Genomic DNA, 72,089 nt, shown 5'->3' on the forward strand with positions numbered 1-72,089 from the left:
AGAGTTTTGCTTGGTATAGTAATCTTGGCTGGCATTTGTGTTCTCTTAGAGTCTGCATGAGATCTGCCCAGGATCTTCTAGCTTTCACGGTCTCTGTGGAGACATCTGGAATAATTCTAATCATTCTTCCTTTATATGTTACTTGGACTTTTTCTCTTACTGCCCTTAATATTTTCTTTGTTTCGTACATTTGGGGTTTTGATTATTATGTGACAGGAGGTATTTCTATTCTGGTCTATTCTGTTTGGAGTTCTGTTCTAGGCTTCTTTTATGTTCATGGGCAACTCTTTCTTTAGGTTAGGGAAGTTTTCTTCCATAATTTTTATTGAGGATAGTTGCTGGCCCTATTATTTGTAAATCTTCACTCTCATCTATACCTATAATCCTTAGGTTTGGCCTTCTCATTGTGTCCTGGATTTCCTGGATGTTTTGGGTTACAAGCTTTTTGCTTTTTGCATTTTCTTTCACTGTTGACTCAATGGCTTCTATGGTATCTTCCGCATCTGAGATTCTTCCATCTCTTGTATTCTGTTGTTGATATTTGCATCTATGGTCCCTTATTTCTTCCCAAGTTTTTCAATTTCCAAAGTTGTCTCCCTTTGTGATTTCTTAGTTATTTCTGCATCTGTTTTTAGATCCTGCATGGTTTTGCTCAGTTCCTTCACTTGTTTGTTTGTGTTTTCCTGTAATTTTTTAATATATCTTAGTGATTCCCCTTTCATGACTTCTGCCTGTTGACTCAATTTCTCCTGCATTTCTTTAAGTGATTTTTGCATTTCCTCTATATTGGGTTCTGTCTGTTGACCCATATTCTTCTGAATTTCCTTAAGTGATTTTTGTGTTTCCATTGTAAGGGCTTCTAACTTATTCATGTTCCCCTGTATTTTTTTTTAACAGATTTATTTATGTCCTTGTGTTACTCTAACAGCATCATGACAAGTGATTTTAAATCGAAATCTTGTTTTTCTGGTGTGTTGGGGTAGCGAGGACTTGCTGTTGTTGGAGAATTGGGTTGAGATGCTACCATATTGCCTTGATTTCTGTTAGTAACATTCTTGCGTTTGCCTTTTGCCATCTGGTTATCTCTGGCATTAGTTAGTCCTGTTGTCACTGGCTGGTGCTTGAACCTCCTGTGGGCCTGGTTGTGCTGCCTGCACCAAGATGGTAGCTGGAGACTTTGGAATGCAGGGCTTCTTCTAACCACGGTATTCCTGCAGGTCAGGTGCTTCCCTGGCTGAGCTCCCAGAACCAAAATGGTGGTTAGTGTCCTCGGACCACGGGGCTCCGTCTACCCACAGCACTTCCTGCCGGTCAGATGCTCCCCGTATGATATGTGCCCAGGCAGCTGTAGAGCTATCATGCTCCCTGGTGGGGAAGCAACCCAAGCAGGCTGTGTCCTGGGCAATCCTTCACTCTCGTACCCTCTGCATACATGGTTGAGCTGTCTGTGCCAAGATGGTGGCTGGCAACCTCAGACCAGGACGGCTTCTTCTAACCTCAGGACTCCCTGCAGGTCAGGCACTCCATGCCTGAGCTCCCGGAGCCAAGAAGTTGGCAGGCGACCTCTGGGTTTATTTCTTGAACTTTCATTCAATTCTATTGATCAAGATGTGTTTTTCTATGCCAATACCATGCAGTTTTTGCCACTATTGTTCTGTAGTACAACTTGAGATGACAGTTTGTAATTTCTCCTGAAATTCTTTTCTTCCTCAAGATTGTTTCAGATTTAGTGAGTTTTTGTTTGTTTTTTCTTTCTCTCTTTCTTTGTATTGTTTTTGCATAAGAAATTGAGAATTACTCCTTAAAGTTCTATAAAAAATTGTATTGGAATTTTAATAGGAGATGTACTGAATCATTAGATGGCTTTTGTAAGATGGTCATTTCCACTATGTTATCCAACCTATCCAGATGCACAAGAGATCTTTCCATCTTCTGATATACTCTCTGATTACTTTCTAAAGGGATTGGAAGTTCTGGTCATACATATCTTTCACTTGCTTGGCTAGAGTTACAAAAGATATATTGTGTTATTTTTTACTGTTACTTATTGTGTTGTATCCCTAATTTCTTTCTCAACCAATTTATAATTTGTATATAAAAAAGGCCAGCTATTTCTTAGACTTAACTTTGTTTCCACCCACTTTGCTAGAACTGTTTATCAGCTATATCTGTTCTCTTAGAGAATATATGAAGACCCCATTTTATCCTATCATATCATGTGGAAATAGAGATATTTGACTTATGTTACAATTTGTATCCCATTGTTGATTTTCTTATCACAGTTTATATTGGATTTTCCAGATGAATATTTATATAATTTAATAACAGTCATAATTCTGTACCTTCTTTCACAAGGTACAGAAATTATGTTGCTTTACTTTAACAAGGTATAGAAATTATTAGGCTTTTAGTTATTTTTATGATATTTCCATGTATTCTTTTGTATTAGATATTTAAAGTAGTATTTAAAACTTCTAGTCATTCTCTTTTTTCATAATAAATGCCTTCAATCCCAACAATTGGCAGGTAGATGCAGGAAGGTATCTGTGAGTTTAAGGCCAGCTATGTATGGTCTACATAGTGTGTTCCAGGCTAACCGAAGAAACTCACTATTGCAATACATTGTCTGAAAAATGATTTTTTTCTCCTTTTAAAACTACACTGATGAGCTTTAAAGCAAGCATTCTCCACACTGGCATTGTTTGCTATGTAGCAGGGAATAAACTGAGAAAAATCTATGAGAAAATGTAGGTGATTTCCAAATATCGCACATTGATTCATATGCAGCTTTGGCTGTCCTAGAACTCACTATGTAGTCTAGGCTGGATATAAATTCATAGAGATCCATATCTTCCTCCCAAGTGCTGAGGTAAAACATATGCACCACTATGCATTGAAATGTTTTTTTTTTTTGATGATGATGATCTTAATTCAGTGTGTGTGTGTGTGTGTGTGTGTGTGTGTGTGTGTGTGTGTGTGTATGTTTTGCCTATCCCTTGTCCAGTTCCCACAGAGGTGAGAAGAGGGTGTCAGATCCCAAGGAACTGGAGTAAATGAACTCAAGCACAGAAATGCCACAATCAAATAATTATATCATAAAAAGGTTTGATAAAAATACAACTTCCTTCAATCTGAAACCTCTGAAAACACTCAAAAAAGAAGGAAAACTTCTCAACAAAGTAAAGGCTAAGAATAATGAACACAAAGCTAATCATCTATACATCCTATTGAATAGGGGGAACTTCAAGCATTTCTTATAAAATCAGGATAAAAAAGGGTGTCTGTCTTCTCTACCCCCACTGAGTACAGAGCTTCAGGAATAAGACAAGAGAAAGCAATAAAAATAATACAGATATATAAGTTAGAGGCCAGCATGTCTTTACTTTAAGCTGGCATGATTCTCTTAATGCCAGATCCTAAAACTCAACCTCATATATATTTTCTAAAAAGTCTAGCAAAATAGAAGCAGAAAGAACACTAATCAACCTATTGAAGTTACAAGTATGCTGATACCAAAACCACCCAAACATCCAACAACAAAAGAGAACTCCAGACCAATTTCCCTAATGAATATCGATGCAAAAATACTCAATAAAATTCTTGCCAACCCAATTCGACAACATAAGGAGGTCAAAGAGATACAAATTGGAAAGGAAGAAGTCAAACTATCATTATTTGCAGACGACATGATAGTCTACCTAAGTGACCCAAAAAACTCCACTAGAGAGCTCCTACAGCTGATAAACAACTTCAGCAAAGTGGCAGGTTATAAAATCAACTCAAACAAATCAGTGGCCTTCCTATACTCAAAGGATAAGCAGGCTGAGAAAGAAATTAGGGAAATGACCCCCTTCACAATAGCCACAAACAGTATAAAATATCTTGGGGTGACTCTTACCAAACATGTGAAAGATCTGTATGACAAGAACTTCAAGACTCTGAAGAAGGAAATGGAAGAAGACCTCAAAAAATGGGAAAACCTCCCATGCTCATAGATCAGTAGAATCAATATAGTTAAAATGGCCATTTTGACAAAAGCAATATACAGATTCAATGCAATACCCATCAAAATCCCAACTCAATTCTTCACAGAGTTAGAAAGAGCAATTATCAAATTCATCTGGAACAACAAAAAACCCAGGATAGCTAAAACTATTCTCAGCAACAAAAGAAAATCTGGGGGAATCAGTATCCCTGACCTCAAGCAATACTACAGAGCAATAGTGTTAAAAACTGCATGGTATTGGTACAGTGACAGGCAGGAGGATCAATGGAACAGGATTGAAGATCCAGAAATGAACCCACACACCTATGGCCACTTGATCCTCGACAAAGAGGCTGAAAACATCCAATGGAAAAAAGATAGCCTTTTCAACAAATGGTGCTGGTTCAACTGGAGGTCAGCATGCAGAAGAATGTGAATTGATTCATCCTTGTCTCCTTGTACTAAGCTCAAATCCAAATGGATCAAGGACCTCCACATAAAGCCAGACCCTCTGAAGCTAATAGAAAAGAAACTGGGGAAGACCCTTGAGGACATCGGTACAGGGAGAAAGTTTCTGAACAGAACACCAGTAGTGTATGCTCTAAGAGCAAGAATTGACAAATGGGACCTCATAAGGTTACAGAGTTTCTGTAAGGCAAAGGACACCATCAAGAGGACAGATCGGCAACCAACAAATTGGGAAAAGATCTTCACCAATCCTACATCAGATAGAGGGCTAATATCCAATATATATAAAGAACTCAAGAAGTTAGACTCCAGAAAACCGAACAACCCTATTAAAAAATGTGGTATAGAGTTAAACAAAGAATTCTCACCTGAAGAACTTCGGATGGCGGAGAAGCATCTTAAAAAATGCTCAACTTCATTAGTCATTAGGGAAATGCAAATCAAAACAACCCTGAGATTTCATCTTACCCCAGTCAGAATGGCTAAGATTAAAAATTCAGGAGACAGCAGGTGTTGGAGAGGGTGTGGAGAAAGAGGAACACTCCTCCACTGCTGGTGGGGTTGCAAATTGGTACAACCACTCTGGAAAGCAGTCTGGTGGTTCCTCCGAAAACTGGGCACCTCACTTCCAGAAGATCCTGCTATACCACTCCTGGGCATATACCCAGAGGATTCCCCACCATGTAATCAGGATACATGCTCTACTATGTTCATAGCAGCCCTATTTATAATTGCCAGATGCTGGAAAGAACCCAGGTATCCCTCGACAGAAGAGTGGATGCAAAAAATGTGGTATATCTACACAATGGAGTACTATTCAGCCATTAGAAACAATGAATTCATGAAATTCTTAGGCAAATGGATGGAGCTAGAGAACATCATACTAAGTGAGGTAAACCAGACTCAAAAGGTGAATCATGGTATGCACTCACTAATAAGTGGTTATTAACCTAGAAAACTGGAATACCCAAAACATAATCCACACATCAAATGAGATACAAGAAGAAAGGAGGAGTGGTCCCTGGTTCTGGAAAGACTCAGTGAAACAGTATTCGGCAAAACCAGAACGGGGAACTGGGAAGGGGTGGGAGGGAGGACAGGGGAAGAGAAGGGGGCTTACGGGACTTTCGGGGAGGGGGGGGCTAGAAAAGGGGAAATCATTTGAAATGTAAATAAATTATATCGAATAAAAAAAATTAAAAAAAAAATTCTTGCCAACCGAATCCAAGAACACATTAAAATGATCATTCACCATGATCAAGTAGGCTTTTTCCCAGGGATGTAGGGATGATTCAATATATGGAAATGCATCAATGCAATCTACTACATAAAGAAATTCAAAGACAAAAAAAAACACACGGTCATTTGTGGGGAACCATCCTGAGCTATTCGGACTTATGCTTACTAATAGCCCTAAGGTGATGGATGCTGAGAAAGAAGAACAATTAACAAAGAGCCGTTTCCATGAGCTGTTGGTGTGAGAAGATTCAGAGAAAAACCATGGAATGTCCCTGCCAGCGTAAACACCAGGTGTCTCCACCAGATGACCTTTTCACTTCCTGCCTTGGTCAGCAAGAATACCTCTGCCCTTCCCCTTTTGTACTATTGTGTAAAGGTCACTTCCTTCTCTGTAAGCCTTAAAACCCGTTTGCCTCCCCGACCTTAAATGAGACCTCGACATCTATCTGAACACTGCCTGGTCTCCTTCTTTCTCCCCCCCCCCATTTTTGACCCTCAGGTAACACCTCTTCGGAACCCTGAATAACTGGACTTGCTGGATGGGTCATAGTGGCACCTGAACAGACCCGAAGTATGGTCAACTACTGGACGATGGAGGAGAAACCCCGGGAAAAAGAGGACCCCATAGACCACATCACTCATGCATCGCTGGAGGGGCAGGTAAGTGGCCAAAAAATTGTGGTCCGACTGTCAGTGGGGAAACAATTATTAAAAGAGGCTAAAGAAGCTTGATTCATAGGAGGAATCAAGCATTAATTCAGGGAGAGAGGAATAAGAGTTAAGAAAAAAGATTTAATTAAGTTCTTTTGTTTTGTCATGAGAAATGACATTGGTTAATTTTAAGTGGACCCAATATTCACCTGCTAACTTGAGATAAGGTTGGTAAGGAAATTAATAAGATTCTGAAAACCAGTAAATCAGTGTCTGATAAATTCTTTAGTTACTGAGGGCTCATTCATGATGTAATAGAGAGTGCCTGGACCCTGACAGACAACAGTTTTTGTTGGAGGCTGAATATTGCTTCCGCCCTTTGTCTCGGGCAGCTTCGGTGACCTCACTTTCCCCTAAAAATAATTCTCCAAAACCTTCCTCAGTCGTTATAGACAGGTATGAGTCCCTGCCATCTGCTCCTATGATTTCTATTTATTCTCCTCTGCTCCTGAGGGATCTATCCCCTGCTGAAGTTAAGAGACCTCCAGAGAGAAAGCCAACTTGGAGGAAAAAAGCTGCAGAGAGCAGGTAGCCTTCTTAAAGGAGCTACAAGGGACAAATGGTCACTTTAACTTCAAGATTTATTTCAAAGACAAATGCCTAGAAAAAGCCAGAGCCAAAACAAGCCCCTTGCCTTTAAAATTTTCGAAGAGTTAAAGTCCACAGTCACAGCCTATGGGTGGACTGCTCCCTTCACTTTGGCACTTAGAATCTTCTGCTGAGGGCTGGCTGACACCTGAGGAATTTATCCAGTTGGCCCAAGCTGAGCTTTCTCTGAGGGAGAAAATTTTCTTTGAAAGTCAGAGGCTGCTGAGAGAGATCAAAAGCAAAACCGCTCAAGGGCAGCATGTAAGACCTGGACTACAGAGAAATTCCTGGGCTCTCATCCCCACCCAACTTTCTCCACAGGTGTGTGTGTTCACCTAGGCATCGCTCTTCCCCCTTGTTAAATCTTAAACAAGAGAAAAAGCAGGTTTTAGAAAAGCAGTTTTTCCATGTGTAGGACACGGTATCAAAAAAAAAATGGTTAGAAGCTATTTCAAAACTCTCCTGATGAGGACAATAAAATGGGAGATGTCATGTTTTCTCTCTGAAACATACTGGAGATCTCCTTAGTTCAGGTTAAGATATTTGGAACTCTTTGGGACATCAAGTTCCCTCACTGTCTGTTGTTTGTCTTTGGTGCACAAAATCTTGTTCATATGTGTGTCAATTTGTGTTGTCCATTTTTTTGTTTGGCTGAATGATTGGTTGTTTTTATGTTTTATGTAAAAACAATGGTAAAAAGGCGTTATCTTGCTGGCAGTCCTGCCAATTGTGGTTTACACAGAGGAGGCTAATTTGAGGTGCCTCACATTCTAAAGTAGGAGACAAAGACAGCTGGAAAAAAAGCTGCTTCTAAAAGAGCCAGCAGCCAGGCAAATGGAAATGATTAATTTTCCTAGAAAAATTTCTATCATGATGATGATTGGGTTCAAAGTGCTTTATTCCCGTGAAATTTACAGCAAGAAAAAAATGTATTTGGTTTAAATTTATGAGATTTGTATGATCGCTTCATTTATATTTTAAATTGGTCTTAATGGTATAAATGTTTACATATCTTGACTATAGAGTTATAACTTAATTGGTTATGATTTAAAAGGTATAGTGTTATTAAGAAAAGGTTAGTTTAAAACTGGTGATTCAGTGTCAGAGCCATCTTAACTAGCTACACATTGCATGATGCAAACCAGGAAATACAGGCCTCTAAGATGCTTCTAAATTGGCGTGGTGTTTTGTGTGAAACTTGGCCTGGAGATTGGACTTATAAGAAATATGATTTAAAATAATGTCTTTTTAATAAGTTACACTGTCATACACTTGAACAGGCAGATGAACCTTGTGCTGTATTAAGATAATTTTAAGTATGATACAGCTGTGGCGATTATAGGCCTATTGCCACTTTTCCACAAGTTTATAGGCTACAATGATAGGAGCAAAATTTAACCCTCCAAGATTAAAAGGGAGATCTCAGTGGAAATTTATTTGATAGCAAACAGGCTTCTTTGACTTCTAAGAAAAAAGTAGGATATTTCCTGGAATCCTGGAATTACAGGTTCCTTTGGCTAGTCAATCCTTAAAATGTCCTTGCTGGACTGGACAGGCAGGTTTGGGTCTGGACTTAGATAAAAGGCTCAGATTAGAAGATGGTTACTTTGAGGAACTGCATGTACCATCCTTGCCAAGGACTCAAGGTGGGTCCTTGGGCACCAAAAAAAAAAAAAAAAAAAAATTACATTTGAATTAATGCAAGGCTTGGGGCTGCCTCAATGAAAGTTAGTGTGGAAGCTTGTGTTTTTGCCTTGCAGGCCTCAACTAGGGAGTGTTTGGCTAAAAGAACATTCTTGAAATACTTATCCAGGTGTGGTTTAAAATGCAGTTCAAATCTAGGAAAAGTCAATAAGGCTATAAGGGCATTAACATTTGACCTGTCTACTCCATACACATTCTGATAATTATAAAAGCATTTGCTTCCAACTTTAAAGAAGCAATAAAAGAAATTTCATTAGAAGTTTTATCAAGGAATGCCAAGTAGCCTTACCTTAAGTGAGAAAAGATGTTTTGTCTCTGTTTAAATGCAAGAAGCTAGGATCTTAAATTCTTCAGTGTATAATGTTCATGGCATGTTTGTTACAGGCCTTCCTCCTAACTATGGACTTTTAGAATTTTTATGTAAATGATTTTTAAAGGTTGTTAGGATATATTATTTGGCTTTGTCCTGTATTAACCTCATCTTAAGCTTGCCCATGGAAGACCTAAACCTCTGTTTTCAAGGTAAAAAATGTTTGTTCCTAATTTTAAACAGCAATCAAATTGATTATTAATAATTGTTAATCTATTACATGACAAGACTTTTTGACAAAATTAATAATTGTTATCTAAAAGATAAATTGTTAAAAATTTGCCCCTATAAAAGTTTTTATAGTGTTATAGATTTATACATGCATCCTATAAAAATACATCTACTATGAGAGTAAAGCTCATATAATTATATCACATGTTTATTCTTTTGAGTGTCCCCTTGCTTCAGCACAGATAATTGAATTGGGTGCTGTACCTATTCTTTTTAAAATGTTAAAAATCAAACATTTGATTTTTATATTAACAATATACATATTTAGCTCATGGCTTACAATTGCTTGAAATTGTTTCTTTTTAATGCTACTAATTCTTAACTCTTATAATTATTTATTCAAGTACAATTCAAAAAAGTAATAAAAAATATACATACGATTATTGACAGCTTTTCAAGCTTCCTAGTTATAACTATTTTAACATAAGAAATAAAATATAAAATAAAAGTAGTCATTACATATATTTTTATAGTAAATGTTCCAAATCAGATTAAGACAAATATTATAACTGATTATTATAGTCAGTCATTTGAAATGTCTTATTAACAATTTAATATTAGTCATATTACTGAGATTCCTCATAATTCGCAAAGACAAGATATTATAGAACAAGCCCATAGAACTTTACAACAATATTTTTATAATAAAAGAGGGGAGAATCACTTCTCTATATACCACAAACATTTTTTTAAAAATTTAATGCTAGTGATCTCTCTGAGTATTGAGAGGAGGGCATGCTTGTGTTTTGTCTGGAGGATGCAGAAGGAACATGCTCGCTGCCAGAGTATTCTGAGACAAAAAATGATGCTGATTATTATCATTGAAAATGACCATAGCCCTCAACACCTTTGGATGCTTCTTACTAATGCTGACAACACAGATAACTACAGACTCAACATCCCTCTTTTCATGGCAATTTTAGTTATCTAAAAATTAAACAAATTATAAACAGATCAAGGGGAGATATTGGCTACTGCTGATTGCCACCCTTCAGGGTGTCAAAAGGCCATATATTTAAATTTTACAGATTTCAAATATAGACCAGATAGAACATGGCCTGCCATTTATTTTCTTTAAGACATCCACAGGCATTGCCTCCCTTGTTACCTCTCAACAGAATCGATAACAATATCATTTACTTAGTGCTGCCATTGATAAGGACCTAGTCAAACTCAGAGATGGTTTAGCCAGTTTAAAAGACTCTGTTGCCTCCTTATCAGAAGTAGTATTACAGAATAGGAGAGGTCTTGATTTGCTTTTCCTACAACAGGGAGGACTTTGCGCAGCCTTAAGGGAAGAGTGCTGTGTTTGTGTAGACAAGACAGGACTGGTAGATGACAGTCTGAGGAGAGTAAAAGAGAGTTTAGAAAACGCAGAAGAGAATGAGAACAGTAGGAGTATTGGTATAAAAACTGGTTCTCCACATCTCCATGGCTTTCTTCCTTATTACCCTCTATCCTTGGACCCTTTATATGATTATTGCTATTAATCTCCTTTGGTTCCTGGGCCTTTCAACAATTAACCCACTTTATTAAATCACGAATAGATTCTACCCTGCCTAAGAATTATCTTTCAGTACAATACCATCGGCTAGAGACTGGAGAGGCTGGGGATCTGAAGCCACAGAACGACCGGGGAAGAAACCTCTTCTACACTGACCTCAGGGAGGCTCAATTTTCAAAACCTCTTAAAATAACGTGCTCAGCCCACAATTTTCATCCCTGGGCTTTTCTGGAGGTTAGATGATTCTGCCCAAGGTAGCCTTCTCAATGACGTCAACTTCCTCTATCCCCTGAACAACCTAAGATATGGGGCCTTGAGGATGACAAGGTTACTCTATGACAGGTAAGGCTGGGGATCAAGAGGTCGATCCTAAGACAGATGGGGCTACACATTTACGGCCTAGACACCCTCCACCCAGCCATTGTCCCCAAAGACTATTCAGTCTTCTAAAAAAGAATTAGGGGAGAGATGTGGGGAACCGTCCTGAGCTATTTGGACTTATGCTTATTCACAGCCCTAAGGTGACAGCTGCTGAGAAAGAAGAACAATTACAAAGAGCCCTTCCCATGAGCTGTTGGTACGGGAAGATTCCGAGAAAAACCATGGAATGTCCCCGCCAGCATAAACACCAGGTGTCTCCACCAGATGACCTTTTCGCTTCCTGCCTCGGTCCCCAAGAATACCTCTGCCCTTCCCCCTTTTTTTACTATTGTGTAAACGTCACTTCCTTCTTTGTCAGCCTTAAAACCCATTTGCCTCCCCGACATTAAATGAGACCTCAACATCTGAACACTGCCTGGTCTCCTTATCCCCCCCCCCCTTTTGACCCTCAGGTAGCACCTCTTCGGAACCCTGAATAACTGGACCTGCTGGACTGGTCAGTCATTTCATTAGATGCTGAAAAGGCTTTTGATACAATTCAGCATCCTTTTATGCTAAAAGTCTTGGAAAGAACAGGAATTCAAGGCCCATATAAAAACAGTAAAAGCAATATACAGCAAACCAGTAGCCAACATCAAACTAAATGGAGAGAAGCTTGAAGCAATACCACTAAAATCAGGGACTAGAGAAGACTGCCCCCTCTCTCCATATCTTTTCAATAAAGTACTTCAAGTTCTAGCTAGAGCAATTAGACAACTTAAGGAGGCCAAAGGGATACAAGTTGGAAAGGAAGACGTCAAACTATCACTATTAGCAGATGATAAGATAGTATACTTAAGTGACCACAAATGATTAAGCATTTAATATGTTAGGCTATGGTGGGGGCTTTCTTTGTTTTTGTTGTTGTTTTGTTTGTTTGTCTTTTGAGATAGAGTTCCTCTGTGTAGTCTGGGCTGTCCTGGAATTCACTCTGTAGACCAGGCAGGCCTTGAACTCACAGACATTGACTTGCCTCTGCCTCCCAAGTGCTGAGATTAAAGGGGTTTGCCACCTCAGGCCAGCCAGCTATTCTTATTTAAACTACCACAGGCCACTCCTTGACTCCCACAGGCTTGTAGCTATATCTATTTCATAATGAAAAAGTACATTCAGTCCAACTTCACAAGGTTCCATAGGCTGTCTGCCAGAGAATTCCACGAGAGAACTCCTACAGCTGATGAACAACTTCAGCAAAGTGACTGGTTATAAAATCAACTCAAGCAAATCAGTAGCCTTTCTATAATCAAAGGACAAGCAGGCTGAGAAAGAAATTAGAGAAATGACACCTTTCACAATAGCCAAGAACAATATAAAGTATCTTGGTGCTACTCTAACAAAAAAATGAAAGATCTCTATGAAGAGAACTTCAGGTCTCTGAAGAAGGAAATCAGAGAAGAACTCAGAAAATGGAAAAATCTTCCATGCTCATGGATTAGCAGAATTTATATAGTAAAAAATAACCAGCTTTTCAAAAGCAATATACATATTCAATACAATTCCCATCAAAATCCCAACTCGGTTCTTCACAGAGTTACAAAGAGCAATTCTCAAATTCATCTGGAATAACAAAAAACCCAGGAGAGCTAAAAACTATTCTCAACAGTAAAAGAACTTCTGGGGGAATCAGTATCCAGGACCTCAAGCAGTACTACAGAGCAATAGTGTTAAAATCTGCATGGTATTGTTACAGTAACAGGCAGGTAGATCAATGGAATAGAATTGAAGACACAGAAATGAACCCACACACCTATGGTCACTTGATTTTCCACAAAGGAGCTACAATTATCCAGTGGAAAAAAAGATAGCCTTTTCAACATATGGTGCTGGTTCAACTGGCGGTCAGCATGCAGAAGAATGCGAATGTATCCATTCTTGTCTCCTTGTACTAAGCTCAACTCCAAGTGGATCAAGGGCCTCCACATAAAACCAGACACACTGAAACTAAGACCCTTGAGGGCATGGGCACAGGGGGAAAGTTCCTAAACAGAACACCAATAACTTATGCTCTATGGTCAAGAAGTAATAAATGGGACCTCATAAAATTACAAAGTTTCTGTAAGGCAAAAGACACTGTCAAGCAGACAAAACAACAACCAACAAATTGGAAAAAGATCTTCACCAACCCTATGTACCACAGAGGGCTAATATCCAACATATACAAAGAACTCAAGAAGGTAGACTCTAGAGAGCCAATTAACCCTATTAAAAAATAGGTACAGAGCTAAACAGAGAATTTTCAGCTGAAGAATTTTGAATGGCTGAGAAACACCTTAAGAAATGTTCAACATCATTAGTCATTAGGAAAATGCAAATCAAAACAACCCTGAGAGTTCACCTCACATCAGTTAGAATGGCTAAGATTACAAACTCAGGAGACAGCAGCTGTTGGAGAAGATGTGGTGAAAGAGGAAAACTCTTCTACTACTAGTGGGATTGCAAGCTGGTACAACAACTCTGGAAATCAGTCTGGTGGTTCCTCAGAAAACTGGGCATGACACTTCAGGAGGACCCTGTTATACTACTCCTGGGCATATATGTTTGTATCTGCACAAAAGTCCTGTCTGCTCACTGTGTGCGTGTGCCTCGAGGGCCGCAGGGATGCGGTGGAAAGTTTCCCCACAATGACATACACCAGGACAAACAGTTCCACGTGGATTTTATTTAAGATAGGGAAGGGGTAGCAGGCGGGAAGGAAGGAAGGAGAGAAAGAGAGAAAAGAAAAGAGGATGGAGAGAAACACAGTTATATACAGGTGATGAAGTAATTACAGGTAAAGGTGGGCTATGGAATTCTGGGTTAACGGCGGCTGTTTCCTTGGCAACAGACCTATACATTGTCTTAATTGTCGCTTGTATGACTTCACAAATCTCAGACATCTCGGTACCTACAATATACCCATAGGATTCCCCGGCAGGGAATAAGGGCACATGCTCCACTTTGTTCATAGCAGCCTTATTTAAAATAGCCAGAAGCTGGAAAGAAAACAAATGTCCCTCAATGAAAGAATGGATATAGAAATGTGGTATATTAACAATGGAATACTACTCAAAAGTTAAAAACAATAAATTCATGAAATTTTTAGGCAAATGATTTTAACTGGAAAATATCAATTTAAGTGAGGTAACAAAATCACAAAAGAATACACATGAAATGCAGTCACTGATAAGTGGATATTAGTTAGCCCAGAAGATCTAAATACTCAAGGCACTATTAATATATCAAATGATTCCCAAGAAGAAGGAAGGAGAAGGCCCTGGTCCTAGAAAGGCTTGATATAGCATTTTATTGGAGTACCAGGACAGAGAAATGTGAGGGGGGTGATTGGGGAATGGGCGGATAGAAGAGGGTTTATGGGACTTATGGGGGTCAGGGGGACCAGGAAAGGGGAAATCATTTGAAATGTAAACAAAGAATATAGAAAAATAAGTCTAGAAAAGTGTCAAGATACAAAAATAATATTGTAAAAATTGATATCACCTGTAACCAATAACAAATATACTAAAATGTAAATCAGGAAACCATTCCTTAAAAATAAACTAATAAAAACACATTTCTTGGACAGTACCTAGCCAAGAAAGTGGAAGAGTTCAATAATAAATACTTTAAAGCATTGGAAGAAATGAAATTAAAGAAGGCACCAGAATAGGCAAAGATCTCTTATACTCATGTATTCAAGGAAAAACTATTGTAAAAAAAAAAAAATTATTGTAGCAAAGGCAATCTACAGGCTGTGTGTAACTCCATACAAATTCCAGTGGCATCCTGCTTACCATTAGAATAAATATCATTAAAATAAAAGTAATATTAAAATACAGAAATTAGTATTGTATATACATTAACAGTTTGATAATTTTAAAACCTAAATGGTGAAAGTAAAGTCATATCTGGCCCCCAAAAAACTAAAAGACTGATGGGAGGAGAAGGTAAGATACATTAAACATGGAGTAGGTACTTATATGTTGATGTAAAAACAGAAGTGATGCAGCGGACCCTGTCTCTAATTCAGTGCTAAAAAGCAATGGAAATACAGAGCATACGTTCCCGGTACTTGAACTCCAACTGAAATTCATATGGCTTCCCACTAAAATAGAAGATAAATTTTAAGAACACCATGTCATGTTTTGTAAACACTTTTATTTGAACTCAGTATAGAAATGTATTAAGAAACTAGGAGGCTAAAGTTATTCATAGAGATAATCATGCTCTTTCCCTCAAATAAAATATAAAGTATAATTTAAGAGACATTAAGCATTGAATAATACTATTTATTGTTATATCCTGTGAGGTAGGAGATAGAGTGAAAGGAAAAGAAAATGTTGAAGGATGAAGCCAGAGAACAAACAGAAAAAGAGAACACTATTTGAGATATTGAGGAAGCCCAGAAATTCATAGATGTGATGAATAAAGAAAACTATTTTTATATCATTGTGCACCTGTAGAATTTCCTAAAAAGTTATAAATTGCAATCTGATTGTTTACAATTTCAGTACAAATTACAACAAAATGTTATACCATTTTATAATCGCAGTGTGAACGAAGTTAACTGTAACAGTGACTAAGTAAGTATTGCATCTTTTAAAGAATTTATTGAGGACTGAATTATTCAAATAAAATTTAGAAAATTATTTGGTAGGTGATGACAAATTAATATTTATCACTACAACTATGAGTATAAAGAAAAATTCTAGATAATATGTATGGGTATATACCAATAGACTAATCTAGAAATAGAATAAACTTTACTTGTATTGAAAAATGATAAAAGTTCTGATTTCTATCATGAAGAGTTATCTGGTGCTTATTGAAATAAATTTATGTATGGAGATTTAATACTCCTCAGTGGAAAAGACTGAATATAGCTACATTATAGATGATTACATGTGTAAACTCCTAAAGCTGTCTTCAGAATAGCTGTAAATCAGAGAATACATAAAGTATGCCATATTTACATGAACTGAAAACTGACAATCATACAATGTATAACATAGACATGAAAATAACTGCTTAAGGGACTACAAAGGAATCAACATAAAGCTTACACTGAGGCTTCACTCTAGAGAACTGCAAGTAAGGGAACGTGCTTGAAGAAGGGAAAAATTGGGCTGGAATCATTATAATATATCCTGGGTATTCAAAGTTTCTAGGCTAATATCCACTTATCAGTGAGTGCATACCATGATTGATCTTTTGAGACTGGGTTACCTCACTTAGTATGATGTTCTCTAGCTCCATCCTTTTGTCTAAGAATTTCATGAATTCATATTTTCTAATGGCTGAATAGTACTCCATTGTGTAAATATACCACATTTTTTGTATCCATTCCTATGTTGAAGGACACCTAGGTTCTTTCCAGTTTCTGGCTACTACAAATAGGGCTGCTATGAACATAGTGGAGCATGTGTCCTTATTGCATGCTGAAGAATCCTCTGGATATATGCCCAGGAGAGGTACAACAGGATGCTCAGGAAGTGTCATAAAGCTGTCTTCAAAATAGCTGTAAATCAGAGAATATATAAAGTATGCCATATTTGCATGAACTGAAAACTGACAATTGTACAATGTATAACATAGACATGAAAATAACTGCTTACGGGACTACAAAAGGATCAACACAAAGCTTACACTGAGGCTTCACTCTAGAGAATTGCAAGTAAGGGAACATGCTTGAAGAAGGGAAAAATTGGGCTGGAATCATTATAATATTTCTTATAGAAAGTAGTGCAAAATTATTGTTTATATAATGAAAATTCTCTAAGGAATTTAGGAAATTTTAATACATTATTCCTCCATGTACTTAAAAGTCAAAATCAAGCAGTAAATTTCTATTGGTTTTAAGAAATTACTGGATGATGAGTAGTGTCCATTAACCATACAGTGATTGACAAAATGAAACAATTTACAACATACTTGAATGTCTAAAGATTTAGCTAGCAACATATATTTCATGAAGAGTTACATATTCTTTCAGATAATTTCAACCAGATATGAGATTCCTGCCATCCACTTGGAAATGCCCCTGGGCTGTGCTTGGCTTACAACACTATGATACATGGCTTCAAGAGAGGATGTGGTTATAGGAAACAGGGATTTCTTTACACATATGATGTCCATGTGCCTGGCAGCTTTTCAGAGTGGGATGTCTTCCTCTTTAAGGTAGTAAAACCCTATGAGTGGACAGTTTCAGACACTTTGAATCCAAGTGTCTATGTCCATTAACTAATATCTTTGGAACAAATTTTACTGTACCGCTATCAAAGAAGATTCCTATGGGATCTTCTGTGCTGCTTTTATGGCCAAATAAAAGCAACTCAGTCTAGTATGACATAAATTTGCCACGTGAAAGATAAGCAATAACTGAGAGAAACAGTAGACTTGAAATACCCTAAATGTTTCTTGATCTTAAGATGGTAATGTATCCAACATTACAGGGTGCAAACACACTCTTGATTTAAAAACTAAGGAAGACATAAATAAGCTTTGTTCCAGAACATGATGAAAACCACTTTGGCCAAATACTCTTTTCTATGCAGGTTTTTGAGGATGGTTGAGCAATAATCCCTCTCAGTGTTGCAAAGTCTAACTTGAGTTTGAACTGGGCTTGGTCTGGTAATCATGTTTAAAATAAGTCCTTTGCTAGATAAAGTAAAATACCTGAAAATTACATGGTCTAGGATATAAAATTCTATGATTCTCCAAGTCCTGTTGAATCCCTGTCCTTATACCTCTTGTCCATGCACACATTTACCATAATATAATCTCTCGTTGAAAGTAGATTCCAATAATTGTAAATTATATCAGCTTTCACTCTGTGAAGACAATGTGAAACCCCTAACTTTGAAAGAGAAAAGCACTTCCCATTGTGACTGTTTAATCTCTCAGGAGACTCTATCCACTGATCTTTTGGATATCCTCAGGATAAAACTCTATGTTTTTCCCCTGGGACTCTTCCTAATCTTGCATCCATGTGGTTTCACCGGAGCATAAAGAACACCACAAAAACATCCCAATACTGTGAAACTTACGTGATAAACTGTGTTCTTTGTTAGGCCCTTCAGAAGTGAGAAACAGCAACCATGAAATTTCTGTAACAGAACTCATGACTACATTGAAATTAACCTGTATTGTATATAAAGACTAAGGCTGCATATGACTAACAGAGAAGAATCACATTTTAAAAAATCTGTTACTTTTACTCCATACAAATGATATGCTCTCATTCTTAAAATTAACATTCCCAGTCCTGTTACATTGTTTAAAAAATTAAAAAAAACAAACAAACTGTGATTTAAAGAAACATCTAGTAAGCATCCCTAAAGTCACCACTAGTATGCAACTATCTAAACTTTGATGGCTGGCTTCATGGTGTCTAGTTGGCTCAATGGATTGCAGGGGCAGGTGATTAAATTGCAGATGCCATTATTTGATGAAATGCATTGGCTTCACACCACTCTTTTGAATATTCTGACATGCTTCATTTTACAGAAATCACAATAAATTCCTTTGTCTTAAAGAATTCATGTAAAGACCTTCTTTCTGAAATGGCCACCTGACCTCAGTAGGATCATATAGCATTTGGGAAGAAACATACATCCTAGTAAACCAGCACTGGAGGCCAGAATTGAAAAGATTTCCACAGCTACCATGGTTTTGCCTGTGGAGCTCAGGTAAGTGGGTATAAAAGAAATCCACACACTACAGAAAACCATCATGCTGAATGTGATTGGTTTTGCCTCATTGAAGGTGTCAGGTAGCCTTCTAGCCAGAAAAGCAATAAGCAAGCTGAGACTGGCCAGAAAGCCCAAGTACCCCAGAACACAATAGAAAGCAAGGGTGGAACCCTCATTACATAAGAGGATGATTTGCCCATACTCTGACTGCATGTCAACATCAGGGAAGGGAGGATATGTTCCCAGCCAGATTGCACAGATGCACACTTGAATGATGGAACCACAGCAGACTATAGCATTTGAGAGTCGGGTCACCATCCATATTTGTAAGGTGCTTCCTGGTTTGATGGTTTTGAAGGCCATTACCACAATGAATGTCTTTGCCAAGATAGCAGAAACAGTAACAGAAAATACAATCCCAAAAATCATTTGTCTCAAGACACAAGTGACTGTTCTGGGTTGCCCAATGAATGTCAATGAGCAAAAGAAACAGAGCATTAAAGAAACAAGGAGGACAAAACTGAGATTTCTGTTATTTGCTCTGACAATGGGTGTGTCCCGATAGTGAATGAATAATCCTAAAATCATGGCTGAAATGGCAGATAAACTAATGGCCACAGAGACCAAAACCACACCCAGAGTATCTTCATGGGATAAAAATGCTATAATTTTAGGGAGACATTGATTCCTCTGCTTATTTGGATACTGGTCTTCAGGACATTTGAAACATTGCTCCATATCTGAAAATGAGGCAGATTGTTTTATTACATTCAACCCATAAATTTCCAAATATACCTATAAGACCTATATCTTGCATAGAGAAATTGTTGAATTCTCTAGAAAATTTCTGTAGATATATTCACTGAAATATGATATTGAAAGACAATTAATGAATAAGTTATTTATTTCTGAGAGAAAAATACATATATACTGTATACATAACATATTCAGAACATGAGTGGACTTGAACAATATGAGTGAATGAGAAATGTAGAAATGATGTTGAGGGGAAATCAGACAATATAAATTATATTTGTTTATGAAAGAAAGTAAAAGTTGACTTTGAGAGTTTAATATTTTCTTTTTGTTCCATTTGTTTAGCAAATATTGCTTAGTACTTGAGAACATCATATATGCATATCATGCATTTTTTTCAAATCTACCCCAATTTCTTCCCCCTAAAACTCCTTCTCTCTGTCCCTCCAATAATTCTTTCTCCCAACTTTATTTCTATTTTGTTTTTTCCCCACTGAGTTCACTTCATGCTACCTGTATGCATATCAATATAGAGCCATCGACCATAGCATGAGCAGAAAAACATATGTGAAACAAACAAACAGATGATGCTGATAGAGGATTTCAAGAAGGACATAAATAACTCCATTAAAGAAGTTTAGGACAACATGAATCAAATAACACTATTAAAATGGGGTAAAGAGCTAAACAAAGAATTTTCACCTGAAAAACCTCGGATGGCTGAGAAGCTCTTTAAGAAATGTTCAACATCATTAATCATTAGGGAAATGCAAATCAAAACAACCCTGAGATTTCACCTCACGCCAGTCAGAATGGCTAAGGTTAAAAACTCATGGGACAGCAGGTGTTGGCAATGATGTGGAGAAAGAGGAACACTCCTCAACTGCGGGAGGAATTGTAAGATGGTACAACCACTATGGAAATCAGTCTGGCAGTTCCTCAGAAAACTGGACATGACACTTCCAGAGGACCCTGCTACACCTCTCCTGGGCATATTCCCAGAGGCTTCTCCAGCATGCAATAAGGACACATACTCCATTATGTTTATAGCAGCCTTATTTATAATAGCCAAAATTTGGAAAGAACCCAGATGTCCCTCAATGCAGGAATGGATACAGAAATAGTGATATATTTACACAATGGAATACTAATCAACAACTAAAAACAATGAATTCATGAAATTTTTAGGGAAATGGTTGAAACTGGAAAATACCAATCTAAGTGAGGTAACCCAATCACAAAAGAATACACATGCAATGCAATCTCTGATAAGTGGATATTAATTAGTCCAGAAGCTCTGAATACACAAAAAACTCAATTAGCATAACAAATGAATCCCTTGAAGAAGTAAGGAGAGGGCCCTGATTCTGGAAAGGCTTGATCTAGCATTGTAGGGGAGTACCAGGACTGAGAAAAGGGAGGGAAGTGATTGGAGAATGGTTGGAGAGAAGTATCCTTATGAGACATATGGGGAGGGAGGAACTGGGAAAGGGGAAATCATTTGGAATGTAAACAAACAATATAGAAAATAAAAATAGATAATAAAAAAATCCTACAGAGAGAACATAAGTCAACAGGTTGAAGCCCTTTAAAAGGAAACACAAAAACTGCTTAAAGAAATAGAAGAAAACATGGGTTAATAGATAGAAGCCCATAAAGGGGAAATACAAAAATCACTTAAAGACATTCAAGAGAACAAGGGTCAACAGGCAGAAGTCCTGATAGAGGAAACACAAAAATCCCTTAAAGAATTAGAGGAAAATGCAAACAAACAAATCAAGGCACTGAGCAAAACCATCCAGGATCTGTAAAGGAAGTAAAACTACTAAGACATTATAAATGGAGACAAATTTGTAGATATAAAACCTTGGAAAGAAATCAGGTGCCATAGATGCAAACAACAACAATAAATTACACGAGATAGAGGAATGAATCTGAGGTGCTGAACATCCCACAGAAAACATTGACTCAACAGTCAAAGAAAATGCAAAATGTTAAAAGCTTGTAACACAAAACATCCAGGAAATCCAGGACACAATGAGAAGACCAAACCTAAGGATTATAGGTATAGAGGAGAGTGAAGATTTACAACTTAAAGGGCCAGTAAAAATCTTCAACAAAATTAAAGAACTCTTCCCTAATCTAAAGAAAGAAAAACCCCTGGGCACACAAGGAGCTTACGGAACTTGAAGCAGACTGCACAAGGACAGAAATACCTCCCATCACATAAAAATCAAAACCCCAAATGTACTAAACAAAGAAAGAATATTAAAAGCAGTAAGAGAAAAAGGCCAAGTAGCATATAAAGGAAGACCTATCAGAATTACACCAGACATCTCACCAGAGACCATGAAAACCAGAAGATCCTGAGCAGATCTCACACAGACTCTAGAAGAACAGAAATGCCAGTCCAGACTACATACCTGGCAGAACTCTCAATCACTATAGATGGAGAAACCAAGATATTCCATGAGAAAACCAAATTTACACAATATCTTTCCACAAACCCAGCCCTACAAAGGATAATAGATCAAAAATGCCCATACAAGGAGGCCAACTACACTCTACAAAAAGTAACTTAGTAATCTAATTTCAACAAACCCTAAAGAAGAAAACTACACAAGCATTAAAATAACATCAAAAATAACAGGAAGCAAAAATCACTATGTCTTAAAATCAATGGAATCAATTCCCCAATAAAAAGACATAGACTAAAAGACTGGCTACTTAAACAGGATCCCCAATTTTGTGGCATACAGGAAACATACCATGTTGTCAAATAAAAACAGTGCCTCAGAGTAGAAGGCTGGAAGATAATTTTCCAAGAAAATGGTCTAAGGAAATAAGCTTGAATAGCCATTATAATATAGGGAAAACATCAATTTTAAACCTAAAGACATCATAAAAGACACGGAAGGACACTTCATACTCATCAAAGGAAAAATCTGCCAAGAAGAACTCTCAATTCTGAACATATATATTCAAAAGTGTACACTCAGTCATAAAAGAAACTTTACTAAACCCCAAAGCACACATTGCACCTCACAGAATGATTGTGGGTGACTTTAATATTCCACTCTCCTCAATGGACCAATCAGGGAACACAAACTAATCAGAGACACAGTCAAACAAATTGAAGTTTTGGACCAAATGGATTTAACAGATATCTATATAACATTTCAACCTAAATCATAAGAATATATCTTTTCACCACCTCATGGTATCTTCTTCAAAATCGACCACATAATTGGTCACAAAGCAGACCTCAACAGATATGAGAAGACGGAAGTAATTCCATGCCTCCTATCAGATAACTCCAGATTAAGACTGGTCTTCAATAGCAACAAAAATAACAGAAAGCCCATATAAACATGGAAGATGAACAATGCTTGTCGGAGACCAAACTCTAGAAAACCAGACTTTCAACAGCCCTCACCTTGAAAGTTCACTGACCTTGCTGTTTACAGCTGAACCCCCCCTTCTTTACACAAGGCTGATCAACCGGTTCTTTACCTGGCTGAACACCTGGAATGGTCTGGGCAGAACCAGCATTCCAGGAAAACTGCAGATGCCTCAAGCCAGAGTCAACATCTGCCCTGGATGTCCTTTCCTCTTTCTGTGATTCTAACATTCCCCTCAGCCACTCCCTACTTCCTCTTAAGGTGGGTTCAAAACCAGGTGTTTTGCATTTCATTAAAGAGGCTTTGACAAAGACACCCTGTTTGCTTGACCTCGCTTTCCTTTCCCTCCCATTTTCTCTTTCAGTCTTGGGTCATCCTCGGCTCCCCGAATTACTAAGTTCTGTTGGTCGGGATGATTGCTCTACTCAATTATACCTTTCTCAGGGAAGAAATAAGTTTAGATATTAAAGACATTTCAGAATTTAATGAAAATGAAGGCATAACATTCCCAAACTTATGGGACACAATGAAAGCAATGCTAAGAGGAAAACTTATAACTCTGAGGGCCTCCAAAAAGAAACTGTAGAAAGTATACACTAGCTTCTTAATGGCACATCTGAAATCTCTGGAAAAGAAAGAAGCTAGTACACTGAAGAGGAGTAGAAGGCAGGAAATCATCCAACTCAGGGCCGAAGTCAACTAAGTTTAAACAAAAAAGAGACATACAATTAATCAAAAAACTAGGAGCTGGCTCTTTGAAAAAAATCAACAGAGATAGGTAAATGGTAAATCAGACTAATCAGAGGGCACAGAGACAGTATCCAAATTAACAAAGATCTTTACCAACCTTACATCCGACAGAGGGCTAATATCCAATATATACAAAGAACTCAAGTCCAGAGAACCCAACAACACTGGTAAAAAATGGGGTAAAGAGCTAAACAAAGAATTTTCAACTGAGTAATATTGTATGGCTGAGAAGCACCTAATAAATGTTCAACATCCTTATTCATCAGGGAAATGCAAATCAAAAGAGCACTGAGATTTCACTTCACACTGGTCATGATGGCTATGATCAAAAACCCAGGGAACAGCAGGGGTTGGAGAGGTTGTGGAGAAAAAGGAACACTCCTCCACTGCTGGTGGGATTGCAAGATGGCATTACCACTCTGGAAATTAGTTTGGTGGTTACTCAAAAAACTGGGCATAATACTACTGGAGGCCCCTGCTATACCACTCCTGGGCATATACTCAGAGGATTCTACAGCCTGTAATAAGAGCACATGCGCCACTATGTTCATAGAAGTCCTATTTATAATAGCCAGAAGCTGGAAAGAACCAAGCTGTTCCCCAACAGAGGAATGGATTCAGAAAATGTGGTATATATACATAATGGAGTGCTATTCAGACATTAAAAACAATGAATCCATGAAATTCTTAAACAAATGGATGGAACTGGAAAATATCATCCTTAGTGACGTAACCCAATCACAGAAGAACACTCATGGTATGCATTCACTGATAAATGGATATTAGCCCAGAAGCTTGGAATACCCAAGACACATTTCCCATATCAAATTATGCCCAAGAAGGAGGAAGAACAATGTATGGATTTTTGGGTCCTTTATAGAAAGAAGAAAACATACCCACAGAAGGAGATAAAGAGACAAAATTTGGAGCAGAGTCTGATGGAAAGACCATCCAGAGACTCCCTGAAAGTGCCATAAGCCCTTTTCCCTCCTCCTGTTCTCCCATCCACCCCTTCTCACTTCCCTGTTCTGCTTTTGCCCTATACTGCTACACTGAGTCTTTACAGAACCAGGCTACTCCTCTGTTCTTCATTTACATCATTTGATGTATGGATTATGTTTGGGTATTCCAATTTTCTAGGCTAATATCCACTTATTAGTGAGTGCAAACCATGATTACTCCTTTGAGACTGGGTTACCTCATTTAGTATGATGTTCTCTAGCTCCATTCATTTGTCTAAGAATTTCATGAATTCATTGTTTCTACATACTATTCTGGCTGAATAGTACTCCATTGTGTGTATATACCACATGTTTTGCATCCATTCTTCCATTGAGGGATACCTGGGTTCTTTCCATGTTCTGGGTATTATAAATAGGGCTGCTATGAACATAGTGGAACACGTATCTTTATTACCTGCTGGGGAATCCGCTGGGTATATGCCCAGGAGTGGTATAGCAAGATCCTCCAGAAGTGACTAGCCCAGTTTTCTGAGGAACCGCCAGACTGATTGTAACAATTTGCAACTCCACCAGCAGTGGAGGAGTGTTCCTCTTTCTACACATCCTCATCAACACGTGCTGTCTCCTGAATTTTCAATCTTAGCCATTCTGACTGGTGTAAGGTGAAATCTCAGGGTTGTTTTGATTTGCATTTACCTAAAGACTAAAGAAGTTGAGCATTCTTTAAGATACTTCTAAGCCAGTCATCCAAAGTTCTTCTGGTGAAAATTCTTTGTGTAGCTCTGTAGCCCATTTTTAATAGGGTAATTTGGATTTCTGGGGTTTAACTTATTGAGTTCTTTGTATATATTTGATATTAGCCCTCTATTTGATATAGGTTGATGAAGATCTTATCCCTATTTCTTGTTTGCCAATTTGTACTTTTGATGGTGTACTTTGCCTTACAGAAACTTTTTTAAGTTTATGAGGTTACACTCAGGGCTGGAATCAATCAAGTGGAAACAAAGAGAACCATACAAAGAATCAATGAATCCAGGAGCTGGTTCTTTGAGAAAATCAACAAGATAGATAAACCCTTAGCCAGACTGACTAAAGGGCACAGAGACAGTATCCAAATTAACAAAATTAGAAATGAAAAGGGGGATATAGCAACAGAAACTAAGGAAATCCAAAAAATCATCAGAACCTACTACAAAAGCCTATACTCAACAAAACTGGAGAATCTGGAGGAAATGGACAATTTCCTAGACAGATACCAAATACCAAAATTAAATCAGGATTAAATAGATCATCTAAACAATCCCATAACCCCTAAAGAAATAGAAGGGGTCATAGAAAGTCTTCCAACCAAAAAAAAAAAAAAAAAAAAAAAAAAACCACAGGACCAGATGGTTTAAGTGCAGAATCCTATCAGACCTTCAAAGAAGACTTAACACTAATACCTTTCAAACTATTCCATAAAATAGAAATGGAAGAAACACTACCCAACTCCTTCTACGAAGCCACAATTACGCTGATACCAAAACCACATGAAGATCCAACTAATAAAGAGAACTTCAGACCAATTTCCTTTATGAACATCGATGCAAAAATACTCAATAAAATTCTTGCCAACCAAATCCAAGAACACATAAAAACGATCATCCACCATGATCAAGTAGGCTTAATACCATTGGATTCTGAAAAAGCATTTGATAAAATTCAGCATCCATTCATGCTTAAAGTCTTGGAAAGAACAGGAATTCAAGGCCCATACCTAAACATTCTAAAAGCAATATACAGCAAACTGGTAGCCAACATCAAACTAAATGGAGAGTAACTTAAAGCAATCTCACTAAAATCAGAGATTTGACAAGGCTGCACCGTCTCTCTTTATCTTTTCAATATTGTACTTGAGGTACTAGCTTGGGCAATTAGACAACATAAGGAGATCAAAGGGATACAAACTGGAAAGGAAGAAGTCAAACTATCACTATTTGCAGATGATATGATAGTCTACCTAAGTTACCCAAAAACTCCACTAGAGAACTCCCACAGCTGATAAACAACTTCAGCAAAGTGGCCAGTTTAAATCAACTCAAGCAAATAAGTAGCTTTCCTATAGTGAAAGTATAAGCAGGCTGAGAAAGAAATGAGGGAAATGATACCCTTCACAATAGCCACAAACATTATAAAGTACCTTGGTGTGAGTCTGACCAAACAAGTGAAAGATATGTATGACAAGATCTTCAAGACTCTGAAGAAGGAAATGGAAGAAGACTTCAGAAAATGAAAAAATCTCCCATGCTCATAGATTGGCAGGATTAATTTAGTTAAAATGGCCATTTGGCCAAAAGCAATATACAGATTCAATGCAATAGCCATCAAAATCCCAAATCAGTTCCTCACAAAATTAGAAAGAGCAATTCTCAAATTCATCTGGAATAACAAAAATCCCAGGATAGCTAAAACTATTCATAACAAAAAAAGAAAGAAATTCTGGGGGAATCAGTATCCCTGACATCAAGCAATACTACAGAGCAATAGTGTTAAAAGCTGCATGGTGTTGGTACAATGACAGGAAGTGGATCAATGGAATAGGATTGAAGATCCAGAAATGTACCCACACACCTATGGCCACTTGATACTCGACAAAGGGGCTGAAAATATCCAATGGAAAAAGATTGCCTTTTCAACAAATGGTGCTGGTTCAACTGGAGGTAAGCATGCAGAAGAATGCTAATGGATCCATCCTTAGCTCCTTGTACTAAGCTCAACTCCAAATGGCTCAAGGACTTCTACATAAAGCCAGACACTCAGAAGGTAATAGAAAAGAAACTGGGGAAGGCCCTTGAGGACATCAGTACAGGGGAAACGTTCCTGAACAGATCACCAATAGAGTATGCTCTAAGATCAAGAATTGCTTTTTTTCGAGACAGGGTTTCTCTGTCCAGCCATGGCTGTCATGGTACTCTGTGGATCAGAATTGCCTTGAACTCAGAGATCCACATACTGAGAGTTGGCATTAAGAAATATGCCACCTCCACCCAGCATTATCTTGTTTTAAAGTATTGAGAGTCAGCTACATAAATATAACTGTGTCTTCAGATGTTGTGTTTTCACCCCCATCTAGTGGTACATCATTTCCACATTCAGAACCATTTCTACAAATTTCCACATTTGGAACCATTTTATAAATACCTGTTTCATTTGTAATCTCTCCAGCTGGACATGGGACACAATCGCAACAACAGAATGAAAACCAATAGTCCTCTGTTTTCCTAAATCCAAGAGGACAACTTTGTTTGCAATTAGAAAAAGTAATCTGTATAGGAGACATGAGTGGGGCAAAGGCAGTCAGCTCATGACATTCAGTATTAGCATCGAGATGGTAAATTTCAGCAGGACAGCTGTGTACTATAAGAAAGAAGTACCAGACTTTTAGAGAGTGTGAAGCCAAATTGCCTGTTTCTCCCTATCCTAATTCTCTTTTTGAACTTTTGCTTTATTTTATTTCATTGTTTAATTGATTTTCTTGCTTTCATTTATTTCATTTTATTTATTTCATAAATTTTGATCATATCCTTCTTTTCCCCCATCTCTGTCCAGGTCCTCCCCCTCTCAACCTACCCAAATTTGAGTTCTTTCTCAAAAAAAAAAAAACAGACTAAAGTCCCCCAAAATAACTAAGCATCAAAACGTTGAAAATAAAATACAACAGCGCAAAAAGCAAAAGAAATAAAAACAAAACTGTAACCAAATAAAAGTATGCATGTGTTGTGGATTCCCTTCTTGTGCTACCCAATTACTCCTGGATATGAGACCTGCCTTGGGGTGCTTGATGTACTCAGTGTTTTGCATTGGAAAAACTTAGCAGGTCTCCTGATGACCATAATGTTCCACATTACTACATATCACCTATTTTTATCACATCATAGAGATGTTCATTGTGATCAGTTACATCAATAAGCATATGAGTGTGCATATAATTTTACATTGAAATACAGAAATATCTGTCACATGATATTTAATCACACTGTGAACCCTGAGATTATATTATTTACTGAAAATTCTATTTCTAGTTGTGGTAAGGCTCAGTCCCAGAATATATCCTTAATCCCAACTAAAGAAGGTAACTTACTTTACAGAATAAAGCACCCATGATTGAAAGTTAATTCTAATTGAGGGGCAATCAAAGTGAGAAATCAGAGAAAGATTTGAAAGAATGAGTCAGAGATAGGAAACACCCAACTCTCATTAGAGTAGACAGGAAAGAAAAGCAATTTGCTAGGGGGCTACCTTCTACAATCAGGTACTAAGATGGGACACGGTGACAGAGGAAGGACAAAGGATGAAGGCCTCTGGCCAGTAAAACCCTCTTATTGTTCTGGGGCCCAGAAACTGATGGCTTCTAACTATTTAATTATCTCCAATGGTGGTAGAAGCTGAGGGCTTTGGACAATTAACTGGGTTTTGCTTATCCTGGGTCAAAAGCCGATGTCTTCTTGCAGTTTACTCCTTCTGCAGCAGGATTTGATTAAGAAAAGAAACTTAGTTACTTGGACTCTTTAGACACTGACTCAGGGACCTCTTGCTAGGCAGGCAAGAGGCTCAAATTTGGATAAAACTTTCCATGACAGAAAGAAGGAAATAAAAAAAGAAAGATAGGAAGGAAGTAAGGAAGGAAGAAAGGAAGGAAGAAAGAAAGAAAGAAAGAAAGAAAGAAAGAAAGAAAGAAAGAAAGAAAGAACAGAGGGAGAGAGGGAAAGAGGGAGGAAAGGGAAGAGGGAGAGAGGAGTGGAAGGAATGAAGGAAAAAGGAAGGAAAAGGAAGGAAGGTAGGAAAGAATTGATGAAGGAAGGAATAAAAGAAAAGAAAAAAGGAAAGGAAGAAAAGAAAAGAAATTAAGAAAGTCAAAGTAAGGCACAGAAAAACAAACACACATTGGGAGAAGCAGAAAGATGCTACTCCAAGTCTTTATTATTGCTTTCAGTGTTTTTATAGATTTTCTGTTACAAAAATTTATGTAAAAAAATATTACCTCATACACAAAATGTTAAAAAACAAAAGGCATTACAGCAGAAAGGATATAAATTCAAAGCAGTGTTTCATTGTATCAATTCATTATAAGTTCAAAGCAACAGTTTTATATGGCCTTGCTTTTCCACAGTGAATATCTATGGGATATTTCTTAGATCTATAATTGAATAAATGTTTTCTCATTGATCATTAATTTTTTCCATTTGTTTTTTCCCCTAACACAATTAATCTAAGAAACATGAAGGTATAAAGAGCTCTGTTTGCAACTTTTATTATAGGGTCCTTGAGAATACTTGTATCAATTTAGGAGCTCTTTAAAATCATGATCAGCAATTAGAAAATCATCAATTCATCAAAACAGCTTTATTACATGAAAGTATATCTTCATATTGATTCTGAAGGAAATGTACCCAATAAAATGAGTAAATACACAGGAAATTAAGCTACATAATACTGTCAGGAAAGAGGGGGTGATATCTAAGTCAAAGTATCTGGGTTCACACAGATACTCTCAAAGTACACACATTACAACTACTCAAAACTGTGGACTATCTGCAGAAATTTTACTCACTTGTCATAGCATTTCCTAGATGACTTCTGTTAGAAACATAAAGAGGATGAGGGTTGGGGATCAATGAGTTTTAATGCACAACCTGTACAGAGACAGGTTGTAGAGATTACAAGCTAGACAGAGGTAATGACAGAACCAGGAGAACTTGAGAAGGAACCAAAAGATTAGAATATATTGCCAAACTTAGTATGAAGCAAAGCAGAACAAATTCAGTCAGAAACTGAGAGAAGTCAGATTGAAACAGTCAGTTTGAAAAAGACATTGAGCCAGAATAACTGAGTTCAACCATTCAGCCAGAACTCAGAAAGAGGTAGAGATGGGGAGCTTCTTCATCTTTAAGTCTCAAAGGCTATAAATGTTCTAAAACTAGAATAGACTATAGGAGTCTAGAAGCATCCTGAAGTAGAATTAGGATAGCAGGTGGAGGCAGTAAGCGTCAGAGATGACAATTAACTTCATAAAGTGAATTTTCTATTTAAAAGTCCTTATTTGGGGAGAATGGTTTCATCCACATGTCTTTATTTTATTTATTTACTGACGGCAGTTACTTCCAATAAAGCCTTGACCACTATGATCCATCCAAATAGCTGACCAAGATGTGGTTTCTTTTTTCTTTTTTCTTTTTCCCTTTTTCTTTCTAGGTAAGCCATGTGTGTATCTGATCATTACAAGAATGAAACCGTCTGAAGAATTAATCCAAAATGAATCAGTAATACTTACAATGATTTGTAGGCAAAAAGTTCTGGTATTCATCATTAAAAAGGACAAAATAAGGGCACTCTCAAACTGATGGCACTCAACCTTCCCTTAACCCTGTTCTCTGAGGAATTCCACTCTGAGTACAGCACACAGTGTTTGTGGGACCATGGGACCACTCTTGAGACTCAACTCCATAATCCTGTGGCCATCAGTCACATGTGGCATGCTCCATTCCCTAGTGTTCTGGCTGGGCTCCACCTCTGCAGTCACCTGGCAACAAGCAGGCTTTCCCTGCCCCTTGGTTACCTGGCAATACCATGTAACCCAGCTTACTATAAATGGATACTTCCTGCCCCTCAAAGTTCTCTTTTATCTTTCTCCTCTCTGTCTCTCTCTGTATCTCTGTCTCTGTCTCTGTCTCTGTCTCTGTCTCTCTCTCTCTCTCTCTCTCTCTCTCTCTCTCATCTCATCTCTTTTCCATTCTCTCTTTCACATGGTCATGGTCATGGTCATCCCTCATCTCTCTATCTTCTCTTTCTCCTTTTCTCCTCTTAGTCTTTTAATAATAAAACATAAAACTATGAACTGTCTCTTTTAATAAACCTGCAGTGTAAAAGCACAAATCAAGCCTCAGCATTTCGAGCAGAAATGGGAAATGGTACACGCTGGTCTCCACTCAGCCTCATGAGCCCCCTCACAGCTAAACAGCTTCACCTATAACAGGTATTCAGGGCTGTGCTAATGGCCCTGCCCACTAGCCCTGCAGCTCCTGTCCTGTCTGCCTTCCATATGTTTAGTCCTGCTGGTGTTCCTATCCCCTCAGGATCTGCATGCCAGAGCTCTCCTATGAAGGAATTCCTGTCACCATCACCTGCACATTCTCCTCCTTGTTTTTCTCCACAAGTGCTGACTTTAAAGATACTCACCTGATTGTTGTATACACCCAAATTTATGAGTTTGTCATTTAGGGAAAGATAGTGAACACTGTTAGATTCAAACAGAAACTCGCCAACTTTCACTTGAGCTTTGGTACCACTCTGCAGAGGATGGTAATTAAAGATGTCAAGCTTGGTTGCTGAATCTTCCTGGTTCACAATGTTCTCCTCATTGACATTTCTTCCAAGTTTGCCCTTTTGTAAGAATGGATGGAGCTTAAAGAATAAATAACTGTCAGAAATAGCAGTATAGCTCACTGGGATGCAAATAAACCTGGTTACTATAATTGCCCTCTCTTTCACAAACTGTATGTCCCTGTGGCTTTGATTTTGTTTATGGCTTATTGATTTGTTTATCAGATATTTATCATAAGACTAGTACATGTAGGACTATACAAAGAAATTAACATAGATATATGCTTTTCACCAAATCTATCACCACTATTCAGGTTTTATTTCTGAACTTTTCTCAGTCACTCAGTAATGACTCTGGCAGCCAGATTCTAAATTTTGAAATTTACTATTTGAAAAATTATGAAAAATAAAAATGATTTGAATAAAGTTGTTTAAACTTTTGCATAAGAGTTTTTCAGAAAAGCCACAATTTTTCACCACTATACATAACTCGAGAAAGTTCAAATAAAATAAAATTTTCAGATTTTAAAATGTGAAATTTGTAAATAAGGAAGGAGGCAAAAGAAGAACAACTGTGGTACAGGAATGTATAGGAACATGTGATGGAGACCTGCAAAGGTGGATTGGAGTCAGAGACAATAGAGTAGGGTAAGTTAATCAAACGTGAAGATGATGAAGAAATCATATATAGCTACAACTTTAAGCTAGTTACAAAGTAAAATGCAATTTAAAAAGAATTTAAACAGAGGTATTACAGTTTATTATATATAAAATATCCTTGTGGCAGTTAAGAAGCCCCCAAAAGACCCCAAGACAATGCAGGTTATGATCATTGCCTTTGGTTACACATACAAACCAGATGGTAAAACCCTATTGCTGAAGAAACCACACACTTTGCTGCAGGAAATAGCAGTGAGGCCAGAACTAATTTGAAAACTTTCTCCCGGTTGTATATTCTTCTTGTCTGTCTGGCTGGCATATTTCACTCTGGTAGAAGCTAAACTACAAGATGCTGAGGAAGTAAAGTCAGCAGAGGCTTTTCCCAACTGTAGACCTTCCATTCTATAATACCCACATTCCAGACATGATTTGCATACTGGTGAAATACTGGCACAACTGTTATGGGAATAAACAACTTCTTGCTCATGGTATTTTTGTGGATGTCCTTACAAGACAGACTAATGCCTGTTACTACAAATCTATTTTCGGTCAATGTCTTGGGAGATCAGAAGTCCTATGGCTGTGCCTACTACTTCTGTTTGGCAAAGAGGATACATTATTGAATTTCCTCCTGAATATTTATATACATGATATACTGCTATTGTCAGATTATATCAGAGAATTTCTCTATGTCATGAATATTGATTGGTCATATTGAAATAGGACAGTCATGAGAGGATTCCCAAATCATAGAAACCATTGGGAAAGAGGGGATTGAGAGAATGAACAAGTCAGATGCTGGTTAGGAGGTCCATGAAATACTGTCTTTTAGGTGTGACATGGTCATGTCACTCAGGAGCTTATTGTAGCTAGGTCTGCCTGTATAGAAACAGAACAATATTGAGCCCACAAAAATGTTTATCTTCATATGAGGGAGGAAGTTTATAGGGACAAGTTCATCACATGAGCAATGAAAAAATTTAAAAGATTCTAAAGGAGAGGAAGTCATTGTCATTAGAAATACCAACATTTTTGTATTCCTTCTGCCTCATTGGATAACTGCATATTCATGCCCATATAGAAGGCCCTGTAGATCATAACTCTTGTGGGTCATGAAAATAAAAACAAATCAAAAGACATGAATATTGAATAGGGAGATAGTGAGAGACTGGAGGATCTGTAAGTATGCAGAGAGCTAAGAGACTTAGAGAAATGGGGGTGAAGAAAATCATTTTCTATTTGTATGCTTGTTGTACCTGTCAAGGAATACATTGTTTTGATAGACTATATATGGTAGATATACAAAAAAAACTACACCTGACCTTATAATTTAAAATAAAAGCAAACAAAAAACCCAATTCTCTGAAGAATCAAGTGAAAAATATCCCTTCCTGAGAGAGGAGGATGTTTTACTTTTAAGGTTGAATCAGCAAAATTCTCTCCTCTTAAAGTGACAGGAAAATGAATATGATCACATTTAAAAATACTCAGGAGTAAAATTTTATTCATGTTCCAGCCTTGTAGAAAAGTTAAAATAAACTTTCAAAGAAAAGGAAATTTGTGTTATCTAGAAAATGAAACAGACATACAGTCAAGAACAGCAAAGAAGCAGAATAACACAGTTAAATTGAGCATTGTATCTTCTTTATCTTTGTGGTAGGCTATAATCTGCTCAAACCCACAAAGTGAATGCAACACTACCTGGGTATTTCTTTAGATGAATGAAACACTTGACAACACTGCTACAACAGAGATAAAAGAGAAAGCAGAAGAGTTCCCAAATGTGTCAGCATTACTGATAAGCAGTACTTGCTAATATGTCTTAAACATGTTTGAAAACCACCAGAATATTTTATGTATAACTGATATTCTTAGAGAAAAATTCGAATGGAAGATATTCCATTGAATTTAAAGAAGTCAGATAAAAAGATGAACTAAAGGGGTCAACTGCCCAATATAGAAACTTCTCACATGATAGACATTTTTTAAGAAAGATTAATAGTGAATTTAAGGTAAGTACAATGAATGCATGAATTTAAAACAGAAACAAAACATAGCACCCTGTCTCTAGGCTGTGCAAAAGGCCAGCTGTGCACCTGGAGGCCGGCTGGGAAGAAGCAGTGTGCTCTGATGAGTCTGGCCCTGCAAAGCTGAGGATCCAGTCCTGAGGCCTCTGGTGGGTGCCTTCTGGTCTCTGCATTGGGATCTGGAACAGCCTGGGCTACAGATTCCAGTCCTAAGGCCTCGGGCAGGAACCTTCCTGTCTCTGTCTTGGGATTGGGAACACCCTGGGCCACAGAACCCTGTCACCAGGCCATTCAAAAGGCCAGCTCTGCACCCAGAGGCTGGCTAGGAGGAAGCAGCAAGCTCTGGTGAGTCCGGCCCTGCAGAGCTGAGGATCCAGTCCTGTGGTCTCTAGGAGCAGGCTTCTTGTATCCGCTTCATGATTGGGAACAGCCTGGGCCACGGGACCCCATCTCCAGGAAGTGCAAGAGGCCAGTTGTTCACCCGGAGGCAGGCTGGGAGGAGGCAGTGTGCTCTGGTGAGTCCAGCCCTGTAGAGAAGTGAATCCAGTCCTGAAGCCTCTGATGGGAGCCTTCCTGACTCCACCTCAGGATCTGGAACAGCCTGGGCCACGACACCCTGTCTTCAGGCAGTGCAGGAGGCCAGCTGTGCACCCAGAAGCCAGCTGTGAAGAGGCAGCTTGCACTGGTGAGTTGACAACAAGCCCAACTAATACCAGTGAGAATGAGATGGCAAAAGGCAAACGTAGGAATGTTACTAACAGAAATCAAGGCAATATGGCAGCATCTGAAAACAATTATCCATTAACACCATGTCCTAGATACCTCAACACACCAGAAAAACAAGATTTGGATTTAATCACTGGTCATGAGGTTGTTACAGGATCACATGAAGGACATAAATAAATCACTTTAAAAAAATTCAGGAGAAAATGGATCAAAAGTTAGAAGCCCTTACAAGGAAAACACAAAAATCATTGAAAGAAATTCAGGAGAATACAGAAGACAATAAGGAGGAAACTCAAAAATCACTTGAAATAGAGTTGAACTTTGATCAAGAGGCTGAGGTCATGAAAGAGGAAACACAAAAATCTCTTAAAGAATTACAGGAAAACACAAACAAGCAACTGCAGGAGCTAAGCAAATTCATCAAAGATCTAAAATCAGAAGTAGAAACAACTATGAAATCTCAAAGGGAATCAACGTTGGAGATAGAAAACCTTGGGAAGAAACCTGGGGCCATAGATGCAAATATCAACAACAGAATACAAGAGCTAGAAGAAAGAATCTCAGATGCTGAAGATATCATAGAAACCATGGACTCAACAGTTAAAAAAATGCAAAGTGCAAAAAGCTGGTAATCCAAAACATCCAGGAAATCCAGGACACAATGAGAAGACCAAACCTAAGGATTTAGGCATAGATGAGAGTGAAGAGTGGCCTTTACAACTTAAAGGGTCAGCAAATATCTTCAATAAAATTATGGAAGAAAACATCCCTAACCTAAACAGATAGATGCCCATGAATATAAAAGAAGCCTACAGAACTCCAAACAGACTGGACCAGAAAAGAAATACCACCCATCACGTAATAATCAAACCCCCAAATGTACTAAACAAAGCAAGAATATTAAAGGCAGTAAGAGAAAAAGGCCAAGTAACATATAAAGGAAGTCCTATCAGAATTACACCAGACTTCTCACCAGAGACCATGAAAGCTAGAAGATCCTGGGCAGATCTCATGCAGACTCTAAGAGAACACAAATACCAGCTAAGACTACTATACCCAGCAAAACTCTCAATCACTGTAGATGGAGAAACTAAGATAATCCATGACAAAACCAAGTTTACCCAATATCTTTCCACAAACCCAGCCCTACAAAGGATAATAGGAGGAAAACATCAATACAAGGAGGGAAACCTCACCCTAGATAAAACAAGATAGTAACCTTCTTAATTCAAACACAAATGAAGATAAATAATCAAATTTAAAAAATAACATCAGGCTCAGGCTTATGCTCTAAGATCAAGAATTGACAAATGGGACCTCATAAAACTACAAAGTTTCTGTAAGGCAAAGGATACTGTCAAAAGGACAAAACATCAACCAACAGACTGGGAAAGAATCTTCACCAACCCTAAATCCGACAGAGGGCTAATATCTAATATATAGAAAGAACTAAAGAAAGTAGAACCCAGAGATCCAAATAACCCCATTAAAAAGTGGGGTACGGAGCTAAACAAAGAATTTTCACATGAAGAACTTCGGAGAGCTGAGAAACACCTTAAGAAATGTTCAACATCATTAATCATTAGTGAAATGCAAATCAAAACAACCCTGAGATTTCACCTCACACCAGTCAGAATGGCTAAAGTCAAAAACTCAGGAGACAGCAGGTGTTGGTGAGGATGTGGAGAAAGAGGAACACTCCTCCACTGCTGGTGGGATTGCAAGATGGTACAACCACTCTGGAAATCAGTCTGGCGGTTTCTCAGAAAACTGGGAATGTCACTTCCTGAGGAACCTGTTATACCACTACTGGGCATATATCCAGAGGATTCTTCAGCATGCAATAAGGACACATGCTCCACTATGTTCAGAGCAGCCCTATTTGTAGTAGCCAGAAGCTGGAAAGAACCTAGGTGTCCTTCAACGGAGGAATAGATACAAAAAATGTGGTATATTTACACAATGGAGTACTATTCAGCCATTAGAAACAATGAATTCATGAAATTCTTAGACAAATGGATGGAGCTGGAGAACATCATACTAAGTGAGGTAACCCAGTCTCAAAAGATCAATCATGGTATGTACTCACTGATAAGTGGATATTAGCCTAGAAACTTTGAATATCCAGGACATAATCCACAAATTAAATGATGTCCAAAAAGAATGGAGGAGTGGCCCCTGGTTCTGGAAAGACTCAACGCAAGAGTATAGGGGAATTCCAGAACAGGGAAGTGGGAAGGGGTGGATGGAAAAATAGGGGGACGGAAGAGGGCTTATGGGACTTGTGGGGAGTCGGACCCAGAAAAGGGGAAATCATTTGCAATGTAAATTTTATATATATATATATATATATATATATATATATATATATATATATATATATATATATATAACATCAGAAATGGCAAGAAGTAATAATCACTACTCCTTAATATCTCTTATCATCAATGGACTCAAATCCCCAATAAAAAGACATAGACTAACAGACTGGATATGTAAAGGACCCTACATTTTCCTGCATACAGGAAACACACCTCAGTGTCAAAGACAAACACTACCTTAGAGTAAAAAGCTGGAAGACAATTTTAGAAGCAAATGGTCTCAGGAAACAAGCAGGAGTAGCCATTCTAATATCAGATAAAATTGACTTTCAACACAAAGTCATCAAAAGAGACTCTGAGGGACACTTCTTGCTGGTCAAAGGAAAAATACACCAAGAATAACTCTCAATCCTGAACATATATGCCCCTAACACAAGGGCACCTGCCTTCATAAAAAAAAAAAAAAAAAAAAAAAAAAACTTTACTAAATTTCAAAGCACACATTGCACCTAACACAGTAATTGTGGTTGCCATCAACACTGCACTCTCCTCAATGGACTGACCAGGAATACAGAATCTAAACAGGGACACGGTGAAACTAATTGAAGCTTTGGACCATATAGTTTTAACATACATATATATAACATTTTATCCTAAAGCAAAAGAATATACCTTTTTCTCAGCACCTCATGGTACCTTCTCCAATATCGATCATATAATTAGTCACAAGACAGACCTCAACAAATATAAAAAGATCAAAATAATCCCATGCCTCCTATCAGATCACTACGGAGTTAAAGTGGTCTTCAATAGCAACAAAAACAACAGAGAGTCCACATACACGTGGAAACTGAACAATATTCTACCTGTGAAAAGGAAAAAATAAAGAAATAAATCGAAGCCTTTTTTGAATTTAATGAAAATTAAGACACAACATACCCAAATCTATGGAACACAATGAAAGCAGTGCTAAGAGGAAAACTCATAGCCCTGAGTGAATCCAAAAAAAAAAAATAAAAAAAAATAAAAATAAGAAAAGAGAAGAAAAATGGAGAGAGCAAACACTAGCAGCTTAATGACACACCTGAAAGCCCTGGAACAAAAAGAAGCTATTTCAAATAGGAGAAATAGAAGGCAGGAAATCATCAAATTCAGGGCTGCAATCAATCAAGTAGAAACAAAGAACTACACAAAGAATCAACAAAACCAGGAACTGGTTCTTTGAGAAAACAAACAAGATAGATAAGCCCTTAGCCAGACTAACCAAAGGGGACAGAGACAAAATCCAGATTGACAAAATTAGAAATGAAAAGGGAGATATAACAATAGAAACTGAGGAAATTCAAAAAATCATCAGATCCTACTACAAAAGCCTATACTCAACACAACTGGAGAATCTGGAGGAAATGGACAGTTCTCTAGAATGATATCAGACAACAAAATTAAATCAGGATCAAATAGATCATCTAAACAGTCTCATAACCACTACAGAAATAAAAGGGGTCATAGAAAGTATCCCAACCAAAAAAAGCACAAGACCAGATGGCTTCAGTGCAGAATTCTATCAGACCTTCATAGAAGACCTAACCCCAATACTCTTCAAACTATTCCACAAAATAGAAAAAAAAAAAAAAAAAAGGAACACTACTGAACTTGTTCTACGAAGCCAAATAATGCTGATACGAAAACCAGACAATGATCCAACAAAGAAAGAGAACTTCAGGCCAATTTCCCTTATGAATATTGATGCAAAAATACTTAATAAAATTCTTGCCAACCGAATCCAAGAACACATCAAAACGGTCATCCACCAGGATCGAGTAGACTTCATCTCAGGGATGCAGGGATGGTTCAGTATAAGGAACTCCATCAATGCAATCCACTACATAAACAAACTCAAAGGAAAAAACCATATGATCTTTTCATTAGATGCTAAAAAAGCATTTGACAAAATTCAGCATCCTTTCATGCTAAAAGTCTTGGAAAGAACAGGAATTCAAGGTCCATACCTAAACATAGTTAAAGCAATAGAGAGCTAACTGGTAGCCAACATCAAACTAAATGGAGAGAAACTTGAAGCTAAAATCAGAGACTAGACAAGGCTGTTCTCTCTCTCCATATCTTTTCAATATAGTACTTGAAGTTCTAGCTAGAGCATTTAGACAACAAAAGGAGGTCAAATGGATACAAATTGGAAAGGAAGCAGTCAAATTATCACTATTTGAAGATGATATGATTGTATACTTAAGTGACCCAAAAAATTCCACCAGAGAACTCCTACAGCTGATAAGCAACTTTAGCAAAGTGACTGATTACAAAATCAACTCAAGCAAATCAGTAGCCTTGAAAATCTATACTCAAAGGATAAGCAGACTGAGAAAGAAATTAGGGAAATGACACACTTCACAATAGCCACAAACAACATAAAGTATCTTGGGGTGACTCTAATAAAACAAGTGAAAAACCAATATGATAAGAATTTCAGATCTCTGAACAAGGAAATCGAAGACCTCAGAAAATGGAAAAATCTTCCATGCTAGTGGACTGACAGAATTAATATAGTTAAAATGGCCATCTTGCCCAAAGCAATCTACAGATTCAATGCAATCCCCATCCAAATCCCAACTCATTTCTTCATAGAGCTAGAAAGAACAATTCTCATATTCATCTGGAATAACAAAATACCCAGAATATCTAAACCTATTCTCAACAGTAAAAGAACTTCTGGGGGAATCAGTATCCCAGACCTCAAACATTACTACAGAGCAATAGTGATAAAAACTGCATGGTATTGGTACAATGCCAGGAAAGTGGATAAATGGAAAAGGATTGAAGACCCAGAATGGAATCCACACACCTATGGTCGCTTGATCTTTGACAAAGGAGCTGAAGGCATCCAGTGGAAAAAAGATAGCCTTTTCAACAAATGGTGCTGTTTCAATTGGAGGTCAGAATGCAAAACTATCAATTCGTATTTCCTTGTACTAAGCTCAATCCAAGAGGATCAAGGACCTCCACATAAAACCTGACTCTCTGAAACTAATAGAAAAGAAACTGGGGAAGACCCTTGAGGACATAGGTACAGGGGAAAAATTTCCTGAACAGAATACCAATAACTTACGCTCTAAGATGAAGAATTGACAAATGGGACTTCATAAAACTACAAAGTTTCTGTAAGGTAAAGGACACTGTCAAAAGTACAAAATGACAACCAACAGATTGGGAAAGGATCTTCAACAACCCTAAATCTGACAGAAGGCTAATATCTAATATATACAAAGAACTCAAGAAGTTAGACCCCAGGGAACCAAATTACCCTATTAAAAATGGGGTAAAGATCTAAACAAACAATTTTCACCCGAAGAAATTCAGATGGCTTAGAAGCACCTTAAGAAATGCTGAACATCATTAGTCATTAGGGAAATGCAAATCAAAATAACCCTGAGATTTCACCTCACACCAGTCAGAAAGGAGACAGCAGGTATTGGTGAGGATGTGGAGAAAGAGGAACACTCCTCCACTGCTGGTGGGATTGCAAGATGGTGCAACCACTTTGAAAATCAGTCTGGCAGTTCCTCAGAAATCTGGGCATGACACTTGCGGAGGACCATCATATACCACTCCTGGGCATATACCCAGAGGATTCCCCAGCATGCAATAAGGACACACGCTCCACTATGTTCATAGCAGCCTTATTTATAATAGCCAGAAGCTTGAATGAACCCAGATGTTTCTCAATGGAGGAATAGATATAGAAAATGTGGTATATTTACACAATAGAATACTACTCAACAATTAAAAACAATGAATTCATGAAATTATTAGGCAAAGGGTTGAAACTGGAAAATATCATCCTAAGTGAGGTAATCCAATCACAAAAGAATACACATGGAATGCAATCTCTGATAAGTGAATATTAATTATTCCAGAAACTCTGAAAACCCAAGGCATAATTAGCATAACAAATCACTCCTATGAAGAAGTAAGGAGAGGGTCCTGATCCTGTAAAGGCTTGATCTAGCATTGGAGGGGAGTATGAGGACAGAGAAAAAGGAGAGAGGTGAATGGGTGGAGAGAAGAAGGTTTATGGAACATATGGGGAAGGGGGAACTGGGAATGGAGAAATCATTTGGAATGTAAACAAAGAATATAGAAAATAAAAATATATAATAAAAAATATCCTACAAAAAAATAAAATGTAAAACAGAAACAAATTAGAGTAAAATACTACACTCAACCAGACAAACAAAAAGCTGTCAAGACTTAATTGTTTACTAGTTGACATGAAATCCAGAGGGAGAGTCAGTGTCCCTGACATAAAACATGCAGAAAATATGGGGCACTGAGAAAGAACAAATTTAATAGAAATAAAAATCAAGATAATGGGACTAGAACGAGGAGAAGATCCTAGCTCGAAGTCCCATATTTAACACACTCAAAAAAGAAAAAAAATTACCTAATTCATAAAAAAAAGAAAAAAATGTCTATAAATGTCGAAGAATTATATGGAACATAAAATAGATTGGATCAGAAAATAAACTCACTTTTCTATACAATAATCAGAACACTGAACATATAGAACATAGAATAATAAACACTTCAAGTAGGGCAGTCAACAGAATGGAAAAGCATTTTTTACCAATTCTAAATCTGACAGAGATATAATACATAAAATATATACAGAACTGAAGACACATCAACAAACCACAAATCGAATTTTTAAAATTAGGTATGGAGTTAAACAGAGATTTCTCAGTAGAGAAATCTCAAAGTGGTGAGAATCATATAAAAATAATATTCAACATCCTTGTCCATTAGGGAAATGCAAATCAAAACTACTTTGAGCTTATCTTGGACGCATGTCAATATGGCTAAAATCAATGTTATAAGTTACAGTTCATAATGGCAAGGAAACGGAGCAAGGGGAACACAATTTCATTGATGAAGGGAGTGCAAATTTGTACAGCGACTATAGAAATAATTATGATGGGTCCCCAGAAAATTGGGTAACTATCTACTTCATGACCCATCTATACCACTCTTGAGCATATACCCAAAGGACACTACATCTTACCACAAGGACACTTGCTCAATTAGTTCATAGTGTCTTTGTTTAAAATATCAGGAAACTAGAAGCAAAGAAGATGTTTCTCAATGGAAGAATGCATAAAGAGAATGTGGTACATTTACTTAATGGAATACTACTCTGGAGAGTGTAAGTAACAAGGTGAGTTCTTGGGGTTAGGGTTAGACTGGTCAAATGAATATCCCTGGGAATGCAAAAGATTTGTTGCGTAGACGAGAGGGTGTGTGGAGATAGGTACAAGAAGGAGAAAAAATTGTGAAGGGCAGTACACAGGGAGAGGGTATGGACAGAGAGACATAGAGAGAGATGGAATACTAGGGCATTTAGAGTAGATGTTAAAACTATGAAATGGAACTTCCTGAAACCTATGAAAGTTACCTTAGTGAGAACTTAGTAATGGAGGATACGGAACCTGAACTAGTCATCTTCTGTAAGCAGACAAGGCTTCAAGTGGTACATGTCTGACACCAACCCATTCATCAGACCTTGAGCTCACAATCTGTCCTGACTACAAGATGTACTGGGGAAATGGTTGCTCAGAATGTGTGGGACTGATCAACCAATGAATTACTGGTTTAATTTGAGGCTCAGGACATGAGAGGCAACCTATGAAAGATACAGCCTGGATTGCAAGGAATATGAAGCTGTGTGGTGCAGAGAACTAATGTAGAATCAAGTATAATAGACCACAACAACAGCAACAAGTCAAAGAAGTAGACTGGAAAACAGTCGTGTATGATAATGTCTAGTCTCAAAAAAGCTATGTCTTCTTCTAGGGTCTGTTTATCAAAACAAAACAAACTTTTGGCATCAAATGTACCTAAAATCCTTAAAATATGCCACATTTATAATTGTACAAATCTCCTCGGTTGTGTATTATCATTACTTCAAAAACATTAAAAGGAGTGATAAAAATGTGAAAATTAAATAACTTAAATATTATTGTTTCAATTTGCTTAAACAAGAAATATCATTTTTTTCAACAGCAAGCACATATTGTTTTCTGATCGAAATGTTAGCTCAAATTTAAACCCTACGACATGTTTTTTTTCTAACTATTTCTTTATGATACTTTTTGCTACTGAATACACATGAATACTTTGAGAAGGAGATAGTAACATAAAGAAGCATGCTAGCATAAGAAATGTTTATCTAACACTAACTATGACAGATCATGAATCAATATGCAGAAATTAAAACCAAGGGCCCAATACTTTAGTAGAGCATTAACATAGCTATTGTTACCTTCCATGGGAGAGGAGCCTGGAGTTCATCTTTATCCAATGAGTCTCTATTCACTCTGAGTGACAGCTCCTCATGAAGTGCCTGGGCAATGGCATACACAGCTGCATGGACTTTGTAGCTCAAGGGTGAGGTATTCATATCCCAAACATTCAGAGATCTTGTGCTAAGGCTGCCATTTTGCTCACATTGACTTAGTTTCCTTATTCCATGCTCATACAAATGTGAACATTCAAATAAACTCGACCACACATGCTGGATAAAGATATCATGAGGGTATTTTTTAGGGTGAACACTTCTTTGAAAATCCTTGAATCCCAGAATTTCATCCTTGTGAACTGAAAATGATAATGCTCCAAAAAAGTATGTATAAATTACATTTTGATTAAAGGCCAATAGTGTAGTATACCAATCAGAAGTTGTGATCCAGATATTACCAAAAGTAGCACCGGAAATGATGAGAGAGACAAGTGTCAGAAAATCATGAGTGTCACCAAATGCAATGACAACACGTGTCAATGTGAGACGTACTATTAATTGGTACCAGCCTATGTCACCAAAAGAAGGAAATACTGGGCCCTTTTCTGCAAATGCAACACAAATTCCATGGTTGATCATCTCCTCAGTGATTTCCTTAATGAAGAGTTCTCCCCTCCTATCAGCTGGAACCAGCAGACCAACCCAGACCCAAGTGAAGTAGAGCAGCAGTTGAATAATTCCCTGGTACAGAGCTGCAGTGTACACAGGAAATTGGTAAGGAGGCTGGAGCTGGACTCTGGTCCCAAGACTCACGTCAAAAGGAGCATAACTGATCTGAACAGAAAAAAAAATTACTATATAAATCACGACAATTAGATTTATTTTCAAGTGATTTGGTTTACCTTTTCTGCATATGCACTCAGGATAAATTGAACAGTTAAATAAATTTACTAAGTAATACCAATTTGTTACTTATGTCATTTACACTTTACAGCACATACAAAATGTACCTTTTCCTTTGTCCTTTTACAGAACATATGAAAAAAGGCCACAGAGTGTCTATCTCCTGATCTCCATTTAGATAATACCAGTCAAACACAACCATTTGCAAATCTGCTACTTCAAAACTTTCATCTTCCTGATAATAGAAGTGGAGAAACATTAACTCTAAAGGCCTTTTACTTGGTGTTACAAATAAAAAAAAAAAAAAAAACAAAATCCAATAAACAAACAAACAAAAAAATACGGAATCTATGGAGCATTGTACAATCCACTATTGAAATTTCTAAGTCTTTTGTCTCTTTTAATCCATAGTCAACTATCTTAAAATAAGCTTGCTTAGGTTAGGAGGCTGGCTTTTTACCTCAGTGATTGTTATAAAGTCTCTTCTAACAGGAACTCCTGGTCACCCTATCATGTTGCTATTCTTTTTACCAGAAAACCTCAGTTGAGTTATCTACACTGTCATTCCTATAGACTTTAGGGCATCACCCTAAATCACCCTAGGGATAAGGAGCAGGTTAGAACATTAATTACCTAATCTGCTATATGAAATAACTCACTTGCCTTAATCTAATACTGGCAAAAAAAAAAAAAAAGTCCTTTCCTAAATATGTGCTCTTTTATGAGTTCCAGGATTCTTTCTTTAGTCTGGGAATATATTTCCAAGGAGTGGCCAACACGATCACTGTGACTTACTGAAACTTCTATCTCTTTGTTTAGTGCTGGTATCAGAGTATCCTGGTGTCCATGGCTCAGCCTGGAACTTGGTCTCCTTTCCACACAAATTCCCTAAAAATTAATCTCCTAAAATCAGATGCCCATTAAGTCATGCTCTAAACCACAGTTCATGACCTCATTCTAAGAACTGACTACTCCCCAGGCATCTGAGTTTAGATGTTTAGTAAACATTTCACTTATTGGCTCCAAAATCATGATAATTGAATACAGACACTCAATATCTATGTTAATTAATTGGGAGAAACGAGTGGATGGGGAGAAGAAAAAGTAATACAAAACAAGAAATCACAAAATGAAGAAAACATGAATACTTTGAGGAAGGAAACAGTAGTATAAAGAAATATTCAATATTTAGTAAAAGCACAAAAGTAAGAAATTTAAATAGATAACACATGATAATACAATTTTATATCAATAAACTCAGATAAAGAGTTTGTGAATCCCATAAAACAAATTAATTAATAAAACATAATTTGAATTATGTTTTCTTAATTAGTAAAATATGTTAACATATATCTAAAAATCTGAATAAACTACTTTTAAACCATAACTTTAAACAAAATGTCTGAAAATAAGTATGTCTGAAGTGTAGCAAATGACATTCAAAAAGGCAAGGGTCTCTTCTGGAAAGACCTGTTGTCCTGCTCACAGGACAAATCCAGGTTACATTGGGCCCCAATCCAGGTGTGACTCTCAGGAAGATGCTGTTCCTCAGGGATATGGGCTGAAAAAACTGAAGAGCTATACTTTGTCACTCCCTATGACTCAGAAGGCTGTGGCAGACTGTCTTCTGAGGAAAGAACAGATCATCTAACACTGACATTCTCTGGTGGCTGAGAATGTGGAGTGACAGCACCTCACAGAGTCTGCAGGAAAGTGAACAGGCCTGGATGAGGCTGACTCAGAGGAAGGGGTCAAAATGGAAGGTCACAATGGCAAGAGACTGAATAGTTAGGTAAGAAGAGGTTTGGCTCAGGTAGTTTATAGAGTGAAGATTTAGTTCACTGTTTTGATGTATAGAAGCTAACCCCAACATCAAATTATAACTGTAGAGTCCAGTAGGCCAAAGCCAGAGCTGAGGAGACTGAAAAACAAGGTATAATGCTATACATGTATGAAGATTTTATGACAAATCCATTACATTGTAGGATATATATGTTTGTGTGTGTGTGTGTGTGTGTGTGTGTGTGTGTGTGTACATTATATATATAATCATGACGCTGAATGGTGGGTCAATGTTTACTTTACAAGCAGAACGGCCTACAGTAGAATCTTCAGAATCCCCATAACAAGTCAGACATGGCTATGTGTGCTTTTACCCTAACATAGCAGGGTGGAGACAGGTTAATCCCTAGAGCTTTCTGAACAATCAGCTCAAAATCTCAAGCTTCTGATTCAGTACTCTGATTTCAAACAACAGTGGAGAAAGTGATGAAGGAAAAATGTCAGTTGTCCTGATACCTACCTACACAGTCCTGACATACATCATATATGAGATACATACCACACAAACACACATACTCTCATGCATACCTACATGAGCATGCACACATACAAACACACATTCACACACACATACACACACACACACACACACACACACACACGCATACACATAAACATATACACGCACATGGTCATACACAAGCACACACTCATGCACACATACACAAACACACAGGCAAACACACTGAAAAAGAGAGAGAGGAACAGACACTGAGATAGAGACAGAAAGGGGGAGAGGGAGACTCAGAGAGAGACAGAACAAACAACTATGGAACCTCCATGAAACCATAATTCCTTAGTATTAGAAATCAAAGAGAATAAGAAAAATGGAACAAGATACATATGTTGCATAGAGTAACCAATATTCACAAAAAATCATAAACAATGCTCACATAAGCAGCTACATGCAAAAAGAGAATCAATTCTGAATCTAAATAGAACTTAGCATACAGGCATTAGGTGGAGAAATTTTAAAATGTGGAGAAAAAACCTGAAAGTAAAAATAGATAACTAAATAAACCTGCTGAGAATTACTATCCAGGTAAGTCAAATGAAAACCCGCCACAGAACAACCTTTGTAAATTTTCTTCAACTCAAGAATGTGCTCTGAAAATGTGAAAATTAATCAAGAAAGAAAGATGTAAGATTCAGCATACAGAGGACCTAAAACACAGAAGTAGATGAGAACAGACATACAGCACTTAGGCTGGAGAAGAAATTGAAAGAAGGGAGTATCTGTCACAGGTAAAGTTGGAGTGATTTGCATATATTAGGGATTCATTTACATACACTAGAAATGGTGTACTTATTCTACACAGAAAAATGCTAACAAAAATGCCAACATGATAAAACCAAAAAAACATGAATAGAATATGGTCTACAATTCAGCACTGCCAGCTCCACAGTTCATGCTTAAGAAGTGTGAGGGGATTACTAAAAGAAATGATAAAAATATTTCAGGACATTGTGAGTATATTTAACTTGTGTTAGACTATGTGCGTAAGTTTCAGTAGCCACAGGCAGCCAGCTAGCCATAGGTGAAAGAGAAAAATTTGAATTTCAACTATTAAAAAGGAGGATAACATGACTTTTACAGGAAGATGGACAGAACTACAAAATATCACCCTGGTTGAGGTAACCCAGACCCAAGAGACCATACTCAAAAGGTATATACTCAGTGATAAGTAGATATTAGCCAAAAACTACAGAATTCCTTTGAATTAGAATTAGCCAAAGAGACAGGGCCCCAAGTAGAGGGATGGCATCACTAAACTACCCTCAACCTAGTACAGCTGTCATCTGAGAGGTTCTGCCAGCACCTAGAGAAGACAGAGGAGGAATCTCTCTGCCAACCATTGGAGTGAACTTGGGGACCCCAGTGGAAGAGTTAGGGGAAGGACTGAAGGAGCTGAAAGGGATGGCAACACCTTATGAAGAACAGTATCAACTAACTGGACACCTCAGATATCCCATGGACACAGTTATATACATGGGCGGTTCCATGGCTCCTACTACATATGTATCAGATGAATACCTTATCTGGCACCAAAAGGAGCGGAGGCACTTGGTCCTGTGGAGGCCTGTTGTCCCAGTAAAGGAGAATGCTAGAGGAGTGAGGCCAGAGGGGGTGGGTGGTTGCAGAATTACCCTCTTAGAGTCAAAGGGGAAGGGGGATGGGATGGAGGATTTGGGGAGGTTAGACTGAGAAAGGAAGAAACATTTGAAATGTAAATAAATAAAATGACAAATATTTTTAAAAAATAAGTCATAAAAATCTTATAAAAATAAAAGTCTATTCAAGCATGATGGAGTATGATTAAAATCCCAGCCATGAGCAAGCAAAGGCATGAGGAGCTCCCTAATGCTATCTTCAGCTGCAAAGGAAGTTCAAGACTGGGCAAATTTGCATAGTAAGAATGTATCTAAAATATACAAATAGGTAAAATTTGATAATAAAAATGAAACAGTATTGCAGCCTCATTCATTTTGCTAAGATTTAAGTTACTTCACTGTGGATAGAAGGAAACATTAAATACTGGATCACTGTTACTTGCAAACTTTCTAAGTAAACCTTTCCAAGTTTATTACTAATTAAGATTCAATTATCTTATAAATGCTACCTCTCTAGCATTGTTTATAAGAAATAATTACTGATCAACAGAAAGATTTTTAAACAAAGACAAAAGTAAACAATTTTCTATCAACAGGAGAAAATTACAAACAGTCCAAATGTCCAGCTAGAGTAAGTCAGACTCACGCTTCTTAGTATAAAAGAATCTTATATGGCAATCTGAGCTGATACCACAGTAAAATAATCAGAAATATGTTCATAGTAGTTACTGTGTACATATGTAGAATTATTATAGCCTTCATGCTTTGTGATGCTCTAACACTGGATACAAAAGAAAGACAGTATTAAAAATGGTAAATAGCAAAAAATATTTTCTTGGAGTGGTAAGAATACAGGTTGTTATTATTTTTACTTATTTTTTTTCAACTTTAAAGTTTTGAAATTAAATTATTTTACTAATATTATTTCATGTTAAGAAAATATTATACTTCAAAGCTAAAATTGATAACAAAATAGTAAATTATTAAGTAGTCCCATAAACATCAATAATCAATAACTTGATTAATTAGCATTTATTACTATCTTACTATCTTTAACCTAGGAAGCAAGATGCTTTGTGTACCTGTGGGACATTGTAGAGACTTAGAACTCGGGAGATCTGAGTTGATATTCCTGTTGAAATGCCTCCTATCACTGCAACCAGCTTATCAGTCTTCTCAGGCCTGCAGCTGTAGTTAGGAATTGGGGGGCTCTCTCCTGAGAGCAAAGCCATAGAACTTTCCATGGCCTTTGTTTCAAAAAAGTCAACATTGAAGAGATAGAATCCCAGGGACATATTGAATAGAATATTTGTGTCCTTGTTGATTTTTTCTATAGCAAAAACCATTGCCAACATGTGCTGATAATTTTTGGTGAGATTCCTGGGAGGAAAAATTGGAAAGATCATTTTTTGTGTTCTTTTATATTAATTAATAATATAAATTAATTATTTTAATTAATACATGTTCTTTTATATTAATTTATAAAATATTATTATTTATATGAATTTATATATTTAATATAATAAATAAAATATAATTATGTTTTTTACCTCCCTATCTTTTCTCTATGTAGCTCCTCTCATTCTACCTCTCAAATTCTGAATTTTTATTTATAAGAACTTAATTCATATAAAAATTGTGCATGATATTCCAAGAATCAGGCAGTCTACCCAATATTAAAAATTTGGATATAATTGTGCTAAAAAACAAGATTCATAATACAACTTGTTATTAAATCTATTATTTTGTTTTTGAATTTTTTTGAGACAGCATCTTGCTTATTTAACCAAGGTTTAATTTAAACTCCTTATGTAGTCTAGGTTAAACTCAGCCTCACAAAGATCTACTCCTTTTGCTTCTCAAGTTTTGGTATTAAACTTTTGCACCACAACATACTATCAAATATACATTTTTCAATATTTATTGTACAATTTGTGTCTGAGAAATATAATGGAAGAGTAAAGCATGTGGGAAATAGCAAATATTAAAACTTAGTTTTCATGCAGACTTCAAAGATTAAGATAAACCTCAGGAAAATACACAGCGCTTGATCAACAATAGCAACTGAAAAAAATAGTGTCAAGTGTGAATTTAAAAGGAACACTAAAATCTTCTCAATACACTACCCTAAATGACTAAAAAGACAAATTGGTTTTGACAGCAAAGTGCTTTCATAAACTTCTTACATATTTAAGAGAATTCAGCATGTGTAGGTGAGTGAGACACAGAGTCATGGCTGAGTAGTTATTGGCCTTTGGTGGCTACTGGGGAAGGGACAGTCAGTTTCATTAGGAGGTTTGTCTAGTAGCTTGCCTAGACTCTAGATAATGCCCTATACTCCTGCAGTACAGGCATGCCTATATGAACATTAAAATTGGAGAGAGACTGAGAGAAAGAAAGAGAGACAGACAGAGAGAACCCATAAAATTGAAGTCAGGAGACATTGCAAGGGAAACAGCAGAGTACAGTCAGATCAATATGTCTCATTTATATGTAGGAAATCCTGAAACTCTATTTTTTTTTTAAGAGAGAAGTCAAACACTTACATAATAACAGCTTCCGGTATAGCCGTTACATCATTAAAACTAAATTTAATTCTATTGTCTCTAGCAGTCACTCTGAGGGAAAAGAGTCCTCCAATAACAAAATGCCCATCTTGATAGTAGCCAGGAGAAGCAGGTATACTTAAGGAGAAACAAGAAATTTGTTCCTTGAATTCAATGAGGACAATCAGGAGAGAGAAAGCAATGCATAATTTCATAACATTGATAAATAATTGATAAAACCCAGATATCTGTTCAGTTGAGAATCTTGGACTATTCATCCCTGGGAGCACATGAACAAACAGGTGAAAGATGTCTGGTTGATCCATGTGAATGAAGGTTATGAAGCATTGTTTTGTCCTGGTTCAGGCCCACCAGTATCCAAATACTCCCTCAGTTCCCTGGAGTCCAATCTGCTTTATACCATTATAGCCCTACATTATATCCCCTTCACAGAGTCACTGTGAGTCTCAAAGGGCTCAGAAATCTCTCACTTGGCACCTGGAAATCCTGATTCTCAGTAGGAAAACACACAATTAAGAAAATGTGTGAAGTCCTCTAAAACACCTGTGGGGTGTATACACTCACTGAGCTGAGAATAACCAGTGGAAACAAAATTAAATCATGAAGAGTCATCTGAAGGACGCATCAAAGAGCACAGTGTTTGTTAGGCAAGAACTAGACTCTGAGTTATTTAACATCAATATCATTTTAGAGTATTTCTGTAAGGAAAAGAAATAGTGTTACATTAGAATATATTATTTCTGTTTATTATATTGGGTCAAATATCAACTCCTATTTTTATTGGATATTTTATGTATTTACATTTCAAATGTTATCCCCTGTCCCAGATTCCTCTCCTATCCTATTCCCTCACCTCATACTTCTATGAGTGTGCTACCCCACCCACCTACCTACTCCCATCTCACTGACCTGTCATTTTCCTACACTGGGCAACCAAGCATTCATTGGACCAAGGGACTTTTCCCACATTGATGCCAGACAATGGCATCATCTGCTACATATGCAGCTGGAGCAATGCGTCCCTCCACATGGATTCTTTGCTGGATGGTTTTGTCCCTGAGAGTTCTGGGGAGTCTGCTTGATTTTTATTGTTGTTCTTCCTAAGGGGTTGCAAACCCCTTCAGCTCCTTCATTCCTTTCTCTAACTCCTCCATTAGGGACCCCATGATCTGTTCAATGGATGGCTGTGAGTATCCACCTCTGTACATGCCAGGCTCTGGCAGAGACTATCAGGAAACAGCTATATCAGGATCCTGTCAGCATGAACTTAATGGCATCCACAATAGTGTCTGCATTTGGTTACCAATTGTTAATACTTGTTTTGATATATGTGGTGATAGTGTGTAGGTTTGTGTATGGGGTGTATGTGTTTCTGTGTGTGTGTGTGTGTGTGTGTGTGTGTGTGTGTGTGTGTACTTTCATGGTTTTTTTTGGCTTTGCTACTATGCAATGTTTTATTTCCTGTATTTCTGTGCATGTAGTTAATGTCCTTGGATTAGAGTTTTTGTTCTTGTACACTGTGTAAGGATGGATTTGTGGAAGGATGTTTAGTTTGAGATTTCTCATGAAATATTTTCTTTTCTCCATCTATGGTGATTGAAAGTTATGCTGGGTATAGGAGCCTTGACTACCATCTATGGTCTCTAAGAGTCTCAATGACATTGGTCCAGGCCATTCTGTGCTTTAGAGTCTCTGTAATGATGAAAAGTATATTTCAAATAGGTTGGAATTTATAAGTTACATGATCATTTTCCTTTGTAGCTTTTAATATTGTTTCTTCTGTATATTTAATATTTTCATTATTAAGTGATAAGGAGATTTTAATTTCTGGCTCAAACTATTTGGTGTTCTGTAAGCTTCTTTTACCATTTTAGACAACTCTTTCTTTAGGTAGCTGAATTTTCTTCCATGATTTTATTGTAAATATTTTCTGAACATTTTATCTGTGAATCTCTCCATGTTCTCTTCCTATTATTCTTAGGTTTTGTCTTTTCATTCTGTCCCAGATTTCCTGGAAGTTTTGTGTGAGAAACATTTTATGTTCACCATTTTCTTTGACCAATGTACCATTTTTCTATCATATATTCTATACTTCAGATTCTCTCTTTGGTTTGTTGAATTCTATTGGTGAGAATTGCATCTGTAATTCCTGTTTTCTTATAATATTTTCCATTTCAAGGATTCTTTCACTGCATGAGTTTTTTATTGTTTTATATCCATTTTCAGGTTTTGAAAAGTCTTACTAATTTCCTTCACCTATTAGTATTTTACTGGATATATTAAATGGATTTAATAATTTGCTGTTTAAGGTGTATAAGAAGACCATATGTTAGGAGGGCAGAGAGAGAGAGTAAAACAGAAAGTAAAAATGATGGGAGGGGTATCTCTGATATTCCACTGAAATCAAGAGCAGTGGAAAATCCCAGGAATCAATGAGGGTGACCCTGGCTAAGTCTCCTAGCAAGGGAGATATGAAGCCTAAACTGGACATCTCCTGTAACCAGACAAGCCTTCCAAAGGAGGGATTGGAACACCAACACAGTCACATGCATTTTGAACAACAATTTATCCTGCCCAAAAGATGGGTTGGGATAAGGGTAGCAGGGAAACTATGTGAGGGGTCAACCAATGACTGGTCCAGGTTAAGACCTATGCCAAGAAAGGGAGCCCATTCCCGACACGTCTTAGAAAAATGGAATCTAGAAACTACAGAGTCCAGAGACGAAAAATAAAAACAAATATAAATGACAAAAAAAAAACCCAACAACAAATCCAATAAATAAAAGAAACCCAAAGACAATAAAATGATTCCTAATGATAACTCACTATATATGTATATGGATGGATAGATAGATAGATAGATAGATAGATAGATAGATAGATAGAAAGAAGATAGAGATAGATAGATAGATAGATAGATAGATAGATAGATAGATAGATAGATAGATGTACATCTCATTTGTTATGGGAGAGGTTTTACCTTGCAACTAATGGAAACACATGCAGAGATCTACATCCAATGCCTAAAAGGAGCTTGGTGAATCCTGCAGAAGATGGGAAGGAAAGGTGGCAAGTTAGAGGGAACAAAAATACCATAATAAAAAACTCACAGAATAAACTAACAGGTTCACAGAGACTGAACAATTAACTAAGCAACCTACATATGTTCCATTTCTGTAGTTTCATTATCTATGGACTCCTAACATTGGAAGCAGGAGATGTCTCAGACTCTACAAATAGGACCCTTTCCTCTACTGAATTGTCTTGTGAAGCCTTAGTAAAAAAGGAGTTATCTATTCTTACTGTACATCATATGACATGACTTGTTAATAACCATGGAGTGCCTGCCATTTTCTAATAAAAATGAAGGAGTGGAGTCAGTTAGAGGTTGGAATAAATTCGAAGGAGACAAGAGATGAGAAATTGATGTAGAATATTTAATAAATTGATTAAACACAAAATCTACAGCTTTTTATTGCTTCTAGTACCTTTATAACAAAAATTTTGCCATGTTTGTTTTGAAACAATTATGAGTAAATTTGTTTTCCTTACTTCTCTCTCAAATATTCTTATAGCTGACAAGGTACTGAAATGGATGCTGACTTAAGACCTTAATGGGTTATCAGATCTTAAAGGCTTTATTTTTTGTTTGTTTGTTTGCTTGTTAGTTTTTGTGGAAACTTAGGGTCTTTTTGATATGAGATAATGCCATCTGCAAATAAAGATAGTTTGATTTTTCTTCCTAAGGCTAGGGCTTTCCTTTTTTCTTCAGCTCTATAACTCTCATTGAAAAGCATTGCAAACTGCCACTAGATGATGAAAGATGGCAAAAAAGGCCCTATCCAGATGCAAAAATCCCAATGCAAAACCACCAATAAGGTGAGAATGACTTAGACAAAATTGTATACCAGGAATGCTAAGAAAGGATTATAAGTGTGCCCAAAGAAATTAATAAGGGCAACAATAGGAAGCTGAAATAAATAATTAAATGAGTACAGAACATGAAAAGGAATACAATAAAGATAACTAGATGGAAAGAACATGGAATGTACCAGAATCTATAAGATACAATGAACATAATTTTGAAGAAGTTATAGTGACTGGGAATTGACCAGAGACCATCTAGGGCAAAGACTCAGGTGAGAATGTTCCACAACTCAAAGAGAATTCAGTGCTGATGCAGGATAGATGAGTCATGTGAGGGCACCTCCACAGTGTGAGGCAGAAGCCATGGCCGCAAGTAAGGAAAGGGTGCTGACCTAAGGTAAAGAAAGGAGGTGTCAGAGTTGGGGGATTCAGTAACACATGGCAGTAGTTACAAACCTAGGGAGGAGAAGTAAACTAAGCCAGAGTAAGGCATCTCGGTATATTGAGTTTGAAATTGGTAGAAAAAGCAATGAACCCAGAGGATAATGAGTAGTTCAAGTGCGAATACTTCAGAGGTATGGTAAGGTCTACAATTCAATTGAGTGCAGAACCAGGGAGGAAAGTGAGGCTGTCTCGGAGAAGTACATATAGGGCTGTGGAGTTCTATAACATACAACATAAATTGTGGACCCAAGGAGAAAGGAGAAGTTGACCCAGGTATAGGTCACAGATTCATGGTGATTCACAAATCAGAGCAGAGGCTGTGGACAATGGTGAAGATGAGAGCTGAAACAGCGGAGATACACAGGCATGAGGACACCCATAATTAATGTAAAAAACTATGAACCAGGGGTGAGGGTAGAACTGACACAAGAAAGTAGCTGACTTCAGAGAGAACTTAGGGGTAGAGTTTGGATCCTTAAATACAATTCCCAGGGAGGAAAAGGAAATCTCAATTTTAAATGAACTCTCTGAACTTCCTGAACATTGTAAATGTCTGGCTGAAAACTAAAAAGTTGGTTTAAAGAATCACCAACAAAAATATTCTAGAGAAACTGCTCTCAATGAGAATGATTTGAAAGAATATAAACTAATATTTACAAGAATGATTAAAATTATGGGAGCATGTGGGACAATAAATCATGCCAGAAGTTTGTTAAGGTAGAGCAGATCGGGACTGGGAGACTCAGTGGGCACACATCTGAGACTTAGGTGACTCCCAGCCTCTGCCAGACTCTTGGCTTGTAACATGTGACATGGTTCTCACATAGAAAAAAGTGACCTATGGTCAGGTAGGCTCAAGATAGTGTTCTCCATGCTAATGAGTTACCTAGAGGCACAGAGGGCTTAGCCAATAAGTTTCCACTACCAGATATTCCTCCCTGCCACAAGTATTTAATCTCAGGCTCACCCTGAGAAGTCAGGTATGGTTTTATAAATGCATTTTCCACATGAGAATAAACTGATTAGAATCAGGAATTGTCTATTTTCACCAAGATCTGCTGTGGGAGACATGAAGACCTTTGCCTACAGATCAGCAGCCTAATCTCCATTAGAAGGCCTCTCTGCACTTCTAGCCACAAATAACCACCAAGCCTGTGTCTGCAAAGGTAAAAACAAAGCCTTCTACTAGGAATGAGAACCCCCTTTTCTCCCTCTGGCCATGGACTAGACACTTTCCCCAGATCTCAGTCTCCCCTCCCACACACCACACCACTGCACTCCCATTTCTATAATAATATAGAAAGAGGAGAGCTTTGTAACACAATTAAAACAACCAATCTGCATATTTTAGATGCAAAGAAGGAGAGCAATACCAAAACAAAAGGGTAGCAATAATTATCAATAATGTAATAGTTGAAAATTCCCAGAATCTACAGAATGAGATGTTCAATTACGTAGTAGAAGAGGCTTACAGAAAACAGACAGGACCAGAAACGAAACTTCACATGACATACTATAACTAAAATACTTGAAATATAAAATAAAGAGCATTAAAAAGCTGTAACAATTACACGTAAAGTCACTTATAAAGACATGTTCATCTGAAAAACAACAGAGTATATATTAAGTAGAAACACTTAAAAGAGAAGAGTCTGGAAGATGAATTCCAAATTCTGAAAGATCACAACTGCCAACCTGAGTATTTTGCATAGTAAAGCTATGCCTTTTATTTGAAGGAAATGTACAAATATTCCATGATAAAAATAGCCAAGAATTTATGTTACCTAAATATCTCTCTACAGGATTCCTGAAGTAAAGCTTAAATCTGAAGGGAATGATTAGCATACACAATAGGCCTCCAAAGATAAATGAACACTATCAGCAGAGTTACTAATAAAAGGTCCAAGAAAACAATACGAAATAAAAAAAAAATGAGAAGAACATAAACTACTATGGACTACTATCACTAAAAGTTAAATGGTCTCAAATGTCCAACTAAAAAAAAAGGAGACTAGCAGGATGGTTTAGAAAACAGAATTTAGTGGGATTACTTCAAGTTTCTCTCCATTTAGTTTGATGCTGGCTACCAGTTTGCTGTATTTGCTTTTACTATGTTTAAGTATGGGCATTGAATTCCTGTTCTTTCCAAGACTTTAAGCATGAAAGGATGCTGAATTTTATCAAATGCCTTTTCAGCATCCAATAAAATGACCATGTGTTTTTTTTCTATGAGTTTGTTTATGCAGTGGATTGCATTGATGGATTTCAGTATATTGAACCAACCCTGCATCCCTGGGATAAAGCATACTTGATCATGGTGGATGATCGATTTTTATGTGTTCTTCGATTCGCTTAGCAAGAATTTTGTTGAGTATTTTTGCATCGATGTTCATAAGGGAAATTGGTCTGAAGTTCTCTTTCTTTGTTGGATCTTTGCGTGGTTTTGGTATCAGTGTAATTGTGGTTTTGTAGGAGGAATTTGGTAGTGTTCCTTTTGTTTCTATTATGTGGAATACTTTGACGAGTATTGGTGTTAGGTCTTTAAAGATCTGATAGAATTCTGCTCTGAAACCATCTGGTCCTGTACCTTTTTTATTTGGAAGACTTTCTATGACCCCTTCTATTTCATTAGGGGTTATGGGACAGTTTAGATGATCTATTTGGTCCTGATTTAATTTTGGTATTTGGTATCTGTCTAAGAAATTGTCCATTTTCTTCAGATTCCCCAGTTGTGTTGAGTATAGGCTTTTGTAGTGGGATCTGATGATTTTTTTAATTTCCTCAGTTTCTGTTATTATATCCCCTTTTTCATTTCTAATTTTGTTAATTTGGATACTTTCTCTGTGCCCTTTGGTCAGTCTGGCTAAGGGTTGATCTCTCTTGTTGATTTTCTCAAAGAATCAGCTCCTGGATTCGGTGATTCTTTGTATGGTTCTCTTTGTTTCCACTTGATTGATTTCAGTCCTGAATTTGATGATTTCCTGCTGCTAGTGTATGTTCTGTCCAGTTTCTTTTTTTTTTTAATATTTTTATTTTCTATATTCTTTGTTTACATTCCAAATGTAATTTTATGAGGTCCCATTTCTTTTTTTTTCTAGTTTTTTTTAATTCGATATAATTTATTTACATTTCAAATGATTTCCCCTTTTCTAGCCCCCTACTCCCCGAAAGTCCCTTAAGCCCCCTTTCTTCCCCAGTCCTCCCACCCACCCCTTCCCACTTCCCCGTTCTGTTTTTTTCTCTGTTTCACTGAGTCTTTCCAGAACCAGGGGCCACTCCTCCTTTCTTCTTGTACCTCATTTGATGTGTGGATTATGTTTTGGGTATTCCAGTTTTCTAGGTTAATAACCACTTATTAGTGAGTGCATACCATGATTCACCTTTTGAGTCTGGGTTACCTCACTTAGTATGATGTTCTCTAGCTCCATCCATTTGCCTAAGAATTTCATGAATTCATTGTTTCTAATGGCTGAATAGTACTCCATTGTGTAGATATACCACATTTTTTGCATTCACTCTTCTGTTGAGGGATACCTGGGTTCTTTCCAGCATCTGGCAATTATAAATAGGGCTGCTATGAACATAGTAGAACATGTATACTTATTACATAGTGGGGAATCTTCTGGGTATATGTCCAGGAGTGGTATAGCAGGATCTTCTGGAAGTGAGGTGCCCAGTTTTCGGGGGAACCACCAGACTGATTTCCATAGTGGTTGTACCAATTTGCAACCCCACCAGCAGTGGAGGATTGTTCCTCTTTCTCCACACCCTCTCCAACACCTGCTGTCTCCTGAATTTTTAATCTTAGCCATTCTGACTGGTGTAAGATGAAATCTCAGGGTTGTTTTGATTTGCATTTCCCTAATGATTAATGAAGTTGAGCATTTTTTAAGATGCTTCTCCGCCATCCGAATTTCTTCAGGTGAGAATTCCTTGTTTAACTCTGTACCCCATTTTTTAATAGGGTTGTTCGGTTTTCTGGAGTCTAACTTATTGAGTTCTTTATATATATTGGACATTAGCCCTCTATCTGATGTAGGATTGGTGAAGATCTTTTCCCAATTGGTTGGTTGCCGATTTGTCCTCTTGATGGTGTCCTTTGCCTTACAGAAACTTTGTAATTTTATGAGGTCCCATTTGTCAATTCTTGCTCTTAGAGCATACGCTATTGGTGTTCTGTTCAGAAACTTTCTCCCTGTACCGATGTACTCAAGGATCTTCCCCAGTTTCTTTTCTATTAGCTTCAGAGTGTCTGGCTTTATGTGGAGGTCCTTGATCCATTTGGATTTGAGCTTAGTACAAGGAGACAAGGATGGATCAATTTGCATTCTTCTGCATGCTGACCTCCAGTTGAACCAGCCCCATTTGTTGAAAAGGATATCTTTTTTCCATTGGATGTTTTCAGCCTCTTTGTCGAGGATCAAGTGGCCATAGGTGTGTGGGTTCATTTCTGGATCTTCAATCCTGTTCCATTGATCCTCCTGCCTGTCACTGTACCAATACCATGCGGTTTTTAACACTATTACTCTGTAGTATTGCTTGAGGTCAGGGATACTGATTCCCCCAGATTTTCTTTTGTTGCTGAGAATAGTTTTAGCTATCCTGGGTTTTTTGTTGTTCCAGATGAATTTGATAATTGCTCTTTCTAACTCTGTGAAGAATTGAGTTGGGATTTTGATGGGTATTGCATTGAATCTGTATATTGCTTTTGGCAAAATGGCCATTTTAACTATATTGATTCTACCAATCCATGAGCATGGGAGGTTTTCCCATTTTTTGAGGTCTTCTTCCATTTTCTTCTTCAGAGTCTTGAAGTTCTTGTCATAGAGATATTTCACGTGTTTGGTAAGAGTCACCCCAAGATACTTTATACTGTTTGTGGCTATTGTGAAGGGGGTCATTTCCTTAATTTCTTTCTCAGCCTGCTTATCCTTTGAGTATAGGAAGACCACTGATTTGCTTGAGTTGATTTTATAACCTGCCACTTTGCTGAAGTTGTTTATCAGCTGTAGGAGTTCTCTAGTGGAGTTTTTTGGGTCACTTAGGTAGACTATCATGTCGTCTGCAAATAATGATAGTTTGACTTCTTCCTTTCCAATTTGTATCCCTTTGACCTCCTTATGTTTTCGAATTGCTCGAGCTAGTGCCTCAAGTACAATATTGAAAAGATAAGGAGAAAGGGGGCAGCCTTGTCTGATCCCTGATTTCAGTGGGATTGCTTCAAGTTTCTCTCCATTTAGTTTCATGCTGGCTACCGGTTTGCTGTATATTGCTTTTACTATGTTTAGGTTTGGGCCTTGAATTCCTGTTCTCTCCAAAACTTTAAGCATGAAAGGATGCTGAATTTTGTCAAATGCTTTTTCAGCATCCAATGAAATGACCATGTGGTTTTGTTCTTTGAGTTTGTTTATGTAGTGGATTTTATTGATGGATTTCCATATATTGAACCAACCCAGCATTCCCGGGATAAAGCCTACTTGATCATAGTGGATGATCGTTTTGATGTGTTCTTGGATTCGGTTGGCAAGAATTTTATTGAGTATTTTTGTGTCGATGTTAATAAGGGAAATTGGTCTGAAGTTCTCTTTCTTTGTTGGATCTTTGTGTGGTTTTGGTATCAGCATAATTGTGGCTTCGTAGAAGGAATTGGGTAGTGTTCTTTCTGATTCTATTTTGTGGAATAGTTTGAAGAGTATTGGTGTTAACTCTTCTTTGAAGGTCTGATAGAATTCTGCACTGAAACCATCTGGTCCTGTGCTTTTTTTGGTTGGAAGACTTTCTATGACTCCTTCTATTTCTTTAGGCATTATGGGACTGTTTAGACGGTCTAGTTGGTCCTGATTTAATTTTGGTATTTGGTATCTGTCAAGGAAATTGTCCATTTCCTCCAGATTCTCCAGTTGTGTTGAGTACAGTCTCTTGTAGTAGGATCTGAGGATTATATGGATTTCCTCAGTTTCCGTTGTTATATCTCCCTTTTCATTTCTAAGTTTGTTAATTTGGATACTTTCTCTGTGCCCTTTGGTCAGTCTGGCTAAGGGTTTATCTATCTTGTTGATTTTCTCAAAGAACCAGCTCCTGGTTTTGTTGATTTTTTTGTATGGTTCTCTTTGTTTCTACTTGATTGATTTCGGCCTTGAGTTTGATGATTTCCTGTCTTCTACTCCTCCTGGGTGAAATAGCTTCTTTTTGTTCCAGGGCTTTCAGGTGTGTCATTAAGCTGGTAATGTATGCTCTCTCCATTTTCTTTTTGGAGGCACTCAGGGCTATGAGTTTTCCTCTTAGCACTGCTTTCATTGTGTCCCATAGATTTGGGTATGTTGTGTTTTCATTTTCATTGTGTTATAAAAAGTCTTTAATTTCTTTCTTTATTTCTTCCTTGACTAAGGTATCATTGAGTAGAGTATTGTTCGGTTTCCACGTGTATGTGGGTTTTCTGTTGTTGCTGTTGCTATTGAAGACCACTTTTACTCCATAGTGATCAGATAGGAGGCATGGGATTAGTTCGATCTTCGTATATTTGTTGAGGTCTGTTTTGTGACCAATTATATGGTCGATTTTGGAGAAGGTACCATGAGGTGCTGAGAAAAAGGTTTTAGGATAGAATGTTCTATATATATATCTGTTAAATCTAATTGGTCCAAAGCTTCAATTAGTTTCATTGTGTCTCTGTTTAGATTCTGTTTTCCTGATCGGTCCATTGAGGAAAGTGCAGTGTTGAAGTCACCCACAATTATTGTGTTAGGTGCAATGTGTGCTTTGAGTTTTAATAAAGTTTCTTTTACGAAAGAGGGTGCCCTTGCATTTGGAGCATAGATGTTCAGGATTGAAAGTTCTTCTTGTTGTATTTTTCCTTTGACCAGCAAGAAGTGTCCCTCAGAGTCTCTTTTGATGACTTTGGGTTGAAAGTCAATTTTATCTGATATTAAAATGGCTACTCCAGCTTGTTTCCTGAGACCATTTGCTTGTAAAATTGTCTTCCAGCCTTTTACTCTAAGGTAGTGTTTGTCTTTGACCCTGAGGTGTGTTTCCTGTAAGCAGTAAAATGTAGGGTCCTGTTTACATATCCAGTCAGTTAGTCTGTGTCTTTTTATTGGGGCATTAAGTCCATTGATGTTAAGAGATATTAAGGAATAGTGATTGTTACTTCCTATCATTTTTGACATTATTTTTTAAATTTGATTGCTTAACTTCTTTTGGGTTTGATGAAAGGTTACTATCTTGCTTTTTCCAGGGTGAAGTTTCCCTCCTTGTATTGGTGTTGTCCTCCTATTATCCTTTGTAGGGCTGGGTTTGTGGATAGATATTGGGTAAACTTGGTTTTGTCATGAAATATCTTAGTTTCTCCATCTATGGTGATTGAGAGTTTTGATGGATATAGTAGTTTTGGTTGGCATTTGTGTTCTCTTAGAGTCTGCATGAGATCTGCCCAGGACCTTCTAGCCTTCATAGTCTCAGGTGAAAAGTCTGCTGTGATTCTGACAGGTCTTCTTTATATGTTACTTGGCCTTTTTCTCTTACTACGTTTAATATTCTTTCTTTGTTTAGAACATTTGGTGTTTTGATTATTATGTGACGGGAACTATTTCTGTTCTGGTCCAGTCTGTTTGGAGTCCTGTAGGCTTCTTGTATATTCATGGGCATCTCTCTCTTTAGGTTAGGGAAGTTTTCTTCCATAATTTTATTGAAGATATTTGCTGGCCCTTTAAGTTGTAAATCTTTACTCTCAACTATGCCTATAATCCTTAGGTTTGGTTTTCTCATTGTGTCCTGGATATTTTGGGTTACAAGCTTTTTACATTTTGCATTTTCTTTAACTGTTGAGTCCATGGTTTCTATGGAATCTTCAGCATCTGAGATTCTTTTTTCTATCTCTTGTATTCTGTTGTTGATATTTGCATCTCTGTCTTGTTTGTGTTTTCCTGTAATTCTTTAAGAGATTTTTGTGTTTCATCTTTCATGACCTCAGCCTGTTGACCAAAGTTCTCCTGTATTTCTTTAAGTGTTTTTTGTGTTTCCTCATTATTGGCTTTTGTATTCTCCTGGAATTCAAGGCCCATACCTAAACATAGTAAAAGCACTATACATCAAACCAGTAGCCAGCATCAAACTAAATGGAGAGAAACTTGAAGCAATCCCTCTAAAATCAGGGACGAGACAGTGCTTCCCCTTTCTCCTTATCTTTTCAATATTGTACTTGAGGTACGAGCTCGGGCAATTTGACAACATAAGGAAGTCAAAGGGATACAATTTGGAAAGGAATAAGTCAAACTATCATTATTTGCAGATGACATGATAGTCTACCTAAGTGACCCAAAAAACTCCACTAGAGAACTCCTACAGCTGATAAACAACTTCAGCAAAGTGGCAGGTTATAAAATCAACTCAAGCAAATCAGTGGCCTTCCTATACTCACAGCATAAGCAGGTTGAGAAAGAAATTAGGGAAATGACCACCTTCACTATAGCCACAAACAGTATAAAGTATCTTGGGGTGACTCTTACCAAACATGTGAAAGATCTGTATGACAAGAACTTCAAGACTCTGAAGAAGGAAATGGAAGAAGACCTAAAAAAATGGGAAAACCTCCCATGCTCATGGATAGGCAGGATCAATATAGTTAAAATGGCCATTTTACCAAAAGCAACATACAGATTCAATGCAATACCTATCAAAATCCCAACTCAATTCTTCACAGAGTTAGAAAGAGCAATTATCAAATTCATCTGGAATAACAAAAAAAAAAAAAAAAAAAAAAAAAAAAAAAAAAAACAGGATAGCTAAAACTATTCTCAGCAACAAAAGAAATTCTGGGGAAATCAGTATCCCTGACCTCAAGCAATACTAGAGAGCAATAGTGTTAAAAACTGCATGGTATTTGTAGAGTGACAAGGAGGCAGATCAATGGAACAGGATTGAAGATCCAGAAATGAACCCACAAACCTATGGCAACTTGATCCTCGACAAAGGGGCTGAAAACATCCAATGGAAAAAAGATAGCCTTTTCAACAAATGGTGCTGGTTCAACTGGAGGTCAGCATGCAGAAGAATGCAAATTGATCCATCCTTGTCTCCTTGTACTACGCTCAAATCCAAATGGATCAAGGGCCTCCACATAAAGCCAGATACTCTGAAGCGAACAGAAAAGAAACTGGGGAAGACCCTTGAGGACATCGGTACAGGGAAAAAGTTTCTGAACAGAACACCAATAGCATATGCTCTAAGATTAAGAATTGACAAATGGGACCTCATAAAATTACAAAGTTTCTGTAAGGCAAAGGACACCATCAAAAGGACAGATCAGCAACCAACCAATTGGGAAAAGATCTTCACCAATCCTACATCAGATAGAGGGCTAATATCCAATATATATAAAGAACTAAAGAAGTTAGCCTCCAGAAAACCAAACAACCCTATTAAAAATGGGGTACAGAGTTAAACAAAGTATTTTCACCTGAAGAATTTCGGATGGTGGAGAAACATCTTAAAAAATGCTCAACTTCATTAGTCGTTAGGGAAATGCAAATCAAAACAACCCTGAGATTTCACCTTACACCAGTCAGAATGGCTAAGATTAAAAATTCAGGAGACAGCAGGTGTTGGCGAGGACATGGAGAAAGTTTTGGAATAGCTTTTAACAATTTTTTCTTTTTTTGATACCAAGTCCTGCAAATGGAAAAATTGCTTTTCTGAAATCTGTTTTATTCTCTTGTTTAAGGTTTAACTCCTTATCTTCTTTTTGTTCTGGGATTTCTGCCAGAGAAGGGAGGGGAAGCACAGTGGCATCCACTGGTAGTTCCTGATAGTTACACCTCAACGACCTGCTTTTTTAACCACTGTTGGGTTCATAAAAAGAGAAATGTTTAGAGAATGTGAGGAAGGGGTTGCCTAGGTAGACACACACAGACATGGTATAGAATAAAGCTGGATAAATTCCTCCGGTGTGAGCCAGCACTTGGAAGATTTTAAGTGCCAAAGGGAAGGGAGCACTCTGCCCATAGGCTGTGACTGTGGACTTTACTTTTTCTAAAATTTTAAAGGCAAGGGGCTTGTTTTGGCTCTGGATTTTTCTAGGTATTTGTCTTTGAAATAAATACTGAAGTTAGAGTGTCCATTTGTCCCTCTTAGTCTCATAGCTCCTTTAAGAGGGCTATTTGCTCCCTGCAGCAATCATTTGGCAAAGAGAAGAAATTTTTTCAGTGGCTCTCCTGCTGGCAGCTTTCTCCTCCAAGTTGGCTTCCTCCCGAGGAGATAGTGTCAGCACATGATTATGACAAGATTTCAGAGTTTGTAAAGAAGGATAGACTTTGGTCTTTTTGAGAAATTAGGGAAACGAGCAGACATAGACAGAGACCATTTTAAATATCCCTTCTCCATAACTATCAGAGGCAGGATGGATAAGAGAGCACAGAGACAGTGTCCAGATAAATGGTTTTTCAGAGACCTAGATCCTGAAAGTGGGAAAAATTCTGAACAATGTCATTAATCAGAGACCAGTAGTTAAAGACAGTAATTGGAACTTTTCCCCCCTCTCCCTCCCCCCCGACCAAAAGTTGCATATTAATCTCTAAAACAATTACTTACTCTAGACCATGTTTTCTTATCTATGGTTCCTTCCTCTGGGAACCAGGACAATTTATCCAACATAATACTTAAGACCCTAAGTACTTCTCAAAGAAGTACATAAGATCTCTTTTTCTTAACTCTGTCCCTTGTGTCTTGAGCCTTAAAACAGGCTGAATAAATTCTTGTCCCTTGGGGTCTCACCTTCCTAGAGACATTGTTGCCATGGAGATTTTCCCCTGGCCAAGCACATCAACAGGTCAACCATGCTCTGACCAAATCTGCTCCAGGAACTGTATGCGAAGGGACCTCCTTTCCTATGGCATCCTTCTTCTTATTCGCATCATAGGTACCTAACTGTTGGGCACCAGATTGTACTGACCCGCAGGACAGTCAGCAGGTTTCCTCGAAGTACCTAAGAAGAAGGCGAGGGGGCAAGAGACACGAGACAACGGACAGCAAATCTGATTCTGATCAAGCTGTCAAATTTTTATTTTACACAAGTCAATATAAAGAGAAGCTTACAAGGTTTGGGAAAGGTAAAGGGGGAACAAGCTCAAGGGGTTGGCATCATGTCTAAGGAACAGTTTCTCATAATTTCTGGGTAAAGCTAGTTATTACTGCTGGGATTTTGGCATGATAAAAGGGTGTCATGAGGAGGTGAAGTGGAAAGGAGTTGCTTTGGTAATCTATCCACAGATGAACTTCAAAAGGACAGGGTTTTGAGATCTACATAAGAATGATTCCTGGCAAGAAGATATAAGTGAGAATGACTCCTCATATCAAGATCTCCTGGCATTGAGATCTAGGTGAGGATGGCTACTGGGATGGAGAGTTCTTGGCACTGAGATCTAAGTGAGGATGCCTCCTGGCAGTAGTGTTTGTCTTTAACACTGAGGGGCCTTTTCTGCAGGCAGAAAAATGCTGGAATCTGTTTATGTATCCAGTCTATGTTATTCTATGACTTTTGTGTTAGTCTATGACTTTTTATTGGGGGACTGATTCCGTTGATGTTAAGAGACATTAAGGAATAGTGATTTTTGCCTCTTGTTTGTTTAGAGCACTGTTATTTGGTTTTGTTTTTCTTTAGTCCCCTGGGCCATCTAGTCTCAGAAATTTGGTCACACAAGCAGTGTTAGGTATGGATTTCATCTTGGAGTGGAGACCTTAAATCAAATCTTTCCTAGTCACACCAACAAGTTTTGTTCCAATATTGCCCTTACATATCTTACATGTAAGACACCACTGTAGAGTAAATGGGTTTGTGGCGAGTTTGGTTTCCCTTTTGAGAATTTGCCAAAAAGGTACTGCTTTCTGTAGGCACCTGATTATCTTCTCTGTGCTCAATGAGTTGTGTGAGTGTGGTCTGCTATCAATGTTTGTGGAGAGCAACCTACTGTCTGGGCAATAACAAAGGTTGTTTGGGAATTTGAGCTGCACCCTACACTGTAAACATGAAATGTTCTGTAACAAACACTCCAGAAAATATTCCTTAACTGCTTTTTAAAATAATAACTGCCTGGTCTTGCTTCTGTAAGCGGACTTACATGAAAGGATCTCCAACGATGTGGTATTGCCCAATAAATATAAAGGGAATAGAAAATGGCTCAAGGTTGGTCTCATGAATCGTTCCTTGGAGAGACAGCTCTGATGTGTATACAAATATTCTTTTTATTATCTCTTTTATTTATTTACCTTGCAAATATTGTCCCCCTTCATAGTTTCTCCCATTCATGAGCCCTACCACCTGATCCCTTGAACTTTTTGCCTCAAAGAGGATGTTTCCCCACCCACAATCCTATCTCATCCCTCTACCATTCATTTCTCTGGAGACATCAATCCTCTACAGGACTAAGTGTATCCCCTCCCAGTGAGGCCTTACAAGTCAGTCTTCTGTTACATATGCTTCTGGGACCACAGACCTGACCGGGTATAATACTTGGTTGGTGGCTTAGTCCCTGCCAGCTCTCAGTGGTCCAATTACTTGACACTGTTGTTCTTCCTACACAATTGCAATCCCCTTCAACCCCTTCAGTCCCTCTCCTAACTCCTCTATTAGAATAATTGAGTTCAGTACAATGGCTGGCTGTAAGTATCCGCTTGTGTCTTAGGCAGCTGCTGTTAGAGCCCCTCACAGGACAGAAATGCCAGGCTCAGACAGCAAGCACATTTTGGCATCAGCAATAGTGTCTGGGTTTGGTGTCTGTGCTGGGATGAAACAGTGTCTGTTCCAGTGGAGAGTTGTGTCTGGTCTTTCCACGGTCTCTCCTCCATTTCTTGTCCCTGCATTTCACTTAGAAAAAGAACAGTTCTGGGTTAAAAATCTTGAAGATGAGTGGGTAGCCCCATCCCTCAACGGGTAGCCATGTTTATCTATTGGAAGTGGTCTCTACAGGTACTCTTTCTGCTGTTGGGCATTTTGGCTAAGGAAATCTCTATTGGGTCCTGGGAGCCTCCCTCATTCCTGATGTCTGGTGTGATCTAGTAGTTTCTCTCATTCCTCAGTCTATAATCCTACATATTTCTATTTAATCTCATGGTGGTCTGGGACTCTGTACTGTCCCCCAACACACTCCATACCTGATCAGTCCTTTTCTGTTGCTTCTTACTCTTCCTCCCACTAAGGTCCTTCTCTCCCTCTTCCTCTTGTGATTATTTGGTTCCCCCTTGAAAATGGCATTGAAACATCCAGACTTGTGTCTTCCTTCCTGTCAAGTTTCATGTGGTCTTTGATTTGTATCATGGGTATTCTGTACTTTTTGCCTAATAACCACTTATCAGAAAGTACATACCATGTATGTTCTATAAGCTATGGGTTACCTTACTCAGGTCTATTTTTTATAGTTCCACCTATCGGCCTGCAAATTTTGTGATGTGCTCGTTTTTTAATAGCCGATTTGTATATCATTGTGTCAATGTACCATATTTCCTGTATCCAATCTTCTTTTGAGGAACATCTGGGTTGTGTCTAGCTTCTGCCTATTATAAATATTTCTAAGAATCTAGAGGACCATGTGTCCTTGTCATATGTTATAGCACCTTTTGGGTATAAGCTCAGGTGTTACATTCCTAGGTCTTCAGGTTGAAATATTTTCAACTTTCTGAGAAACTGTCAGATTGATTTACAAAATGGTTCTACCAGGTTTCAAACCTACCAGAAAAGGAATAGTGTTTCTCTTAATCCACATACTCACTAGCATGAGTTTTTGATCTTAGAAATTATGATTGGTGTAAAATTGGATCTCAGAATTGTTTTGATTTGAATTTACCTGATGACTAATGGATGTTGAACATTGCTTTAGATGCTACTCAGCCATTCACAATTCATCAGTAGAGATTTTTCTGTTTAGCTCTGTACCCCATTTTTAATTGGGTTATTTGGTTTTCTGAAGTCTAACATCTTGAGTTCTTGTATATTTTGGATATTACCCCTTTATCAGATGTAGGGTTAGTAAAGATCTTTGCCCAATCTGTAGTTAGCCTTTTGGTCCTATTGACAGTGTCCTTTGCCTTAGAGATACTTTTCAGATTCAAGAGGTCCCCTTTGTCATTTGTTGATCTTAGAGTCTGAGCCATTGGTGTTCTGTTCAGGAAAATTTCCCCTGTGGCTGTGTTTTTGAGGCTCTTACCCATTTTTTTCTATTAGTTTCAGTATATTTGTTTTTATGTGGAGGCCCTTGATCCACTTGGACTTGAGCTTTCTACAAGGGTATAAAACTGGATCAATTTCCATTCTTTTTACATGAATACTGTCAGTTACTCCAGCATTGTACACAGAAGAGGGGAAGTGTAGCAGTAGAAGAGGGGAAGGGTAGCAGTAGAAGAGGGAGGGAGGGAATAAAGGATGGTGGGAAGGAGGAAGAGTGGGAGGGAAGAAGGAGTAATGAAGAGAGAGAAACAGACAATTGTCTTAGACACTAATGACCCACAATTTAGGAAGCCATGTCTCTTAGAGGATAGCCTTGCTAGACTCTTCCCTGAATGCAGAAAAGTGTTTCATTAACAATGTCAGGGATTAGTCTTTGCCCATGGCTTGGGTGTAAAGATGGAATGATTAATGTTTGGTCATTCCATCAGGCTTTGCTTCATTCCCCATGCCTGAATTTAATGTAGACAGGCTAAATTAAAGGTTGAAAATTTTGTGGATGGTTGGTGTCTTCATTATTTCATTAGAAATCCTGCCTGGCTACAATAGGTAGCTTCTTCAGTTTCCATATTCTTAGTGTTGTTAATCAAAGGCAACTTCACTACCATTGATAGTTGGGCACCTTTCTTATACCAGTTCTATGTCATCACCAGAAAATTCCCACTACCACCTCATCCATATCAGTCACATATTTTCACACAGTTTTGTGGCCATCTAACCTTCTCTCCTGTCACTCCCCATACCTGTTCCTAAACTTCCTCATTGTCTACCACATCCTGCTCCTTCCCATACTCTTTGATGATCTGTCTCTCATGACTATATTATTCACATTTCTAAATGAAACTCATGCATATTTTCTTGTACCTTCTTATCATTTTAGCTTCTTCAAGTCTATGAAATATTTTTAGTTGGAACACCAGGCCAGCACAATTCCCATTCTTTACCAAAAGGGAGAAGCAAAGAAGAGTAAAAAGAGAGCAAGTCTCTGTGTTTATTATTATTTGGGCTGTGACATAGATATATGTCACAGGTATAGGTGCAGACTACCATACACCCATGATGGGGGTGAATAGTGCCCAGGAAATGAGTGGCAGTTGCCATGGTAGCAGACACAACCCAGTCAATATCAACTGATTCTGAGGCTAATTGTAAACAGCTTCTGATGCCAACAAGTATAGCATGGTACCTGTATTTTATACCTAATATTTACTTATAACTGAATACACACTGTGCATGTCTCATCCCATGGATATTTGTAACCCCTCTAAGAAGGACCAAAGTATCCATAACTTTTTCTTCCTTTTTCTTGAGCCTCGTTTGGTCTTTCATTTGTATCTTGGGAATTCTGAACTTCTGGGCTAGTGTCCACTTATTAGTGAGTGTATACCATGTGTGCTATTTTTTGATTGGGTTACCTCACTCAGGATGATATTTCTATTTCCATCCATTTGCCTAAGAATTTCATGGATTCAATGTTTTTAAAAAGTGAGTAGTATTTCATTGTGAATTCATTGTTTTTAATTGCTGAGTAGTACTCCATTGTGTAAATGTACTACAGTTTCTGTATCTATTTCTCTGTTGAGGGACATCTGGATTCTTTCCAGCTTCTGATTATTATAAACAAAGCTGCAATGAACATAGAAATTGGCAAAGAGCTTTGAACACATGGGAACAGGGAAAATTTCTGGAACAGAATACCAATAGCTTGTGCTCTAAAATCAAGAACTAACAAATGGGACCTCAAAAAATCACAAAGCTTCTGTAAGGCAAATGACACTGTCAATAGGGCAAAACAGCAACCAACATATCACGAAAAGATATGTACCAATGCTAATTCGGATCAAGGCCTAATATTCAGTATATATAAAGAATCCAAGAAGTTAGACTCCAGAGAACAAACTTACCCTATTAAAAATGGGGTAAGAAGCATAACAAAGAATTCTCAACTGAGAAATTAGGAAAGGCTAAAAAGTACCTAATGAAATGTTT

The 72,089-nt window shown here is 37.5% G+C and overlaps 1 protein-coding gene across 1 annotated transcript; it reads right to left on the reverse strand.

Annotated features, from left to right (window-relative positions):
- Positions 1-18,734: 18,734 nt before the first annotated feature.
- Positions 18,735-51,777, reverse strand: LOC127678096 (vomeronasal type-2 receptor 26-like). Its single transcript, XM_052172902.1, has 6 exons — positions 51,560-51,777; positions 50,096-50,393; positions 44,181-44,990; positions 31,972-32,196; positions 27,937-28,060; positions 18,735-19,627 (listed from the first exon to the last, which is right to left on the reverse strand). The coding sequence occupies exons 1-6, from the start codon at positions 51,772-51,774 to the stop codon at positions 18,735-18,737; spliced, it is 2,565 nt and encodes an 854-aa protein (XP_052028862.1). The 5' UTR covers positions 51,775-51,777.
- Positions 51,778-72,089: the final 20,312 nt, after the last annotated feature.

Source organism: Apodemus sylvaticus, chromosome 2 (genome assembly GCF_947179515.1).
Source record: "Apodemus sylvaticus chromosome 2, mApoSyl1.1, whole genome shotgun sequence".
Classification (NCBI taxonomy): domain Eukaryota; kingdom Metazoa; phylum Chordata; class Mammalia; order Rodentia; family Muridae; genus Apodemus; species Apodemus sylvaticus.

Coding starts and splice junctions, on each gene's coding strand:
- LOC127678096 (XM_052172902.1), bottom strand. CDS start 51,774: ATGAAATTATGCATTGCTTTCTCTCTCCTGATTGTCCTCATTGAATTC. Junction 28,061..31,971: donor TGGGTGTATACAACAATCAG/GTGAGTATCTTT, acceptor TCTCCTATACAG/ATTACTTTTTCTAATTGCAA. Junction 19,628..27,936: donor AGAGATTACAAATGAAACAG/GTATTTATAAAA, acceptor CCTCATTTTCAG/ATATGGAGCAATGTTTCAAA.